Here is a 70,470-nt window from a genome sequence, read left to right on the forward strand (position 1 = left end):
AAAAAAAAACACTCCACAGGTTTGCTTTTTGCCTGTCTTTTATGAGGACCGTCATCATTATAGGTGACATCAAACAAACAATCTCTTCTTCCGGTTTTGTAAACATGATCACCTCTGGGAAAAAAATAAACTAATGATTCACTGACAACATTTTCTCTGGGGAAAAAACTAAACTTTATAAATAGAAGAGAACAGTCCTTTAGAAAGTAAAAAAAAACCTCTACACAGCTTGAAGAAAAAGGTGATGAGATGAGGTGCTCAAAGCGGAGCTGCAGTGATGAGGTGAGCTGAGGTAAGGTGAGGTAAGGAGGGCAGGGCCGAGGGACATATGCTCTGGGTTAGGGGTCCTCACAGAGACAGTGAGCCTCTCGCAGGTTTACAGAGGAACCATCTGGCCCAGAGGCCTTCCTGCCACAATTAGCTGGGCATAAGCCTCTTAGCTACGTGCAACAGTTCGCCGAGATAAACAAGAAAAAATTGCCTTGCACTGGCACCCTTTCACTATTATTCACACCCCCTTAAGAAAAACAAACATTAAAACATATGAATGAAAAATTACAACCAAACATGTTCACCCTGATGTCAAGATATACATATATATTTACATATACTTATAGGTTTTTTATATATATATATATATATATATATATATATATATATATATATATATATATGTGTGTGTGTGTGTGTGTGTGTGTGTGTGTGTGTGTATATAAAAAAAGTAACTGGATAGTGAAAAATACCCACAGATCAGGACCTGAAAGCTACTTTGCAAGCCTTCTCTAGCCATTCTCTTGGGGGTGATTCCATACCAAGTTAGTCTCATAGGTCCCTTTCCACTACTGTGAAGGAAGATGTCTGGGACAAGGGTGTCTTCTGAGAGAAACGGAGCCTTTTTCTGGCGGACACTGAATGTACAAAGTGCTGGTACTGGTAACATGGCATCAGTTGCCGAGGAAAGAGGCAACCGCACCTGTGGACGGCTCCTTGCTTATCCCTGGACGTGGTATGGAGGGAGTGCAGAAGGGGGAGCTTTTGCTATCGGCCTGAGAGCCTGACTGTTGCATCTGAACTCTCCTCCTCATCCTCCTTTAGAAGCTGTATAGAGGAGCCCAGCAGTCCCTGCAGCTCTGGCACACAACGCACCAGATCCACCGCCTCTTCATCTTCCTCCTCTTCCTCAGCTGGTCGGAGCTCGTCAGGGGCTACACACGTCTGACTAACCGTCATCTGCCTCCAGAGCTCCGTCCTTGCGATGCTTGCCACCTCAAACTGAGGGTACCTCGCCCGGAATATCCGAGCAGAGACCTTCAGCCGCTTCAACACATCCGTCAGCAAAAACCAGTTGCAAAAACTGTTAAAGTAAGTAGAGACAGTTAATGGACTTTTATTATTATCCTTTATTACAATGCTGGGTAAAAGTCAGAGAGCACCATTTTATTTATTTATTTCTAGTTAAACATTATTCTTTTGTCAGCGTCAAGAAACATTTATTTAACGAAAAAATAACACAAAATTACTCAACAACTAAATATATAAATTTTAGTATTTAGTAATGTCCACCCTCTGTTTTTAATACAGCTTCCATTCTTTTCGGAATGCTTGCTTTCAGATACATTTAAAATTCAGTCTTAGAAGTTGGTTGCATTTAAGGAATAAGGAATGTTTGGGTGGTAATGACCGAAAGAACGAGATCGCGAATACAAGCGGCTGAAATGAGTTTCCTCCGCAGGGTGGCTGGACTCTCCCTTAGAGATAGGGTGAGAAGTTCGGTCATCCGGGAGGGACTCGGAGTAGAGCCGCTGCTTCTTCACGTCGAGAGGAGCCAGTTGAGGTGGTTCGGGCATCTTGTTAGGATGCCTCCTGGACGCCTCCCTAGGGAGGTGTCACAGGCAAGTCCACTGGGGAGGAGACCCCGGGGAAGACCCAGGACACGCTGACGTGACTATATCGCCCAGCTGGCCTGGGAGCGCCTCGGAATCCCTCCCAGGGAGCTAGTGGAAGTGGCTGGGGAAAGGGAGGTCTGGGCTTCATTGCTCAGGATGCTGCCCCCGCGACCCGAACCCCGGAGAAGCGGAAGATGATGGATGGATGGATGGATGGATGGAATGTTTGGGTGGTTGATTGTGTGAATGACTGTCTTTCTAAAGTGGACCATATTGTCACATAACGGAACATAGCGACATCTTTGGGAACCTTTTGCTGGGAGGACACAGCTATAACTCATTTGTTTTGAAAAACAAAATTAAATAATTTTAATACCTTTTTCTCTATCTGAATATATAAAAATATAACATATAAAAATACCATTTCCACCACACAACAATGCACACACTCAAATATAGCATGCATTCATGACTATTTCACGCAACAGATTGTATGTGATATATGCTTCGAGACTGCATGGTGCATGATTTCTTCTCAATGTGGCTGACTATCAGCTCATCTGTCCTCTAGCCCTTCATCAGCAATCGGTTTTGACTCTTTCCAACAAAGTCTTTAGGCAGTTCACAAGCTCTGTGTAATTAGGTAAAATATACCCATTTAAAACAGTAAAATCATTGTTGAATAATGTAGCATGTAATTAAAACTGCAGTTCTTGTGATTTGAAAACTGTATTTTCAATATTAATTAATTATTGAATTGTTCAGCCCTATACTGGACTAGCGTGAAATAACCATTTTATTGTGTCATGAATTTCACATTGCTCTAACATGGCACAGTAGCCATCACTTCCACCACTTAACTGTACTGCTTCTGCAAGGCTAGTTTAAACCCATAAGGGGTCAGTAAAGGAGAACATTTCCGCTATAGTTTCATTTCTAACTGGTTGTAAAAAAACACTGCCGTAGTGTATTACCATATTGTTTCAAAAAGTCACAAAACAGTATGTGTGAGTGTGTGTGTGCGCAACAGCCACTCTCATATCTTACATGTTTAGATGAAATGCAGCAACATTAAACACAGCAGAAACTCTGGAGCTGAAGACAAGTTTCCATTTTAAAACCGTTCAACATTGCAGACATTTAATTTGCTCTGTTAATTTCTGAAAGCATGGCACTTTGCAGCAGGTTGTAAATTCTGTCTCTCCATGGCAACTCTATGATAGTAAAGTAAACAGAGAGTGAAAATGAAAAAAAGAACTGGATCATTAATTTAATTTAGCTGATACCTAATCTATTAAAATGCCAGTATCATACATCCCTAAATGTAATATCTCAAGACAAAGACATTCAGACAGTTCATGACTTTACCTCTGTGAATAAGGTACTTATTCATACCTTGAGGAAGGTCTCTGATTTTTGCACAGTACTGTATGCATCTTAGACAAGTTGTCGCTATTGAATACAATATAATTTTGAACAATATAATTCTCTGTTCCTAACAACAGAGAATTGTTATGAGGTGAAGTAAATTAGAGCTTGAGAGCATGTTAATATAATTTATCAAAAGATCTATGGAAATTGCAATGAAGTCTGCCACTTCATTATGGTTTGAGGTCTTTGTGTTGCATTAATTGTGTCTTCATGTTGCTTTGAAATGTAATGTTTTGCAATTTTGCATTCCTACCACTGTATTTTGGACTGTGGCTTATTGTCTTTGTGCTGCAGCTTATAGTCATGTACACTAGATCAGATAAACCTTACTGTTCGCAAAAGAAATTTGCTTTGTGCCATTACTTTACAAAGAACTATACACATATACATGTGTACAATACATGTGTAGGTTTGGATTGTTGTGGTCACTCACCCCTGTGTTAGTGATACTTGAACATGGTAACACGGTAAAAGGGGCTCAGAGGAGAACTCGAACAGAAGGCAGTCCACATCTGAATCCCTGTCCTTCCCTAGCTCTCTACATTCCTCCCCATCTTCCTCTTCGGGCTGAGACAGCAGAAAATCCCAGCAGGCCTCCTGATCGGTCTCTGAGAAAGGATGGGCAAATGCAGATTGAAGGACAGGACAACACATGCCTGAGTGGTGCCCTCTAGTGGACAGTCATTAAAGTATCTGCCTATACCACTGCGGACACTAATTACGGAAATTCACTCTGGAGATGAAAGACTGTCCTAAACTGTGTGTAGCTATTGTTTAAACTTCTTTAATATAATCTCAAAATAAGAATGCTGGTCACTTTTACAAGTCAACAAACAAACTGGTTTATAAAGTTCTTACCAAACACAGAGCTGCTATAGAAATCCCACTGTAGATTTGGATCCTGATCAGTGCGTCCCTCCAGGTCAGTGAAGTACTCTAAAAGAAAAAAGACATTATTGAATTCAATGAAAATAACTGACTTATATTTATTTTCAAGTCTTCTGCTCCATTAAGAAGTTGTATTTATATGTGTTTTCACAATTAATGCAACTACTAAAATAACATTACTTTTAGAGCTACTGACAGCTAGACTTTGCAGTTCTTCTAACCACTGCTGAAACTGCCTTTGAAAGTGGTCACAGTTGGCAATTTTTCAAATTTGTACAGATTCTACAAAAATGTAGCGGTCAAAATTGCTGAATAAACCCATGATACTCAACTTTAAAGCAGGAATGTTTTGATTTTTCACTTTTTCAAATTCTGAGGAAAATGTATACAGCAATTTCACTAATATCAGGCTTTAAAATAATGTAACTGATCATGATTTAGATACAATTGCATAATGCTTGCTTTTTATGTTTTACTCAAGTGTCTACTGTGATGTCCAAAATGGAAAATGAACTGGGATTTAAATGGCATGTGAATTTTACCTTTAAGGAATGCTTTCATGCTAGGGCTTTGGGCCAGTTTAACAGCTGTCTGTCCAGAGTAGGTGGCTAATGTCGGATCTGCCCCATGGTTCAACAGCATCCACACTGCCGCCAGGTTATCAGCTGCCACTGCATCATGAATAGGGCTGCGGGGATGCAACATTAACAGCTTAACGCAGAGTAAACATAATGTACACTGAATACTACGAAAGCAGAAATCCAAATCTTTTAAGTACTGTTGTCTTTCCAATGACACTGATTATAGTGGACTGGTAATTTAAGGTTACACTTCAAAGAATTCTGATTCCTTTATAAAAAAAAGGCACTTTTATTACATCTATAGCTGACTGCACTCTTAACTGCTCTCTGTCTTTGGTAAATGACAGCAGCTCACCGTGTCCCATCCTGGGCACTGCAGTTGACATCCGCCCCATGCTTCAGTAGCACCTGCACAATGTGCGTCCAGCCACGAGCGCATGCCTCATGCAGCGCCGTGTAGCCGGCATTGTCCCGACGGTTCACCTCCCGTACATCCTTCTCCAGGCAATACAACACCACTTCCTTTTGAAAAAAATCAGAGAATATTTAAAATCTTGTGTAAGAAGCACAAAACATTACACTGTATACAGTGATCAGACACCACAATTCCTTCCAGCAAAATATCTAATCCATCCCAACCCAAGCATAAAGCTTACAGACAGCTGATGTATTTTTTGCTCTTTAACCATATCATGGCCAAGGAATTGCAAAAAATATATACTAAACCTACCTGGTATCCCAGTCTAGCAGCTCTTTGCAACAGTGTCTCTCCAGCATTTTTGTTCACAATCAGTCGCCGGACCTCTGGGGGTACTGGACGGCTCGGGGTGGAATCAAGAGTCCCACCCCTCCCAGGCCCCTTCTTTTTAGGCACAGGAGATGAGGAGCCCTTCGGTCCAGCAAAAGGAGTAGACTTCTTGATGACAGGGCTGTCCTCATCTGCGGAAAGGGAAGAAGAGCGCTTCCCAAGTAGCCCTCTTTTGGTCTTAAGCTAGAATAAAAAGAATAAATGAGAAATTCATTGAGAAGGACATGACATTGAAAGGACAGCAGCTGCCTTGTGCACTGCACTGGGAGAAGCCCAGCTGCCATGTGCGAAAGAGAAACTAATGGCTTTGTACAAATTCCATCTGCCAGTAGGGGGCACCATAAGACCAGCTATTAAGATTAAAAATGTCACAAGAAGTCGCTGCCATTAATCATACTTCAAGTTCGTGTATGACAATAAAAGTGACCATTTATGAAATCTACCTTTTTTTGCTCCTCAGTATCACACAAGTGCTTGCTCTTGAACTTCCTCTTTCCTGGAGGTTTGTCATTTAATTCTGGGGAGGTGGGGCTCTCTTGGCGTCGCATGGTCCCTGAGCGGGTGAACAGGGACCTCCTGGGGCTGAGGTCGGGACTGGGTGTTCCACTTGTCAAAGTGGCACTGAGACGGGGGTAAGCACTTGTCTTCTCATCTGCAAAAATTTTGACAAAGACTTACTTTCGAGTCTAATTCGCTACTTCAATTTTATAACAGGATGAACATCATAATTAAGCATACCTTCAATCAAATAAAGCACAGGTTATACTTGCCTAGTTCAAAACACAATTAATGCAACTAAAGCTTTACTACATTGCCTAAATCTGTTGAAATGTTTTGGGTTTTTTTTTTGCATTTACCTGTATTCTCATCTTCTTCAGCACCTAGCCTCTCGTCTTTCTCCCCTTCTACCACCTTGTCCTTCTCTGTGATGTACTCCCCATTCTGGTATTTACGGTTCCTACAGCGCTTTCTTTTTTTCATTGATGCTGTGTCTCCTCCATCTGCTCCCTTGGCCTTATCTGCACTGCCCTCCTCACGCCGGGGATTGAGCCGAGGCCTTCCCCGCGGCCGACGGATTGGGGCTGCTGGAGTGTGACTTGGTGGTGGTGGGGAAGAGGGGGGATCTGGAGGAGGAGGTGTAGGCGGAGAAGCAAAACTCCAGTCTCTCAGCAAAGCCTCATCTGTGCGTCGACGAGCTCGTCTCAGTCGCGGAGAGACCTCCTCCTGAGACTCAGGCTCTTTGCTAGGTCGTCCAGGGCTGCTGAGAGAGCCAGGGTTTTCATAACCCTGGGTACTGCTGATTGGGCTGCTCTCGCAACCTGGGGCAAAAGAGCATGGACAGCCATACAATCAAGCTTCACCATGAAGGTACGTGTTGCAAGGTACTGAAATGAATTGCTAAGGCATATGGAAACAAGTTACATGATGTGTTAAGAAAAACATAAAAATGAACATTACCAGTTTTGTTTGTGGCAGCACGCTCCATTTTAACAGGACTGCTCTTCCCTTTGCGAATCTTGCTCCCTACTTCAGGGGCCCGTTCCTTCAGTGGACTTTTCTCCACAGCAGGTAGCACATCTTTCTTCTGTTAGAACACAAAAACATTCAAACTGTGTCACCTTGTCTTACCTGAATTTGCTTGTCTAAAACTACAATTAATATTAGTAAAACAGCTGTTAATATTTAGTTAAACAACCACATGGGAATAAATACACTTATCTTAAAGAACATCACGATATCAAGGAAGATTAAATAAAGATTTTATAACTAATACAACTCACTTTTTTAGAGGTAGGGCCTTGCATGATTGTGGCACTCTCCTTCTCCTGCTGTTTTTTTATTAGTGTTGCAGTCTTCTTCGGTGTCACAGGAGCCGTCTTATCCTTAGTGTGCTTTCTTGCTTTCTTTTGTTTGGTGACTGGTATTTTTCCTTTGGAAGGGCTATCCTCTTTGGCACCATTTGTTTTCTTCTCTGCTTCTGTTTCTGTTATAGCCGGAGTCTGAAGAACAGATAAAGCCATCCCATCCAGCTTAGAATTAGCAGAGGGCTCCACCTGTGCTATAAACTCTTTTTTTGTTATGTCCTCCTCAAGGTCTCGGGCCAGTTTATTCTCTTTTCTGCCAGTTTTAACAATACTGGAAGCACATTTTTTCTTGGGGGTGCTGAGCTTTGATCTCTGGCCTGCATCACCTGTCAAATTTTCAAACTGCTTTGTCTGTTTGTCATGTTTCTTTTCTTTGGACACAGTAACAGTTGTGGCCTCCTGTGTGTTAACTGGTAGTGTGACATCTTTAGGTGGGGAGGTTCTGTCTGGTCTGGAGTCCTGCTGTTCTGAGGTTCTGGATGGCATAAAGCTGGTGGCCACACTCTGCAGTAATGGAGGGTTCTGACACCTGTTGAGCAAGCTTGCCACTTCAGACTTCCTGGACCCCACAGCAGACAGATTACAGTAGTTTTCACCAGTGAGTGCAGTGGTCTCAAGAGCTTTCTGCTTGACTATTGACTCCAGGTTGGACAAAGGGGACTTGGTTTTCTCCCATTTTTCATCCTCTACTTTAGTAGGACTTATTTCAGAGCTATGAAACAGGGGGGTCTCACAATTTATGCTGCCTTTGACTTTAGATAGACCTTGTGTCTGACTTGGTGGTTTCAGCACTGATGTCTCCTGGGAAAGAACACTAGGCTGTGGCCATGATGAATTAATAACTGAAGGTGCATACCCTGCTTTTCCACCCAAAGACTTTCTAGGTGATTGTGAGTTTGCTGTAATGTGTAGCGGTGTGGATAAAAGCTCCTGTGGACCAAGTAAAGAAGTACTAGCAGAATGCTTGATGCCTTTATTTTGCTGGGCTTTAACTGTGCCTGGTGGTGCCTTCTTACCCCTAGAAGCCAACTGCTCTCCTTGATCAATAATGGAAATAGTCTCCTGTTTAGCAAATGTCTGAAGATCTTCCACAAAAGCAGCACTTTTGCCATCTTTGCTACGTAGGGTAGATGCTAGTATAGGGCTTGCCACGCCTACATATGTACCTGGCAGATTGTTTAATGAACCTTGTGATGAGACTTTGCCCCATGATGCACTTGGTTCTACACTGTGGTGATTGCTGAGTTTTGAGGAAGATCTTTGAGGTGCGCCATTTCGTTGGGTGTCTGGTAAAAGTGTGTAGTTTGTGGCAGTACCAAAAGTGGCAGTCTGAGGCCTTTTGGAGGCATGAATGTTCTTCTGATGAGGCTCGATGGAGCGGTGCTCAGTGGCAGAAGTTGGGCTATTCTGAGCATCTTTGATGCTTTTTTGACGTTTTGATTTTGAAGACAAATCAAGGGGTACATCCCTTGCCTCTGGGGAACAGGAAGCATTGTGCTCCTCAGTAGATGATGAAGGCTTCGGTTTCAAAAATGCCATGGACTTTTCAACCCCTCTGTACTGTGGGCATTTTTCTACAAGGCTAAGCAACCTGCTCTGAGTGCTAATGTTGGCTAGTGCTGAGCTACAGCAGATGGCAGCGGTGGGAGAGATGGTGTAACGAGTTGGTGGGGCTGAGCTTTGTGAGGGCTGTTGTACTGGGAGAGCAATAGCTGGGCTAGCAGAAGACGACACTACGGATTTGTGCTCTCCTACATTTTTGCAGCCCTTAGCATTAGACACAGAGTCACTTCTGCCTTTTGATGCCGGTGACAGAGGTTTCTTCTCAGGAGCAAGGCCTCTACCCACAGAAAAGTGATATGGGTACGTTTTGAGCCTTGGCGTCATGCTTGCGCCAGAACTCGGCGCTGGACAGTCCTTTTGAAACTGACTAGCTGTGGCTTCTCTCAGGGCGGCAATCTGGCCCAATCCTGGAGGCAAGGTGATCTTACAAAGAGGGGAAGAAAAGTTAGGGGAGGGCAGGAAAGCAACAGGTTGCCCTGTCTTAAAAAGTGTTGAGCACTGGAATCCTGGGGGAAGGCTGATCACAGGCTGGGTGTGGCCAGGGCTATGAGGAGTTTTCTTATTTGGGTTGATGCCACCATGAACAGAGTTCACAGAGTCCTCTGCACCAACTTTTATACCACAAGGCCAGTGGTGAGTGGGGTAGATGCCAGCACCATCAGCCTTGGCTTTGGGAACCTCTGTCCTATCGGGCAACGGCGTGCTCAAAGGATCAGTGCTGAACACAGGGGCATTGTTGCAAGGTTGGGAGGGAGGGACTTCAGGACAATGGTTTGAATTGCTGGCCTTGCTAGCCTTGCTGGCCTCTGAGCAGACACCAGGCGTTTTGCAGCCTGTGGATGTCCTCAGCTTGTTCTGCTGAGTGTGAGGAACGTCTCCTCTGAGTTCAGGAGGCAGTGTCTGCTGTGGATTCCCCACCATGCTCTCAGAGGCCTGGGCAGGGGCACTGCTCTCTCTGCTCACTGTGCCTCCATCCCCCACACTCATTGGCGAGGGATCCACCTGGACAAACAAAGAATTGAGGAATAAGATAGATATGAGACAAATAAGATAAGCTCATACAATTCTAAATAAAATTATTAAAGATGCTATGGTCATCTAATTATACATTCAAATTTTCACCTGCATAGGCGTTCGTTTCAACACAGCATTCCTCAGGGTGTGCCGACAGGTGTGTGTTTACAAGATTTTCTTCTGTATATGGCACAGAGCTTCAAATGAAAAGAAAATACCAGGTATAAGAAACAACTCTGATTAGATAACAAAACTTTCCAGAAACTCCAAAATCACAACAATTTAAAATCGTATCATTATTGAAATATTCATAGCAGTCCATGCAACATCTCTAATAAACACTGATCCTGTTTGTGTCCATGTGAGATTATAAAATTCATACTTTACCATACACTAAAACCTTCTAATCCATACCACTGAGAGTTACATTTTGTTTGATCTGACTTTGTTCAAATCTTGCCAAGAACATGAGGGTAACAAAGATGTTGTGACAAGCTCAGCTTGTTTTTCTATTAATGATTACAGTATTCCACCAATATTTGATTTGTTGAATGTGCTAATAATTCAACTCATCATATCAATAATTCAATACAAATTTACTATCAACATTTATCAAAATGTTTACCTGCATTATGATTATTTCCTGTTGCGTTTTCGCTACTGTTTTCAGAATTCCTTGTCATGAAATTAGGTTTTTCAAGTACCTTTCCACTAAGCAAAGCACCAAACTATTCCCTATTCTGCTCTATTATATGTAATGTAAAATATGTCTATTTATATGTTAATTCATAAAAAAATGTTTGTGGATTTACAATGCTGTGGGTTCCAGATGGCAAAGACCATGAATTTTATTTAATGGATCATGTAAGCAAACTCAAACACTGTGAAAAACATTTTGCTAAACTAATTAAGATCTATAATGGATGTTTTAACTAGGTGGTACTGCTTTATGTTTTAAACAAATACAACAGAAGCAAAAGGGTTCAGCAAAAAACAGAGCAGTGAAAAACAGGTGCAGGGTTCGTTTAAGTTATTCACACTAACTCAGGAATACAAAAAGTAAGAAAGGTTCTTTTCAAAAGATGTCACAATTTCCTTTAAGTTCAGATTTAAGCAGGAATAAAGATCTCTGTGGTGATGTAATGTATCATCCGGTTTATAAGGAAACCAACAAAATAATAATCCCAAAAGGTGCAATAAAAGGTGCTTTGAAAGGTGCACTGATTTACGAAAGTGATATTTGCCATTGTTCTCATCTAATCTCAGTAGTGCAGCATTTGTGATCAGAACCCAGTGGGAAGGCAAGTGGCTGCATTCCTGGGGTGGATGGACCCCAGTAAGGGTCAATAGGGTCGCTGAGGAACAGAGCGGGGGGACATCCTGAATCAAGTTTTCAAGAATGTCCACCACCTTTCTGCAGGCAGCAACAAACCCATACTGCAGAGTTGTCACAATAATACCATGTATTATGGTTTGAAATCTTAGAATTAAAAGAATTGTATTAGTAAAAAAAGTGAAACTGTAACTGAAAAAAATATGGCCATTGACCAGTAATGTGGCAACAGGGACTGACTACCCAGGGTCCATATTGCATTTTTAAACTAAGCAGTACAGTACAGCACAGTACAGCTACAAATCTGCACCAAAACCATCTGCACCTTGATCGAGTTCTCTTTAGCATTAGAAGTAAACACAAGTTTACTCAGTTCTAGGTAGCATTTTTTTAATGGCAGTCATCTGACTCTAGTACACAGCATGATGATTCTGTGACAGTTACGATTGACCAATCAGCAGTGTGCACCACTTCTAGCTCCACCCATACATTCTGACTAGGTATGCTTAGTACCCCAGCCAGAAGGGTAATCAAATGAAGGTAGTCAAGTACAGTGCAGCTCACTGGGCAGTGGAAATTACAAAAAGAATTCAACAATCGCAGATTTATGACTCTGCTCATACCGCACTACTCGGTAGAGAAACACCATAAGTTGAGGAGGCCTTTAAAGGGGCTTGGACTAAATTTTTTGCTTTGCTGTACAATTTCAAACTTAAGGGGGGACCAGAAGGTTGCATTTGCACAGGGCCCAAAAATTTGTGGAATGCCAAAAAGAGACATGGAGGAGTCAGACTCTATTGCTCTGGCACCAACACAAACAAGATTGCATGTGCATGACAGCGGGCCCCTCTTGGTGCTCTCCTTCAGAACAAACATGATCAACAGTGACTTAGCTTTGAACACCACTGCTCAGGCCATGCAGCAGGAATAGTGGGTGCTGCATAGTTGGCTACTGACTGCAGCCATCTTTGTACACTGCAGTTTGCTCCTTTATGCCACTCTCTATGCTCTCATCACATCTTACCTGTTGGCAAGTAGTAACCTAGTCAACATGACCTAAAAGCTTTGGAATTTACAGAACGTCTATATGTAAAAACATATAGCAAAAAAAACAGATGGTGCACTTTTCTCCACAAAGAATAGCACTTTTTGTCACACCCAACATGAACACTCACATTGCTCCTGCTCTACTAAGGTAAATGTGTCAATACTTCAAGGGGAATTGCACCTATTTTCTCCACAATTTCTCCATGATTAAATCATCGAGATGTAAAGTCATGCAGAATGATCTGATGTGAAATAGTGCACTGTAGAGAAAGTTACCTAGATTTATTTACAATGGTGGTGATAGGAGCAGGAGCTGCAATGTCCACAGCACAAATATTATAGTCATTTTATTTGCTATAAAAACCTTGATAATGCTGATACTAGTTTTAAAAAAGTCTAAAAAGCAGTAAGTCACTTTTTTTTCCTTTGGGTACTATTTTGCCTCAAAACACTCACATACCTCTCCACCACTAATTTGGAATCTAAAAAAATAAATGAAAAAAATAACCCTCTCCTTTCTAACCTAATCTTACCTGAAAACAATCACAAAATCATCTCAGACATCAGACTGTGTGTTTATAACAATTTAATGCAACAATTTTCTTCAAGGCTGATTTTAGAACCATTAAACTCTTATGGTATCTAGTTCATATCACTACCACAATGAACACTTCTGCCTCAGTAAGTTTCATATTTCGGTTTATTTCATATAAAACCACCGTGATTGACTTTGCTTATATTTTAAAGCTTTAATTATACAGATATTTTTTAAAAATCAGTGGAAATGTCCTTTACCCCCCCCCCCCCCCCCCCCCCGAAGTAATCATGAAGTACTCAAAGTACTAGTGCTATGTTATGAGATTAATTTCAAGATTTTCTTAGAATAATAGTGAGAGATGGTGTTTTCACAACATCTCAAAGAGCAGTCATACAACTAAGCAAAGAATCTCGGCTTCAACAACTAAGAAGCATGGTTACTCGCCCAAAGACAAATAAGTAGAGTAACAACAACGCAGGTTATAAAACTCGCCAAAGAATCGGTTTCCTATAGTGCTCTAGTGTTATGGCAGGTTTTGGGTAAGGACCGTTGATAAGATCAAATTGACTGGAAGAAGTTCATCTGGCTCTCTACGTACTACATATCAAAATAAGCACTGAAAGATGTCATCCTCAGTTAAATGTTCTTCTATGTCTAACTCCAGCTCTGAAGGACCAGCAGTGTGGTGATTTTCCTACACAAACACACCTAAATTCATCAGCTAATTGCCAGGCTCAGTTGGTGTGGTAAAAGCTGGAAAATCACCACACTGAACAGAATCCCCTCGTTCGGAGTGGCCGATCGAGACTGCAGAAACACCGGAATTAGGGTTTTTTTTCACGATGTCTCTGAAAGAATCAAACAAGCGCGTGCAGCAGTCGGACCGGACGGTCAGCGGAGCTCACAGCTCTCTCTCCAGGTCAGATGGAGCGGAGCCATGTCTGGACCAGCAGCGATGCTTATTTGTAAAGTTCAGGCTCCGCTGTCAGCACACACGAGCTCGTCTCGCCGACACACTTCACGTAAGAGACCCAAAGCGAAGCCTGAACCACAAGCTCGAGCGCTGCACCCAGTGGACAATCTACCAGGGTGGCTTTATTGTGCTGGTACGAACCTGCACGTCGCCAAAAAGCGAGGGCTGAACACGGCAAAGCCACACGGTCTCCGCCTCTGTAGTATGGAGCCGGTGGCTCTGGGTCCGCGGGCTGCGCAGCCCTGAGGCTCTCACAGGCACAAAGGAGACCGATCCGAGAGCCGAGTGGAGAGAGACGACGAGCACAGGTGATCACGCCTTCGCTGGGATAAAAAGCTCGTCGGCAAGAAAACAATATCCTACTGCTCCAACTCTGACCAACCCGGCTCGTCGACCGAGCTCAAGGCTGACGAACAATCGCAGGCTCGCACACGCACACAATACAGGAGAACGGAGGTGCCGGGGGGTGGGGGCTTCGGTCTGTTAAAAATAGGCTAAAAGCACCACAACAACAACAACTCCCCGAGATTCACAACCGACTGAAAGGGCGAGGTGCACAAACACACCAGCAGCACAATGTAGGTCTCCTGCGCGGGGATTATCCGAAAGAGAATTTGCTGCGCGGAGCGCCACAGCCAGCCACACTGTTGATGCACTCGTGCGGCCACAACGCGGCCACAAACTAACGACACGTTCCCCCCGTGTAGCCGGCTATCAAACAGAGCCCGAAAAAGCCACAGATCCCTGTAAACTGAACAAGCCGAGTCGTGTTTGGCAGTGACCACGACGAAGTAGCCCGAGCATGACGTCTTTTCCCAAGGAGAGCTGGCTGAAAGAAAGCGAGGGAGACAGCATTTAGAGGGTGATATCACCTACATGAGGAAACATCGTACTTTTGGCTGTCTCTGCACATTCCCTCATGGGCTGCTTGAAGAAAAGACATGAAATAACTGAAGGTTCGTGTACAACGAGCACGTTTAGGGATCGCTAACCACCGCGTGTTACTCGGACCGCTCGGCGGAGCAAGAGCCATGTTCGTACTTAGCAAGGTGTTCTAAATTGAAGCTGCACATTCAGCTCCCTGCGCAGCGAAGTCTCCTCGAAGCAACTATCCGTGTGCATTACCGCTGCCTGTTAGAGACTAGCCGTCTGACCGCGGACGGAAAAAAGGCTCCGAAATAGTGTTTTTGTCGGGCCGCTCTGGGACTGAACATGTTCAGAAACGTGACACAGCCCCCCGAACCGAGCCTCGGTCTACAGCCCTGAATAATTCCAAAAAGATCATTTAGGCGAGCGAGAGAGCGATGGCAGGAGGTACAAACATTCACCAACCCGTCTGACCGACATTTGGGGGATACTGGTGCATCGAGAGAAAGGCTTTACTCCCGTCGTATCCGGCGGTCGCAGTTCACTAATCCCGACGATTTCGGTTCCGAAAGTCCGGGGGGGTTCGTCAAGACAACCCCGTAGCGTAGCTCAGCCACTGCTCTGGTGGGAGAGAGGGGCAGATGGAGGCGCGCCGGCGCTGGGAGTTGTAGTGTTTCTAAACCCACGCCCTCGCCGTGTCAACCCCGAGCTGGGAGGAGCGGGGACTGCAGGTACCGGCATGCAACGCGGGAGTCCAGCCGCTTGAGGGGGGAAAAGGGGGGTCGCAACGGTGCGCTAAAACTGAAAAAAAGCCCTTACCCAAGTAACAAAGTGAAAACACGGCGCCTAAACCAAGCAGGTTATGCGTCCCCAGACTCCGCGCGTGTGATACAATGAGCCCCGGTGGTCGCAGAGGATTTCTCCTGAGACTACAGGTCGCGTTTATGAAGTCTATTCGAGGCGGGCAGGCACAACAAAAAGAGTTGGAGAAGGTGCTGGTCGGTTGAAGCGTAGCAGCGGAATGAACACGCGGGGCCGAGGGCTAGTTCAGCTCGGCCATGAGAGTCAGGGCTGGGGGGCGAGCTTCGCCTTCAGATATCGCCCACGGTGAACGACGGCACCCGTAACGCATCCCTCAGTGTTGTTTCATATTTATTAGACTCGCCTCCAGAGAAATTCTCTTTAAAGAACTTGACTTCAGGCAAGTCCACCCCTCTTCACAAACCCGCAGGTTTTGTAACGGTCGTTCTTAAGTTTCTGAAGAGCAGATTAAAAATAAACAAATAAAAATCATACCGACACTAGTTCACCCGTTCTATGTTTAGACAAATGCCCATGATTTAATTAGCAATATTCCATAATATCATAATACATATTATTCTTGCTGTGAGCCACATTTTATGTCGTTTAAATGTAAAATATTAAAGGCTTAAGTACTCTGGTCATGACGCGTTTACAGACTGTGGTAAATGCTACACAGGCTGCGAGAGTCCGGAGGAAATATAAATTCAGCCAGTAGACTCCCATCAGTCTAATTTCAGCTCATTTACAGTCCTGTGCTCCCCTATATGAACATTTATACCTGAAATGCACAACAGTTTAAATCTGTGTGTTTATCGGGAGATATTAGTTCAGAGAAGCTATCTGACCAATGCAGAGCGTTTATAAGGCTTTCAGGAGCTACACCTCAAGGTCACAGCAGCGGTAGACTGTGCCTTAGTATGAGTTCTAATCTTCATTATGGGAAGTTGACTTAAGCCTCTGAAAGACCATTCAAAGTATAATAACAAAACCAAATATTACATCGGTCTGTTGTCAACAGACTACATCTTTAATTAATCTCTTAGTTTTGTTTTCCGTAGATCACTAGTTATGAAAATCATCCTGCAGGATAATTCCCAGCCAAGGGTCACAATAGCAAAAGCAACACTCACTGAAAGTTATAGCATGACCTTATGAGTTCATTATGCCCATTTTCGCATCAGTACCAACATGTCAAAGTGGCCGTTTCCTCAAGGCGGCCTATACATGTTCACATGTTCATTCAGTGAGTAAAGAATCAAAAGGTGCTTTGTGTTTTGTTGGCATATTTCTGATTCACTGCTGCTCACGTGTGTATACACACAACTTATGACATCTGAATTTAAAGTCACCACCACTGTTAAATCAGTGACTGGAGGAAAGAAAGGCTTTTCCCAAGTTTGTGAGCAACTCTTCACCACCATTAAGTCACATCATTCCTGAGGTCACACCAAGTAAAATCACATCTAGAAAGAAAGATATGGTTTTCTCAAACTTAAAAAAAGGAACACTCCTTGAACTTAAGTCATCCATGACTGGGGGGATCACAAGGACACAACTGATTGTGCTCCCACTGAGAGGGAAACACAACAGTATACGCCTGATTCCTACTGTTACATGCTAGGTATTGGTATTCTGGCATTTTCAATGTCATATGGCAGTCAAACACTGAGGTGGTTGACAATTGTGCATGTACAGTGTTTTGAGAACATTAAGTGCCAACATATTACACAGTGAAGGATGTGTTTTCTGGCGTTTTGACAAACTGTTGAAATGTCATGCAATAGAGGAGACACCTGTCACCCTAGGAGGTACCTGGCTGCACATGGCTACAAACTGAGCTTCATGATCACTGAGCAGACCCAAAATGTACTTTTTATTATGGTAAACTGTATTTAACTTTATTTCATTATACAACATAATGGCAATTTCAACAGTGTGCATGAATGCATGAGGAAATTACGTCTAACAAGAGGACATTTGCTATTCTATCTGTATAAATTTCAATGCTACACAAATACAAGATGTATATTCTTCATTCTTTTCACACTTGCAAATGTATGATATTTGGAATATATATATATATATATATATATATATATATATATATATATATATATATATATATATATATATATATATATATATATATATATCAGTGTTAATGTTTACAGCTCTTGAAGTTGCAAGTCTTGTGGCTTGCGTTACCAGTCTTTGATCAGCTAACCAGCAGGCACTTACTTTTTAAAGTAATTTACATTATAACATGCAGTTAACAAGGTGGTTGTCAAGTTTAAACACTAACTCTCTATTACTATGCTGCCTTGTCCTTATTTGTTCTGTATCTTGTCCCTTTTTTCTTCACACAGCCTGCATCTCTTGGGCTTTGGCCAGTGTGACACTACAACCACAACTTTAACTGTCTTTCAACAACCCTATTCAGAGACACTTTACGCTGTGCTGGAGTTAGCAGCCTAGAATGAGGGCCAGACTCCACGACATAGCAAACATTTCTTTCCCCGGGTTTTCCACATCATGTTCTTGACCACTGACAATTCACATAGATGGACCACAGCATAAACTAGCCAACGTAGGCCCAGAGTAATTAGCCTAATAGAGTCTCCCTCAGCTGTGTGGCGACACTGATACATCCTCGGAGTCGACGACAAGCAGCAACCCGGAGTGAATAATATAGCGCTTCTCCGCAACTTCACAGCATGATACACGCACCTGAATAGAAACGGCGGTTTAAAAAAGTGCATTATTTACATTTAGCTCGGTTGACAAGCTATCTGTAATTAAAGACGAAGGAGGCAGTTTGCCGCCTTGGAGTATTGCAAAGTCAGTTCGGTCGCATTAAAACGGCCTGAGAGATGTGATGAGCAGTTCTTCCAGACGATGACCTATTTCTCTTTATTAATATCACATTCAAATTTGAGATCCCAGAAACAGCAACAGAGCTCTACCAACTCGTCTACGCGTGTAAACACACACAATTCGAGAAAGCCAGTCCGCCCTCGGCCATTTAGTCCACTAAGCCTACACAGTCTCATGTGCCATTACTAAGAGAGAAGGCATTCCAGCGAAACGACAACAGGAGACACAAACACGGCTAACAGCCTAGCATGCTGTGAATTGTGGTCTTTCTGATAAAGACAGGGGCGAGAGGGCGACAGGCTGCACGCTGCCCGGATCGCGCAGGACTGATAAAGGTAAGTTAGGTTACTGAATTTACTGAAGCCAGACGCCTTCACACAGGCTGCTCGGAGCTTTTTCCAGTTATAGACTAGAGACGGAGAGAGAGAGAGACGGAGCGGTCTCTGGCGCTGACAGTCCGAGCAGCCGCCGTCTAGCATGTTCCGAAACGGCAGGCTAATGTTATGGGCTCTCCCGCCTCAACTCCCCGCAAAAGCCTGAGGTAAAACAGCTCTGCGTCTCGCCTCGGCTCTGACATTCAAAAGTTAGACACAAAGACTGAGCCGTTAGTCCGGGCCTGATTCTGCGAGGCGGCGGACGGAGAAGACCGTGTCACCCCCCCCCCCTCTCTCCATTTAGTGGCACGAAAACGACAAAAACCAAGGCTCGGCTCTCGCCGTGGCGCCGGACGCCTGTGTGCGGCACGGGACAGTTTAACGGCAGGCCAGCGCGTGGCTGAGGCGGGCCGTGTCCGAGGTGACAGCCTGAGAGAGAGGATGCAAAACCTCGTCACACACTCGCGAAAGCACGCTGGAAGAATTAGAGAAGCACGGACTGCACTGACCGCGGGGCCGCCACTCTTCATCACTTTTGTAGGCCTAAACACATGTCACAGCCTGTCCCAGTCGCCTGAAGACTGCGGATGAGTTACCCTTATCATTAGCCTCTCACTCATCTGAGACGTAACGGCAGTCCTGAGTTCGGAAGGCTGCGCTAGAGCACCATTAGTCCAGGCTGACAAACAGCAGACACTCCGCTGGAGTAAATCCAGACTCTTATGTATGCACTCGATAAAGTTTACAGAGTTGGCTATCGCCGTCCATGGCGTTTTGCAGTGTCCCCTTTAATGCCCCCTCGATCGCCGCTCCAGCTCGCCTTTGTTAATCGCGTGGTGCCGCGCCGCCTTACCTTACCGCCCCGAGCCGACCCCGCGCGCCTTCCAACGGTCAGTGCTCACGAAGAAACCTCTGAACGTATTGGTGCCTGTGGCTTTCGTTTCGGTTCAACAGAGCAATCGAGCGTAGGATTGAAGCCAGTGAGGATTTCGGGCTTCTCCCCGCGATCTTCCCTCATCGCCAGTTTTCGACCGCAGCAGCTGGAGAAGAAAGTCGCGCTTCCAGGGTCCTAAAGCCTGCCCGTTTCTCACAGGTGAGCCGAGTCTGAAGGCTGATCCTGGTGAAATAGACGAACTTCATGTTCACAGCTCTTGTTCCCACGTGTAGAGTGTTGTGAATCTGCATTTTATTCTTCTTACTGATCTTTTAGTTCTTTGATTATTTTTTAAAGGTTTCACTTATTAGACAGTGGAGTCCGTGGACAGCCAGAAACACAGCCCTGGACACAGGGTTTCCAGTCCAGTGGACAGTCAGAGTTAACTATTCTGTGAAGATTTGATGGCACAGTGTGACATGTAAGGTTTCTGACATTTAAATTTTGTCAAAATTAAAAATAATCTCTATCTGTAATTAAATCAATATAATGCTGCCAGCATCCTTGGCACACTGGCCACATGGTAATTGTATATCAGCCCAGCTCAGGTGCTCACAGGTACACAGAGAACCCAAAGAAACAGTAGGCTAGTGAAGCAAAAGATGTAACTTGTTGCACCTTTAATCAGTATCTGTGAAAAGTAGACCGCTGTGAAAATACAGCCATCATGAGATCAAAGCCTGAAACACTTCATGCCACTCAACAATGTTTTCATTTCTGTTCCGAAACATTTGATGTAAAATGAAAGAAGCATATATAAACTAAATTAAAGATTGTCACCTTTTATTGAAAAGTATTATGGCAATAAGTACATTGTCAGAAAAGGTTACTTTTGAGGTACTTTTTTTGCTCACCAAGGTGCAAGAAACATAAACATACAATTAGAGGTACAATAGCAATAGTCTTAATGTCTTATATTGTGTAAATAAGTTTTTTTTCCAGGGGGAACATTCACATGTAGAAGTAAGGAAATGGTTAAAGATACATACATAGAAGCTGGATGGGACAAAAAAGAAAGAAAAAAAAGTTGTCTTACTATGTCAGCAAAACTGACCCCTGTGTAGAGTGAATTCAGCAAAAGTGAGACATCAGGTAAAGTGGGACATATACATATCCCGTGCTGTGTTGCTGTTTTAATGACAGGAGCCAATCAGTTGTACCTATTATGAACAATTAGCATAAAATTGGTGGTCATTCATCATGGGTGTAATGAAGCACTCACAATTCAGTTTTCAATACTGGTTTCACAATTTGATATTTTCACCATATATTGAACAATGTTAGAATGAAGAAAAAAGATGACTGTATGACTCCATGTTGTTGATTTGTGCTGGTTGTCACACGTGTTTGCATTTCTGGATATTATGATATTACAATGCACTGTTAGATTCTCTCATTTAGTCTTTGTTTTCACTGACATAGTATCAGTATTTTGGGTGTACTTCCACCAAACACATGCTTAGTGGTACAACAAACTGGAATACTTTTTATACAAAAAAATGATGTACAATCATATGCAAAAGTTTGAAAACCCTGGTTAAATTACATATTTGTAACTTTGTATTTAAAATTTTATATTTAAATAAGTTCACACATCCTGTACAAGAAGCACACTTAAATATGGCATCTTTCTTCAAATGTTAGTGCTCAGTTTGTATTTATTTTAATGGAGTATAGCATATAGGAAAAAATAAATAAAATACACAACCTAAAAGGTGCCATGGCCTTTGCACAGGCCACATTTATGTTTTTTTATTTTTATTTTTTTCATGTTTTAGCAAATAAACAGTACTTGTGCATTAAAATGTGTACAGCTATGTTAGCTTATTTTCACTAATAAATATAATAAAACAAAACATGTAATTTGACCAGGAGTGCCCAAACATTTGCATGCAACTGTATATTATGATCATTTGCAAGGCTGTGGTGTGTGGTGAAGATGACTCAGAGAATCACCAGCATACTCTTCCTCGCAACACAGGACGTTTACGATGCATTTACCTCAGTAAGGCAGCCAGCATGCAGAGAGACACCAGTCCCCCTGCACACACACGGTTCTCCCTTTTTCTCGAAAACAACATCTCAGACCACAACATTCAGAAACTGTTTTTATCCTCAAGCCAACAGATGGCTCATTATGCACTAAATCACTGTATAATACAAATGTTTTATTATTATACTGTGTGGACTCCAGTTTACTTATTGCACTTTGTTTACTTCACCTTTAACATGCATATCATTGCTGTCAGGACCTTGTAGTTGCCATTGTTTCAAAATTTCATGATGAATAGACCAATAGAAATGATCCAAAATTACCTGGATTAAAAAATCTCTCCATTAACTTCCATTAAAAGTTAAGAATGTTTTTCCTCGTCCTTTAAACTTACCTTTTTGGAGCTTAAGGTTTTGTTCTGAGAGTGATGATATGCTGTTTCAAACTGCAATAATGTGTACTTTAAATTCACCTGTAATTCTGATTGTTACTGTGCACTTCTAGAATACGCTGTTCCATCATATACTTACACTTACTATTTTATTTAAATAGGCAACTTCATTTTACTGACTATTTCAATGCTATGCAAATGCTTTACCATGTCAAATGCTTAATGTGGCTACAGTGTACTGTATGTATGTGTTTAAGTATGTATGTATCTACAGTTATTTGCAAAAGTTTGGGCACCCCTGGTTAAATGACATTTTGTTGAATTTCTAAGTGACAAAATGCTAACACATCCTCTACAGTGAACACTTTTTTGTACAATTTCTATTTGTTTGCTGACTTTAATACTTGATGTAAATCAGAAAATGAGACCTGTGAAAGATAAAGGCACATTTTATATTTGATGCTTTTTTCAGTATGTTAAAATTAACAAATAAATAGAAATTCTGCGCTAAAAAGTAATTTTTATGTTTGTTCCCCCAAAGAGGATGCATAAACTTATTTTCACATGTAATTTGACCAGGGATGTTTGACTGCATGCGACTGTATGTATACTGTCCTCTCTTGTGTTTAATTATGTTCAGTAGTCATTACTTATTGTGTTGTATTTTATACGTCTGTAGGAAACAACATGCAATAAGAATTTCATTGCACTTGACAATTAAAAGAGCCTTGACTTTTTTGATTATTTTGAGTTTCACAATCACAATTTCAAGAGTTAAAGTGCAACCTTTAGTTGTCAATGATGTCACAGTTATCACTGTATTTATGACAGGATATTTCATAAGAGGCTGAATTATGCATGCATGTACAGATAAGTGCAAAATTATTCATAGCCATGCCAAGTTTTGATTTGATAGTGAATTTTTATTGACCGATCGGTTTCTTTTGGCTGGAAATGACAAATAAGTAACAAAAGACAGTAAGGCACTGTGCTAATCATGTTTAGTGTCCAATATTTAGTCATGTTGGGTGTCCAATCTTATCTACCAAGGGCCGGTGTGGCTGCAGGTTTTCATTCCAGCAAAGCAGGAGGTCACCTGATCAGCCGTTTGAAGACTGAAACCAACTGATTAAACAAGTGGAATTATTCTGAGTGAAAACCTGCAGCCACACTGGTTTTTTATGGATAAGATTGGACACCCCTCTTCTAGAGCATTCTAATAAGCTATAAGTTGAGAATAGCTGATGCAGCAATTCTCTATTCAGTTACTAGTCAATTGCAAGCAATAGCTAAAATCAAAGAGAAAGTGAGGACTTCATTCAGTTGTGCATTGTGGCTGGTCACAAGACAAGGAAAAGCTATAAAGCCATATCCGCAGACCAAGAAGGACTCCACTTCTCCAAGACAGGCAGAGAAAAGCTTACTTAGCAAAAGCTCATTTGGACAAAGGAGAAAGCATTTGGTTATGAATTCAACCCCAAGAACACCATTCCCACACTTAAACATGGTGGTGGGACTGTAATGCTTTAGGGGTGTGCTTCAGCCAGTGGGTCAGGCAACCTTGTCAAAGTAAACAGCATCATGAGGAAAAGAGGACTGCATTAAGATTCTGAAGGAAACATCAGGCAGTCTGCAGAAAAACTTGTCTTGTTGGAAGGGCCAATGCTGCCCAAGGCCAATGATGAAATATACAGCCAAAGTGATCAAGGAATGGTTCACTGAAAACAATATTCTGGAGTCCAGACCTGAATCCCATCCAGAATCTGTGGAAGAAACTAAAAATAAGACTAATGGCAGGGAAGCCTTCAATTCATAAAGACTTAGACCCTGTCACAAAAGAGAAATGGTCCAAAATCTCAGTGAAGATGCACCATTGTCAAAAGTGTTCGGTTGTCTGCCTTCACACGCATATGAAACGCCATCCATTCTTAATCCTTAGGATTTAATATGCTGTCTGCTATAACTGCTTCAACTCTTCTGGGAAGGCTTTCCACAAGGCTTAGGAGTGTGTTTATGGGAATTTTTGGCCATTCTTCCAGAAGCGCATTTGTGAGGTCAGACACTGATGCTGGATGAGAAGGCCTGGCTCTCAGTCTCTATTCTAATTCATCCCAAAGGTGTTCTATCGGGTTGAGGTCAAGACTCGGGTTGACGTGCGTCAAGTTCTTCCACGTAGCGATTGTAGCGATTGACTCTGCAGAAAGTTGGCAACCTCTGCACACTATGTGCCTCAGCATCCGCTGATCCCACACTGTCATTTTATGTGGTCTACCACTTCGTGGCTGAGTTGTTGTCATTCCCAATCACTTCCAATGTGTTTATAGTCCCACTGACAGTTGACTGTGGAATATTTAGTAGCGAGGAAATTTCACAACTGGATTTGTTGCCCAGGTGGCATCCTATCACAATACCATGTTTATCCATGGAATTCACTGAGCTTCTGAGAGCGACTCATTTTTTCACAAATGTTTGTAGAAGCAGTCTGCATGCCTAGGTGCTTGGTTTTATACACCTGTGGCCAACTGATTGGAACACCTGAATTCAATGATTTGGATGGGTGAGTGAATACTTTTGGAAATACAGCTAAAAGGTTGTAAACAATTATAAGAACCGACTGATTGCTCTGATGGCAAATAAAGGCTTTGGCACTGATTACTGAGAAAGAGTATGACTAATTTTGGACATGGCATTTTTCATAGAAATGTGAAAACAAACATAGAAATAGTTACTTTATTTTTATCTCTAGCACCGCATCTTCCCATCCTTTGTCACTTGTTTATGTCATTTGCAGCCAGAAGAAATCTGATGGTCAAACAAAAATTCACTATAAATCAAAAATGTGGCATGAGTATGAATAATTTTGGTCTTAACTGCAGGTACAACATTTGGCTATTAATGATATTCTACCTTATTAATGCTTCTGTATGGTGTGGTTTAAAGAAGCCTGGATGCATTGAAATTGAGCACGTGGAGAACATAATTTCTATAGTTTTCTGTATTCATCTTAATAAAGTACTATATGTAATGGTGTTGCATAAAGATGTAATGCAAAAACATTTAATCACTTTTAGCAAAATGCCATCTAAACCAGAACAGTCCAGGGAAAGGTTGAAATTCACTCAGTGGAGGCAGGATAGAATGAAAGCAGTATGGAAGAATATACCGATCACATTGTGTCAGGAAGGAAGCTTCACGCAAAACTTTGCCCTTCAAATGAATATACACTGCTCAAAAAAATAAAGGGAACACTTAAACAACACAATATAAATCCAAGTAAATCAAACTTCTGTGAAATCAAACTGTCCACTTAGGAAGCAACACTGATTGACGATCAATTTCACAGCTGTTGTGCAAATGGAATAGACAACAGGTGGAAATTATTGCCAATTAGCAAGACACACTCAATAAAGGAGTGGTTCTGCAGGTGGGGACCACAGACCACTTCTCAGTACCTATGCTTTCTGGCTGATGTTTTGGTCACTTTTGAATGTTGGTGGTGCTTTCACACTCGTGGTAGTATTAGACAGACTCTACAACCTCAGGTAGTGCAGCTCATCCAGGATGGCACATCAGTGCGAGCTGTGGCAAGAAGGTTTGCTGTGTCTGTCAGCGAAGTGTCCAGAGGCTGGAGGCGCTACCAGGAAACAGGCCAGTACACCTAGAGACGTGGAGGAGTCCGTAGGAGGGCAACAACCCAGCAGCAGGACCACTTTCTCCGCCTTTGTGCAAGGAGGAACAGGAGGAGCACTGCCAGAGCCCTGCAAAATGAACTCCAGCAGGCCACAAATGTGCATGTGTCTGCACAAACGGTTAGAAACCGACTCCATGAGGATGGTATGAAGGCCAGACATCCACAGATGTGGGTTGTGCTCACAGCCCAACACCGTGCAGGACGCTTGGCATTTGCCAGAGAACACCAGGACTGGCAAGTTCACCACTGGTGCCCTGTGCTCTTCACAGATGAAAGCAGGTTCACACTGAGCACATGTGACAGACGTGACTGGAGACGTCGTGGAGAGCATCTGCTGCCTGCAACATCCTTCAGCATGACCGGTTTGGCAGTGGGTCAGTAATGGTGTGGGGTGGCATTTCTTTGGAGGGCCGCACAGCCCTCCATGTGCTCACCAGAGGTAGACTGACTGCCATTAGGTACCATTGGCTGGAGTGTGTCAGCAGTTCCTGCAAGATGAAGGCACTGAAGCTATGGACCGGCCTGCTGGGACATCATGTCTCGCTCCATCCACCAACGTCACATTGCACCACAGACTGTCCAGGAGTTGGCGGATGCTTTAGTCCAGGTCTGGGAGGAGATCCCTAAGGAGACCATCTGCCACCTCATCAGGAGCATGCCCAGGCATTGTAGGGAGCTCATACAGGCACGTGGAGGCCACACACAACACTCATTTTGACTTGTTTTAAGGACATTACATCAAAGTTGGATCAGCCTGTAGTGTGTGTTTCCACTTTAATTTTGTGTGTGATTCCAAATCCAGGCCTCCATTGGTTAATAAATTTGATTTCCATTGATTATTTTTGTGTGATTTTGTTGTCAGCACATTCAACTTTGTACAGAACAAAGTATTCAATGAGAATATTTCATTCATTCAGATCTAGGATGTTATTTGAGTGTTCCCTTTATTTTTTTGAGCAGTGTATATATTAAGCCTGTCAAGTTTATGATCACAATTAATTCACTCATGTCATTAAATATCTGTTTCTCTTTGTTGGCTTGTTCTATTGCCAGTACGCCTTATACAAATAAAATAAGTTTCTTAAAAGCAAGTAGTAATATAAAGGCTCCAAAAAGGTTTTAAGCCCGGTTGCCACAGGCATCAGTATGATTGTCCCAGTAATTACAACACTGTGGCCGCTTACGCTTCCACCCCCTCAGCACTGTCGGAAATGTAGCGCCAGTGATGCTCCATTGTGTATCTAAAATTCTTGACGGGGGCTTTAAAGTCAGCATGAATTGGAAATCATACATTTTCCTTTCAACATAATTCCAGTATCTGGGAGGGTCTCTGAGCTAGCTTAGCGTGGGGGCTGCTGAGAGGGGGAGGTGAAACATGATATTATTAGAACATAAGAATTTTGTCTTTTGAATGAAATGATATGATGTACTGTACTTATTATGATCACAGACATGAACTAACAAGGTAAAAAGTGAAAATATCATGCTTATATCTGTTCTCTTAAGTGTCTCTTGTTCAGCTTACCAGTACTTTGATGCTGACAAATATATCATTCCTATTAAGATAACAAAATAAAGACACAACTATATACACTAAATAAATGAGTGGAGAAACATAAGTACAGATTCTTCTAGACAGGTGTGCTGCATAACTGCAGTTAACCAGTTAACATCCTACCATGCGATGTGGAATGTATTAAAAATGCTGAGCAGATTTAATTTTGGATCTCAATTTTGGATAAAGATGGCAAAAAGAAAAAACCTCGAAAAAAAATGCCACCCAGAATGATCCACCACCCAAATAATACCTGCTTAGTGGTGGTTCTATGAGGGTCTGACCATTGATGAACAGATTAAAAGAGGTCTAATAAATTATGCAGAGAAACAGATGGACTACAATGTATAACTGTAGAACTACAAAGTGCATGTGGAGTTGAAAAATGTGGAAGTGTAAATACAAGTTAGATGTACTTTAAGGAGAATTCCACCATTTTTCCAACATTTCTGCATTACTCACTTGTTGAGATGTCAATGTGGTTTGATGTAAAATGGTTAATTTACCAACTCTGATTTTTTATAGTGCTAGTGATAGGAACCAGGGGTTGCAAAATCTACAGCACAAATATAGCCATTTTATTTAGCATCTAAAAAGCCAATGAATCTGCCAGTGTATTCTGTGTTTTATTTCTAATGTTAATGATTGTAAATTAGTTAAATCTAAAAAATTTTATTTTTGGGACTATTTTGCCTTACATGTACCTTTCTACACATAAAGATGGCTTTTCAAGGGTTCTTCAGTAAAGCAGGTTTACTCTATATAGAACAAGTTCATGCTTATATGGTTCTTTGCGTCTTGAAATGTTTCTTCAGATTGATGGAGAATGTGTTGCATATGGTTCTATGTAGAACCTTTTTGATAATGTTTCTATATAGCAGCAAAAAGGCTTCTTCTAGTGTTACAGGCCTGACATCATAACAATAGAAGAACCCTTTTCAAAAATGTTCTATATAGAACCATATACAACACATTGTCTATTAGTCTGAAGAACCATTTTACCATGCAAAGAACTTTTAATTATGAACTATTCTATATAGAACTCATGGTCCTAAATAGAAACACTGCATTTAGTAAAGAACCATCTTTTTATATTTACAGTGCATCCGTAAAGTATTCACACGCTTCACTTTTTCCACATTTTGTTATGAAGCAGCCTTATTCGAAAATGGTTAAATTCATTTTTCCCTCAAAATTCTACACATAATACCCCATAATGACAAAGTGAAAAACGTTTGTTTGAATGTTTTGCTAATTTTAAAAAATCACAAGTACATGAGTATTCACAGCCTTATTACTTTACTGAAGCACCTTTGGCATCAATTACAACCTCAAGACTTTTTGAGTATGATGCTACAAGCTTGGCACACCTATTTTCTCCCATTCTTCTTTGCAGAACAATCAAGCTCCATCAGGTTGGATGTGGAGCATCGGTGCAAAGCCATTTTCAGATCTCTGCAGTGATGTTCAATCAGGTTCAAGTCTGGGCTCTGGCTGGGCCACTCAAGAACATTCACAGAGTTGTCCCGAAGCCACTCCTTTGTCATCCTGGCTGGGTGCTTAGGGTTGTTGTCCTGTTGGAAGATGAAGCTTCGCCCCAGTCTGAGGTCCAGAGCGCTCTGGAGCAGGTTTTCTTCAAGGATTTCTCTGTACATTGCTGCATTCATCTTTCTCTTGACCCTGACTAGTCTCCCAGTTCCTGCTGCTGAAAAACAACCCCACAGCATGATGCTGCCACCACCACTCTTCACTGTAGGGATGGTATTGGCCAGGCGATGTGCCTGGTTTCCTCCAGACATGACACTTGGCATTCAGGCCAAAGAGTTCAATCTTTGTTTCATCAGACCAGAGAATTTTTTTTCTCATGGTCTGAGAGTCCTTCAGGTGCATTTTGGCAAACTCCAAGTGGACTGTCTTGTACCTTTTACTGAGGAGTGGCTTCCATCTGGCCACTACAGGCCTGATTGGTGGAGTGTTGCAGAAATGGTTGTCCTTCTGAAGGATTCTCTTCTCTCCACAGAGCAATGCTGAAGCTCTGTCAGAGTGACCCTTGGGTTCTTGGTCACCTCCCTGACTAAGGCCCTTCTGCCCTCAGATTGGCTGGGCGGCCAGCTCTAGGAAGAGTCCTAGTGGTTCTAAACTTCTTCCATTTACGGATGATGGAGGCCACTGTCCTCATTGTGACTTTCAATGCTGCAGAAATTTTTCTGTACCCTTCCCCAGATCTGTGCCTCGATACAATCCTGTCTCGGAGGTCTACAGTCAATTCCTTGCATTTTATGGCTTGGTTTGTGGTCTGACATGTAATGTCAACTATGGGACCATATAGACAGGTGTGTGCCTTTCCAAATCATGTCCAATCAACTGGATTTACCACAGGTGGATTCCAATCAAGTTGACAAAACAACTGAAGGATGATCAGTGGAAACAGGATGCACCTGAGCTCAATTTTGAGTGTCATGGCAAAGGCTGTGAATACTTATGTACATGTGGTTTTTTAGTTTTTTTATTTTTAATAAATTTGCAAAACACTCAAACAAACTTTTTTCAGTTTGTCATTGTGGGGTATTGTGTGTAGAATTTTGAGGGAAAAAGTGAATTTAATCAATTTTGGAATACAGCTGTAACATAACAAAATGTGGAAAAAGTGAAGCGCTTGTGGAAAAAGTGAATACTTTTCAGATGCACTGTAAATGACAAATAATGACCAAAAAAAATTACCGTTTTAAAAATCTTATTAAAAATGATATGATGTGCATTTGTATATGTGCATGTACATACATATATGTGCATTTTATATCTTAAATACAGTTAGTGTTATAAAAGCTTTTAATGGCCCTTTTAAGTTATTGAAACATATTCAATTTCTAATTAAACAGGCATCTTAAACACTCATAAAAATCGCTGTCCTTGAACTTGAGTTTATACTTATGTTTTTTCAAGTAAATAAACATTATTATAATAATTACACATTTTCATGGTTCTCCTGAGGTCATACCACTGCTAATATTTATACTGAATGTTTTCTCATTGACAGTTTACACAATCAAAAGAATTAAGAATACAGAGAAATCTCTGTATGCAAGGCCAAAAAGTAGTATTTGTTGACCATCATCTTTGGGCCCTCAGGTGGCACTGCATTAAAAACAGACATGATTCCGTATTGGAAATCACTGCATGGTCTCAGGAACACTTCTGAAGAACACTGTGAAACCTGTTTATCGCTGCATCCACAAATGTAGGAAATGCTGCCACCTTCTCTGGACCTGAGCTCATTTAAAATGGACTGAAAGAAAGTCGAAAAGTGTCCTGTGTACAAATCAACATTTTAAATTCTTTTTGGAAATCATGGACACCGTGTCCTCCAGGCTAAGGACCCCTCAGCTTGTTATCAGCACATGGTTCAAAAGCCTGCGTTCATGATGGTATTGGGGGGTATTAGTGCACATGGCAGGGGTGACTTGCACATCTGTGAAGTCAGCATTAATGCTGAAAGATATATACACATTCTGGCAACATATGCTGCTTTTCAGAAACTGTCTTTTTTAGGGAAGACATAAGAACCATATATATGAAAAATTCCAATCTGGATTCAGGCCACATCACAGCCCTGAGACAGCTGTAGTTAAGATAACTAATGATCTTCTTGCCTCTGATCAAGGTTACATATCCCTGTTAGTGTTACTTGACCTCAGCACAGCTTTCGATACAATAGACCACAATATTCTCCTAGAAAGGTTAGAAAACATGGTCTGAATCACAGGGACAGCCCTATCATGGTTCAAACCTTACCTAACAGAACGTTATCAGTTCGTCAGTGTAAACAATTTATCTTCCAATTATTTAAAAGTAAGATTTGGAATTCCGCATGGCTCTATTTTAGGACCATTACTATTTACACTATACATGTTACCGTTAGGCACAGTTATAAGTAACCATGGCATTAATTTTCATTGTTATGCAGACGATACTCAACTGTACATATCAGCCAAGCCTGGTGACAAATACAGATTAAAGAAAATAGAGGACTGTGTAAAAGACGTGAAAGGCTGGATGTTACAGAATTTCCTCCTATTAAACAGTAACAAAACAGAGGTTCTCTTTCTGGGTCCAAAAGTGGCAAGAAATAAACTACCAGATTTAATTTTAAATCTTACTGACTTTCAAATTACACCTGGCTCAGCAGCAAAAAATCTTGGCGCCATAATTGATTCAGATTTATCTTTCGATCAAGACATAGGCAGCATCACTAGAACAGCTTTTTTACACCTTGCAACATTGCCAAGATAAGAAATGCCTTATCCCTGCATGACACAGAAACACTAGTACATGCCTTTATTACTTCTAGGCTATTGTAATGCACTACAGTCAGGATGTACGAGCAGGAATCTAAGCAAACTTCAACTAGACCAAAACGCTGCAGCCAGGGTCCTCACTAAAACTAGAAAATTTTATCATATCAGTCCAGTGCTATCATCACTTCATTGGCTCCCTGTTAAATTCCATATTAATTATAAAACTCTTTTATTGACATATAAAGCCCTACATGGGCTTGCTCCTAAGTACCTGCAAGACCTTATTTCCTATTATGAGCCATCATGACTGATCAGATCCCAGAGTGCTGGCTTATTAGTAGTTCCTAGAGTTCATAAGGCTGCAGCTGGGGGAAGAGCTTTTTCGTATAAAGCCCCCAAACTCTGGAATGATCTTCCAGAAAATGTTCAGGACTCAGACACAGTCTCAATCTTTAAAACTAGGCTGAAAACTCACTTGTTCAGTTTAGCTTTTGGTAGGTAATGTTCCCCTCAGTTAAAGGCAGCAGATCCAGGGGTCCATGGACACAGGGAATTACAGTAAACTGAGACGCTGGTGCTGTCATCCCACTGCTCACACGCGGTCACACAGGTTTGTGGATGGTGGAGCGGAGGGATGCCAAACTGTTTCAGAGTGTTCTCGTGTCTGTGTGTCCTTCTGGTTCTCTCCTTTTAGTTAAGCTGTTATAGTCAGATCTGCCCGTCATTAGCCACACTCTGGAAACGTTCACATTCCCTGTTTTACGTACAAACAGACAGAATAAAACTAATTCCATCTACCTGCCGTGTTTCCGAGTATACAACTGCCCACATATCCAGCAGGACCTTGAAGGGCGACTGACTGTCGAGCCCTCCTGCTACCCACTTCAAACCAGCTGTCCACACCCCAGCTACCGCCACCTGCCTTGGACTAGCTGCCCATCCTACATTGATGTTTTCATAGTCTCCTAGGTATTACTACTATTAATACTACTGCTATTAATATTAGTAGTATAATCACTGGATGGGTCCCCCCTTGTGAGCTTTGGTTCCTCCCAAGGTTTCTTCCTCAGCTCTGAGGGAGTTTTTCCTTGCCACCATCGCCCATGGCTTGCTCACCTGGGGGTTTTTACATTCTTGTTAAAATTTGTCTTTTCTGGAATTCTGTGAAGCTGCTTTGTGACAACATCAGTTGTAAAAAGTGCTATACAAATAAATTTGATTTGATTTGATTTGATTAGAGAAGGCCTTGCTTATTTCAGCAAGACAATGCCAAACCACATTCTGCATGTATTACCACAGTATTGCTTCATATTAAAAGGGTCCGAGTGCTGAATTGACCTGTATGCAGTCCGGACCGGTCACCCACTGGAAACATTTTGCACATTATGGAATAAAAAAACAACAAAGGAGACCCTAATCTGTTGAGCAACTGAAATCCTATATCAAACAAGAATGGAAAAACATATCACTTTCAAATCTATAGCAGTTGGTCTCTTGATTTCCCAAACATTTACAGCATTGTTAAAAGAAGAGGTGATGAAACACAGAGGTAAACATGCCCCTGGCCCAACTTTTTTGAAACATGTTCATTCAATAAAATAATAACTTCTTGTTCAACATTTGATATGTTGTCTTTGTACTATTTTCAATGAAATATAGGGTTTAACTTATTTGTACATCATTGCATTTTGTTTTTCTCTAGTACAGACTATTTCACATCAAACAACTCTTAATAAATTTGCTTACATCTTAGCCATTTAATTATACAGGACTGCTGAATTTTCCAATTTCCTTGTTCATAAAGAGGCCACTGAGTGACGGGTGAAAACTTAAAGGAAAAACCTCAATAAATGACTAGAGTGACATAACGAATGCAGATGCTTCCATGCTATTACATGATACAATTAAGCAATTAACATCTTACCATTTTCTGCAGAAAGTATACAAATGCTGAGCATGCCTTAAACTAGGGTTATTATTAAGGCACGAATGGCAGGATGTCACAGAGACTGGCTAGTGTTTAAATATGAGTAGTAACTGAAGTCACCTCTGCGTGAAAGACATCAGTAAATAGGAATGGAAATTGTAAATGAAAGCACACATGCAATGACTGTGATGCTCCTGCAGTGCGATACAACAGCTGTTCCTCAGGTGACTGAAAATGTCAATGCAGGATGATAGAGAACGCAGTTCCACTGCTCCACTGCCTAATGCCAGGGGTTTTATGCTCCTCTAGTTGACGCTTGGCATTAGGCACTGTGACCTTAAGGCTCATGTGCGGCTGGTCCAGTGCTACTGACAGGGTTTCAAGCTGAAGAATATTACGAACAGCGCCCGCTTGCCTGTGTCAGCAATAGGTGAACCTTAGCGTAGCTGAATTCGCCAGTTAAAATGTAGACTAACTTATGTAGGGCATGTAGTGTAGGCTACCTCTAAACTAAACGAATACGCGGACGACTCTCTGGAGCTAGGCCGGATTCAGCCGCCTATGAGGAGAGGCTCACCTCGTTACAGGACCAGCGGTGAAAGACAGCGAGCTCACACAGTCCTTCGGTATCAACGTGCGATCGGTTAAATCGTCTCAGGCAATCACGACGGCAGGACAGCAGGAAGCATGTGATGAGTGTTCCTGTATCGCTCACACTGCGGTCATGAACTAAGCACTAGCCTCACTGGATTCTTGGCTTGTCACGTGGATATCTAGCCGTAATGTGCTTCGTCCTGTTGAAGCGAATAAATCAGCTCAGCTTCGGTGCGTTCAGAGACAGCCCTACGAAAACAGATCCGCGAACAGATAAAAACAGCCAGAAAAGCTCATCGAGTTCCGCATACAAACGACTTTCATGGAGGCTCGTGGCGAATCGGTGCGTGTGGTTCCATAGTGTAGTGGTTATCACGTCTGCTTTACACGCAGAAGGTCCTGGGTTCGAGCCCCAGTGGAACCAAGTGTTTTTGAGGATTAAGACTTGTTCCAAAACAAAACCCTTGCAATTACCGAGGACCCAAATACAATTCCTGAGGAGTCTGGGAGTTTTTGGTGATAACAAACACAACGAAGGGCAGAGAAGCAACCCTACATCCTAATCCACATCCGTACTGTACTGTACTGACCGATGCGCTCCTTCATCTTAGCATTTCCCTACATTTACCCCAAAGTAAGCTCACACCAAAGCTACGAATCTAGCATCATACAATGACTACTGGCCACTGATGATCTGTAAATATTCTGAGAAACCAACTACAGTTTTCGCTTTCCTGAGCACTTTCAGACAGCAGTACTTTTACTTTCTACTCAAGTACATTTGTAAGGAAAGGGCTGTTACAGTTTAGTCATCAATTTATTTTAGACCATGAATGCACTGAAAAGAGAAAAAGAATGTCTCAAACTCTAGTTCCTGTTATGATAGATGCTGGCTGTCCTTTGCTTTACTCAGTTACTCAGTAGGCTACTTAGTAGAATTGGGCTTGGTTTACTTCTATTTTAAGGTTCTACTCAATTTAGTTTCTGGAAAGATACTTTACTTCTGCACGAGTCATTATTTCACAGAAGTACCAGTACATCATATTTACATATCCACATTGTCCTACGTCTCTGCACAAGATGTGACTTGAATAATTAATTCATATGTGACCACTCACTTTTTGCAGTGAGCAGCATTTTGCTGCCCAAAGCAGGTCTGACAAACCTACTTCGAGGGCCCATTTTGCCTATTGTCGTGGTGTCGGAGTACATTTCAAACCTTGAACTGTAGGTCAGAAGATCGGAAAGTAATTCTGTCTAGCTTCTCAGGATTAGGGACCCGCGTTACATGCGACTCTATTGTGTAGTGCTTGTCACGTCCGTTTTACACGCAGAAGGTTCTGGGTTCGTGCCCCAGTGAAACCAGGTGCTTTTGAGGAATAAGAAGCAGCCCATTCCAGGTGGTGGTGCTGAACTACCACCGTGGCGACTTTAGATGCCACACACCTGGCTATAATGACCGAATGCCCCTGAAGCCACTTCCCATTAAAAATCAGAACCATTCATGTTTAATGGCTCTAACGACATTTTTTCAGCTCGTAGTTTATAAATATTCGCCCCTATTAAGGCTTTAAACTTACAACGATGTAAGACGGCAATCCTCGCACCTCCCATGTTAGTGTGTGGTTCATAGTGCAGTGGTAATCATGTCTGCTTTACACGCAGAAGGTCCTGGGTCATAGCCTCAGTGGAACCAGTTGCTTTTGAGGAATAACAAGCAGGGTGTCGAATACAGGGCGCGGAGATCTACAACCCTGGAGAGCTTAGATCCCGCACAATGTTGTAGTTCTTGGTGAAAAAATAATAGCGCAAAAGCGGCTCTGACCCGAGCACAAAGAGCTTGAACAGAAGAAAGTGGAAAGATTAAAAACACTCAACGTTCACCACGTCCAGTTACTGACACACTGATAGGGTTTTAACTGTTAACAAAGGCTCAGTAACACAGACTAATGAGGATCAGTCTCTGTTTATATTTAACAAACATTTGCGACTGAAATCCAGTTTCTCTGTTTTAATGCCCCGTTTTAAACATGCAGGCCTAACCCCGTTACACGTATTGTGTCACTTCCCACACCAGCGATTACAGCAAACACTAAAACCCAGTCAGCGGGCTCTGGACCCGGGCAGACGAGGGAGATTTTCAGGGGGCTTTAAATCTCTGATCTGTACCTGTTCACGATGTGCACTAAAGAGCAGCGACGGCGTCATGTAGTCAGTTATAAAGAGGGAGAAACGGATTGGCGAGCGACTCGCTGTCTGTGCTGATGAAGCTGGAAAAATAATGTCTTAGCGACCTCTACTGTTCACTTGGTGTCAATCTGCAACAACGTGTTAATCAATAATAATAATAATAATAATTTGTAAGCCAGTGTGCAGTATTATATGAATATATAAAATATACCTGGAGACCCATTCAAATGGATTTTTACTTTCCTGAATATTTTCATAAGATAATAATATACTCAAGTATATTTGTAAGGTAGTGATGAGACATTTACACAGTTACAATTTAGTCATTAACCTTTGGTTACTAATTCCCTCTTAGGTTTCATTTTGCCATATTTTATTGGTGACAGCATCTGTACTGACGTGTGATCATTTCCATGTGTTTTTGAGGTTCTGCTCTACTTTTACGTCCATAATGTGTCTTGTATGATTCATTTGTGACAGCTCATTTTTAGCATTCAACAGGTTTTAGTGCTCAAAACAGATCCAAGAAACTGTTTTGAGAGCAATCCTTTTTCTAAGAGGGCCCAAGAGACAGTTTGTCCGTTGTGCTGAAAAAAAAAAAATCAAGTAAACCATAAAAAGTGTCTGCTTGTTCCAGGTGGTGTCCAACAGTCAGTAATGATGTTTAGTGTTTTGCTGATGGGTTGATATCACAGCATAAAGGATTCTAATGGTTTAGCATGTATTCTGGGCCTGATTCTACATGCATTTGATGATTTCCAGTGGGATCTAAAGGTGTTCAACTGGAAACTATTGTTATCTAATGATAAGCATTAACCCACTTACCATTACAAAGCAAAGCCATCTGGTTTTTAAAAATAATGGCTCTATTTTTGAGCTTGGTGTTCTTTGTGGTTTACATATATCTGTCTCTATTATGTTTTTACACCCTAAACTGTATAAGACTAGGAGTTCTTCTGATTCAGGTCTTGCATCACTGAGCTCTTCATGTGGTTCCATAATGTAGCGGTTCAGTTATCATTTCACAGAAGTAACAACACATCATCTTTCCATATTCACTTTGTCCTGCTTCTAAGCCCACAAGGTGACTTGGATGATTCATTTGTCACCACTCATTCTTTGCAGTGAGCATTTACTGCTCAAAACATGTCTAACAAACCTCAGGTCGAGGGCAAGTTTTGCCTGTTGTCGTGGTGGCCCACGGTGTAACATTTCAAACCTTGAACTATAGGCCAGAGGATTGTAAACCGGTAAGAGCCATATTATCTAGATTTATGTCTAGGTTCTAGGGATTGACAGCCTGTTGTCTGTGTGGTTCCATAGTGTAGTGGTTATCACGTCTGCTTTACACGCAGAAGGTCCTGGGTTCGAGCCCCAGTGGAACCAAGTTTCTTTTAAGAAATGAGAAGCAGAGGGGCCCAATCTAGATGGTGGAGATCTACAACCCTAGAGAGGATAGATCCCGCACACATGGCTGTGCTGTCCGAATGCCCCCGAATTCCTTCATTATCAACATTAAGTGTGTTGGGTTATGTTTGGAGGTAAACTCTGGATAGTCACCACGTCCAGTTACTGTACGCGTTGTTTTTAACGGTTAACAAAGGCTCAGTAACACAGACTAATGAGGCTCAGTCTACGTGGTTATTCAACAACCCCAGGACCTTCTGCGTGTCAACCCGTTTTAAACATGCAGGCCTAACCCCGTTACACGTCTTGTGTCACTTCCCACACCAGCGATTACAGCAGACACTAAAGCCCAGTCAGCGGGCTCTGGACCCGGGCAGACGAGGGAGATTTTCAGGGGGCTTTAAATCTCTGATCTGTACCTGTTCACGATGTGCACTAAAGAGCAGCGACGGCGTCATGTAGTCAGTTATAAAGAGGGAAAAACGGATTGGCGAGCGACTCGCTGTCTGTGCTGATGAAGCTGGAAAAATAATGTCTTAGCGACCTCTACTGTTCACTTGGTGTCAACCTGCAACAACGTGTTAATCAACAACAACAACAACAACAATAATAATAATCAGCCAATGTACAGTATTTGCGAATATAAAATATACTTTGGGACCCATTCAAGAATAAAATATATTCTAGAGGTGGTTAATGAAATTTATTCACTTTCATTTTGATGGATTTTTACTTTGCTGAATATTTTCATAACACTTTTTAGAGGAAGGACTCTTAATTCCTCTATTTTATATTATTCTGTTGCAACTAAATTATTGACATTTAAATTGTTTTTATTTTATTTATTTTTTCATATTTTTACTCAAGCTTAGGCTAACCCACGAAACTCTGGTGATTTCTTGTCATATTAATTAGGAACGGCCAAAATTAATCTAAACCTCTTTTGTGAATAGAGACCAATGTGTATATTTCTTTTTCTGCTGTTTTGGGATTTTGGAGATCTACTTGTGATGATAAGACTTTAGAATCCACTAATGATGATAATGATTTCAATATCAATACACTAATGATGATAGTGATTCAAATATTATAAGAATGTGACTACACATAATTTTCCAGTATCCACTTGTCTCTTTTCCCACTTTTAAGCGCTTGGTGTAACTTGCATGGCTAATTTGTGACATTTATTTTATAATCAGCAACACTTTCTGCTCAAAACAGGCCAGACAAACTATTTTTTTGAAAAGGGCCCATGAGGCCTTTTGTCTATTATGGCAGTTTACCTGAGGTGAACCCCATTATGTTTTATAACCTTCAACTACAAGATCACAGTAAGGTGTTATGTGTGGGTCCACAGTGTAGTGGTTATCATGTTTGCTTCACATGTAGAAGGTCCTGAGTTCTTGTTCTAAACTAAAACTCTTGCTATCAGCAAGGACACAATACCATTGGTCATTTCAGTGTTCTGGTTTAAAAAATGGAGCAACAACGAGTAAAGCAGTCTGAACTGAACAGAAGAGAGTCTTCAGGCAGTGGAAGATTAAACACACTCGAAACCTTCACGATGCCCATTTAGTGTAACCATTAGTAAGGCACTCTTCAGTTTCCAGTGATGGATTCTGTGGGGGGTTGCTCATCTTTTGACAATGATTTTTGCATCATGTTGGAGCTGTCCAGGGTTCTGAAGTGGCCAATTTTTCTGTACATATGGATTTGTTTAAAGAGGCTGTCAACGTATTGTGTTAATCTGTTTATGATATGGCTACAGTGCCCTGCATCCATATATTACTGACTTTCAAAGAAAGAACACTGTTGGTCATTTTGATTCAGAGCTTTTTTGATACCTTCAAGAATCTGAGTTGGACAGAACAACACGCATTCTCTCATACCAATCAGAATGAGGGTAGATGTGTCTTCAGCTACTCATCATCATAGCCCTGGTCCATGCAAACCAAAATCTCTTTAATCGTGCCTGACCGAGTGCTGTTTAGTTGGCTAGTTAGATTGCATAATAAAACATCCCTTAAAATCCATATAAATCCCTTTAACACACAGCTTTAATAAAAATATATCTGCTGTGGCAACATTAGGAAAGATCAATTTCACAATTTACTCATTTTGGGCTTTGGGAAGCAGCTCTTTCACATAACTGTTCTCTTTTCCTCTCTTTTTACCTCTCTTTTTGAGTATCAGCTGATACTGATCTGTGTCTCTGATTTTCCATTTTTTTAAGTGTTTAATTACTAAGCTTTTTAATGAGCTATTTTAGCTTTTTAGCTACTGTCATACAAAAATGTATTACATGAAATGGTTATGAATACGCTGAACAGTCCCAATGGACATTGATATATTATAATATTGAGATAAAGTTTTGGTCTAAAATGTATTTTTTTTATAAGCCATTTATAGTAGAGAGGTATATCCAGGGTGTTGGAAGGTAAATCAATTTACAAAATATGCTCTTTTTTCAGATGTACCACTATACCAGAAAAGGGGAAAACAGGTGTGGCAATGGGTAATTTGATTAGTTTATGAATATGCATTAGTTTATGAATATATTAAGAGTTCCTTTCACTGGAGCTAAGGGGCCGAACCAAACTCCTGAAAAACAACTCCACACCATAATCCCCCTCTACCAAACTTTACACTTGGTACAATGCATTCAGACAAGTACCGTTCTCCTGGCAACCACCAAACCCAGACTGGTCCATCAGATTGCCAGACAGAGAAGCATGGTTCATCACTTCAGAGAACATGTCTCCACTGCTCTAGAGTCCAGTGGTGGCACTTTACTTCACTGCACAACACTTTGCATTGCACTTGGTGATGTAAGGCTTGGATGCAGCTGCTTGGCCATGGAGACCCATTCTATGAAGCTCTGCACAGTTCTTGAGCTAATCTGAAGACCACATGAAGTTTGGAGGTCTGTAGCAATTTACTCAAATCATCAAATCAAATCAAATTTATTTGTTTAGCGCTTTTTACAATGGATGTTGTCACAAAGCAGCTTTACAGAATTTCGGAAAAGACAAAGTTTCAACAGGCGGCACGGTGGCGTGGTGGGTAGCACTGTTGCCTCACAGCAAGGAAGGCCTGGGTTCGATTCCCCGGCTGGGCGACCAGCGTCCTATCTGTGTGGAGTTTGCATGTTCTCTCCATGTCTGCGTCGGTTTCCTCCCACAGTCCAAAGATATGCAGTCAGGCCAATTGGACGTGCTAAATTGCCCCTAGGTGTGTGAGTGACTGTCTGTGTCTGTCTGCCCTGCGATGGACTGGCGACCTGTCCAGGGTGTGTCCTGTCTTCCGCCTGAAGACTGCTGGGATAGGCTCCAGCAACCCCACGTGACCCTGATGGAGAAGCGGCTTAGAAAATGGATGGACAAAGTTTCAACAGGACTGTAAGAATGTACAGAAACCCCCTGGTGGGCAAGCCAGGGGCAACAGTGGCAAGGAAAAACTCCCTTAGAACTGAGGTAGAAACCTTGGGAGGAACCAGGCTCACCAGGGGGGGACCCATCCTCCTCTGGTCAAACTACCTACAAGTGATTATATTACTAATATTAATAGCAGTAATATTGGTGTTAGGAATAACTAGGAGTCTATGAGAACATCAGTGTAGGGTGGGCATCTTGTCCAAGGCAGGTGGTGGCAGCTGGGGCATGAGCAGCTGGTCTGAAGTGGGTAGCAGGAGGGCTCAACAGTCGGTCGTCCTTCAGTGTCCAGCCGGACATATGGGTGATTGTATACTCGGAAAGAAAGCAGGTAGATGGAATTAGTTTCATTCTATCCGTTTGTACATAAACAGGGAATGTAAACATTTACAGAGTGTGGCTAATGACTCCGGCAGATCTGACTATAACAGCTTAACTAAAAGAAGAGAACCAGAAGGACACACAGACATGGTAGCACTCTGAAACAGTTTGGCATCCCTCCGCTCCACTGTCCACAAACCTGAGTGACCACGTGCGAGCAGCGGGACGACAGCACCAGCATCTCAGTTTACTATAATTCCCTGTGTCCATGCATCCCTGGATCTGCTGCCTTTATCTAAGGGGGAACATTAGCTACCAAAAGCTAAACTGAATAAGTGAGTTTTCAGCCTTTTACTCTGCACTATGCACTATGCACTTCAGCATCTGCTGCCCCCGCTCTGTCATTTTATGTGGCCAACCACATCATGGCTGAGTTCCTGTCATTTCCAATAACATCTACTTTGTTATAATACCACTGACAGTTGACTGTAAAATATTTAGTAGTGAGGAAATTTCAAGACTGGACTGGACTGCACAGGTGGCATCCTATCACGGTACCACGCTGGAATTCAGTGAGTTCCTGAGAGCAACCCATTCTTTCACAACTGTATGTAGAAGCAGTCTGCATGCCTAGGCGCTTGGTTTTATACACCTGTGGTCATGGAACTGATTGGAACACCTGGAATGAATGATTTGAAAGGGTGAGTGAATACTTTTGGAAATACAGTGTATCTTTAGGGTCACTGAGATAGTTTTAATATTTTCACATTTCAAATATTTTAAATATCCATTTAATAGTTTTAAAAACAGTAGTCATGTTTTTAGCATTTAAAATTTTAATAAAGAGTTTTAATGCTATAAATCATCTTATAAATTATTGATTACAGTTATTTGCAAAAGTTTGGCACCCCGCCCAAAATATTTGTTTATTACTTCTGAAAATTTTTGGCTAACATTGGCTTTTGGACAAAATAAAATACAAAAATGGTTAAAAACATTAAACCATCAACATGTAACAACTTTTTACTAAACCTGTTGCATGTTCTGCTAATTCTTAAATTACAGAATGAGATTTTCTAATATTTCAGTAAAAACAATGACATCTGTGAAGAGTGAGGAAGAAAGGAGGAGCAGCTGTTCCTCTGGTCAACAGAGTTTAAGTAAAAAGTAAATAGTCCAATTAGGGCCGTTAACGGGCTGATGAGAAGGACCGGGTGAGAAACACTGGACTGTATGAGGGTCCTCTCTGTGTGGAGTATGCATGTTCTCCCCGTGTCTGCGTGGGTTTCCTCCGGGTTCTCCGGTTTCCTCCCACAGTCCAAAGACATGCAGTTAGGCCGATTGGACATGCTACATTGCCCCAAGGTGTGTGTGTGTGTGTGTGTGTGTGTGTGTGTGTGTGTTTATGCGTATGTCTGTCTGTCCTGCCCAGGTTGTACCCTGCCTTCCGCCTCGACCCCGAGGGAGAAGCGGCTTAGACAATGGTTGGATCGTGTGTGTGTGTGTGCGTGTGTGTGCGTGCGTGTGTCTCGCTGAGTCCCCGGGAGGGGACGGCGTTATCCCACGTTTCGAAACTCGGTCGAAGACTTTTAAATTGAAACAGATGGACTAAGCGGCCATTTTGAATTCGCTATACGTTTCACTGCTCGCTTCACTCCTCGTTTTGCTACATGCTAGCAAGTCGAGTGTAAATGAAAAAACTTTCTGTTTGATAAATATGGCGAATATAGCAGCTGCTGTGGCCGCGGCCGCTGGAAAAGATCCCGCGGTCGATCGCTCTCTGCGTTCGGTCTTCGGTAAAGATCACACTCTCATAATAGCAGTAGCCGCTGCTTCAACGTCTTATTTGTTACACTGAGAGTCACAGCTAGCTAAGCTAATCATGCCGCGTTACAAGTGCGAAACTACTGTTAAAATCTGGCTTTATGTTTTTATTGTGTTTTTATTTAGCAGCATGCAGCCGTCTTATAATTGACTTCACGTTTGTTGTGTTTCTTTCGAGGACACCCAGCTGGCCTAGCTGAAGTCCCAGTGGTTACTACATTAGCTCAGCTATAATTGACCTACCCGCTGTTGTTGCTTAGAAACATGTAACGTTAGCTAACAGAGTCCATTTGCTGTTATATTCATAATAGTAGGGTTGATTCTGTTACTGTTACCACAAAGCAGTGGTGATTTTCATATCCACGCGAAACAACAGCTAGCTAGGTTAGCTAACTAACGCTCTCACAGTCCAGGGCTGGTGATGATGGCCGCAGTTTCAGAAGCTGATGATGAATTAGCCTTGGCTATTTGCGTAATACTGCTTTGGTTCCAGTTACTTGTAGCTGTGTGTTATCGAGCTGTGTAATGAAGCACTGTGTGAAATCTTGACTCATCTGCCCGTGTGTAATAGTGGGAAACATCCCATATGAAGCAACAGAAGAGCAGCTGAAAGACATCTTCTCAGAAGTTGGGCTTGTCGTCAGTTTCAGGTATTAAGGTCACATACAGTGTGCTTTGTGCACGTAAAAGGAAAGGTTGCATAACTAAAACAAAACAAAATGCCTTTGCAGATTGGTGTATGATAGAGAAACTGGAAAACCAAAGGGCTATGGCTTCTGTGAGTACCAGGACCAAGAGACTGCTCTCAGTGCCATGCGTAACCTGAATGGCAGAGAGTTCAGTGGCAGAGCCCTGCGTGTGGACAATGCTGCCAGTGAGAAGAACAAGGAGGAACTCAAGAGTGAGTATTCCTGTTGGAGGAAATTCGTGTTCTGGACTGACCTGTATTTTGAGTTAGACGGAAATGGCATGTTTTTGTATATTGTGTCACTTTTTCTACTGAGGTTTGGGCACCGGAGCACCAATCATTGAGTCACCATATGGAGACAGCTGCCCAACAGAGGAAGCACCAGAGTCTATCAGCAGAGCTGTGGCCAGCTTGCCGCCTGAACAGATGTTTGAGCTCATGAAGCAAATGAAAGTGAGTAAAGGAGAAAGTGAATATCTGGCAAAAGAAAACCATGAAAAATCAAGTCAGGGAGTTTCTTTTTTACTCTAAGAGCCAGCCGTTATTTGCACTTTAGCCATTGTTTGATTCTACTTTTATCATTTTTTAACTCCTCAGTTTTTAATGTGGCATCATGTTGAAATGCTCTGTGCCCCAAAATTACAATTTGTAACCAACTTCAACAGACAAAAGCATTTTTTATCTTTGGTGCACACATACCACTTCTAACTTCGCTCCCGCTTGATTTTGATAGAACAAACCCAGGTGCCTAGTTTTACTTCTTGATATTGGCCTGGACTGCCTGGGGTCAGTCATGGGCTAGAGGATAGGGAACCAGCCCTGATCGCCGGTTCAATCCCCAGAGCCGACAGTACATGACTGAGGTGTCCTCGAGTAAGGCACCTAACCCCCAACTGCTCTCCATACACTGTGGATGGGGCTGCCCACCACTCTGGGCAAGTGTGCTCACTGCCCTCTAGTGTGTGTGTGTGTGTGTGTGTGTGTGTGTGTATGTGGTGTTTCACTTCACAGATGGATTAAATGGGGAGGTGAAATTTCCCCATTGTAGGACTAATAAGGGTTTCTTAATCTAATCTAAAAAAAAAAAAAAACAGCAAATGAGAGACCACCAGAAAAACTAAGGGGCATATCAGTGATAAGTTTTTATTGTTACACTGTTGTCAGCATTAGTGTAGAATAATTTAGGCTTTTATACTACGTTGAAGTATATATGTAGTTTGTGTATGCTGAGGTGTGTTGCACAAACACTGGTTTTGATTGAATTTATTTCTTTCTTGTTCTTTGCTCTACAGCTTTGTGTTCAAAACAGTCCTCAGGAGGCCAGGAACATGCTCTTACAGAATCCCCAGCTAGCCTACGCCTTACTACAAGCCCAGGTCGTCATGAGGATTGTAGACCCTGAGATAGCCCTGGTGAGAATTTTAGGGGCGTGAATGATCCTGCTGTAGGGACATCTTTGTAAACAGGCTCTCACACAGTAGACAGGAAAGGTTTATTACTGAAAGGAATAAAGTGGAAATATTAAAATAATGGTCCACCAAAAAATCTAATTTACGGTTTCCCCCCTTACATTAACTGTAATCAGTCATCTGTTTATCTCAGATTTACTTGTCAAGTTTTCCTCCATAGGTGCAAAGTTAATATAATAGAAGTCTGTCATATTTTCACATAAACTTTTCAGTTACATTATTTCACAAAACTAAAGAAACGAACATGTATTGGCTGATTGACTACCTTTGTCATAAGAGGAAAAACTGTAAATTTGATGTTTTAGGTGAGTTTTTAGTTTAAATGCTGCTCAAATATATTTTTAAATATACACACGTGTTTTAACAGTAAAGTTGTGTGATTGATGACGATTGTCCTTGTGCCCTTGTTAAGAAAAATGATACACTGCTTTCAGAAAATGCTTCATCGGCAAGCTGCCGTGCAGCCCATAAACCCAAACAGCCAGGCTGGGCCAGTACCAGTGTCTAACCAGCCTCTTCCCCAACCTAGTGCTCCTGTTTCCCAACCACAGCCTATGGTGAGCATTTCTCTCTGTCTTATTATTGATTTTCCTCAGTCAGCAAGGTTTATTTAACTTTATACACCCATGACAAATTTCAGGAAATGACAATGTATTTTATGTATGTATTTATTTATTTTTGTACACTTTAACACTATGAAAACACACAATTTACAGCCCAGACTATATATAGAAGATGAAGTGCTTTTAGAAAAAGAATTGTTTTTGTGATGTCATGAAAAAAATGCAATTGCATACATCTGCCTGTTTAGCAATTTAGCCCCACCTATTTACATTGAAGTGATTGACTCTTTATATGGGGCAACCAGTCTGAACATAAATCGTTTACAAGTACCTGTTTTAAAAGTGTAGTAACAAAGACAGGCTTTTTAATTCTACAGGAAATGTTCATGTAAAAATGAATTGTGACTGAGTTGGTATAACATCATGTAAATGTTGTAAATGGACCTCGAGGAACAAATAAAATGCAGAATATTTGGCAGTTTAAGAAATGCTGCAACATGTCCTTTTTGGCCATACTTTTGTTTATTTCTGCACAAAGCTTTATGGCAATATGTTCCAGTTATTAGCCTTCCTTTTTTAATCTCATGGCTCACAGCCAGGAATGCATGTGAACGGTGCACCCCAGATGATGCAGCCTGCTCAGATTGGAGGGGGCGTACCAGGATCGATGCCAGGACAGGGGCCTATGCCAGGACCGGGGCCCCTAGTGCCTGGAGGTAATCTTGGTGATGTCTCTGCTTTGTTTGTGTGCCTGTGTGCATGAAATGTGCATGACCAGAGCTGTTTTCCTCCTGCAGGTGGGATGCAGCCTCAGATAGGGATGCCGCAAGGAGGCCCTGTTCCTATGGATAGGGGACCAGGTACTGATTATAGACAGACAGGCTAAGAAAAGCACCTCGGGTTTTTGTGCAGTGCCTTTGATGTTCCAATACATTGTGCTAGAACGTTTATATTAATTCTTGGAATCTGTGGGCATGGTTTAGTTTCTTTCCCCACTGTGAAACTGAGACAAGATGACATTTTAAGTCTTGATATTGATCTTACCTTTTTTCTTAATTCTAAATAGTTTCCTCAGTATTGTCTGAACTACAAATATAGTACATTTCCGTTCAAAGACTGGCACAAATGTCAGATAATTATACTCTTACTAGCAACTTTTTCAATCACCCCCTTTTAGCTTTGGCCTATGATAAGGTCTTGTGGTGTAGAATTGCTCCTCAGTAGTGTCTGCAAGGGATTCTGTATACTTTCTCAGTCCTCTTTCCTGTTCCCTTTACTTAATGCTGACCCAGGAAACCTTCAGGACTCTCCTGTAGGATCATCTGGGCAGGCAGCTATCGAGCGGCCGCAAGGTATCACTAGTTCACCTTGATGTGCTCGGAGATAAGCTATGTGGGCTATGTTTTACTCATAGCTGCACTCCTAATCTCTTGGAGAAGCTCTTTTGCATGAAACCATTTCATTGTGTGGCATTTTTAAATATTAGTAGTACTTCTACATGCAAATTTGAGTTTCTCTCTCTAGTGTTTTTATAGTTGGTTATTGTCTAAAACAAGACCTGTTTTTCTCTCTCTCTAGCTGCATCAGTTTGTAAAAATGAAACAATATCCTATTCACTTAAGCGTTTTTCTTATTTTTGTCAGCAAAAAGCATTAGACTATGATTGGTGGTACAAGTGAGTAGTAATAACAAAGGAAAGGCTCTGACATTTCAAAATGAATTCATGTTGTGTTCAGATTACCACGATACCCTTGCCAGACAAGCTGTAGTGTTAAGGAATGAGCTTCACAAGTGCTTAATTATGTACAGAGTGGTTTTGTTTCACAAGAAGAGTTGCTCAATCATATTGACACTTGAGCACTTTTATCTCTGTGTTATTACACTTTTTTTTTTCTCCATTTGGCTCCAGTCTGCTACATCACTTCTGAGATGTCCTTTTCAAGGTGAAATATTACTTTTTTTTTAAAAATAGTTTTTCAATGGTCTTTTCATAGTGCCCATGGTAGACCCACGGGCTCCTATGCGAGGGGCTCCACCAGGGCCACAAGGGATTCCCCCTAGAGGCCTCCTGGGTGATGGCCCTAATGACCCACGAGGTGGATCTCTGGTCAATGTCACTGGAGATGTCGTAGAACCAGGGTAAGTACAGCATACCTTTTTGATTGTTTTCTCAAGTCTGTGCTTTATATTAGACAGCATTTGTCTTAAATACCCTATATGGACAAAAGTATTGGCATACCTACAAATTACACTTTCCACTGTGCAGCTATAACAGTTTCCACCCTTCTGGGAAGCATTGTATAAGATTTTAGACATTTTTGCCCATTCATCCAGAGGTCAGGCACTTATGTTGGACAAGGGGACCCGGTTCTTAATCTCTAGTTCATCCCAACGGAGGTCAGGCTGTGGGTCAGTCAAGTTCTTCCGCACCAAACTTACCCAGCCATGCCTATATGGATCTTGCTCAGTTATACCGGAATAGAAAAAACTTCCCCAAAGTGTTCCCACAAAGTTGGAAGCATACAAGTGTCCAAAATATCTTGGTATATTGAAGCTTTATTTGCCTTCACTGGAACTAAAGGATCTACTTCAGGCCCTGAAAAACAACCCCATAGTAGCATTAACCCTCTTCCACCAAACTTTACAGTTGGTACAATGTAGTTCTCTTGGCTTTTGCCAAACTCAGTCTTCTCCATCAGACTGCGGGATAGAGAAGCGTGATTATTCATGCTCTGCTCCAGAATTCAGTGTCAGTGTGCTTTACCCCACTCCATCTGACACTTGGCATTGTGCTTGGAGACGTAAGCCTTGAATTTAGGTGTTTGGACATGGAAACCCATGCCATGAAGCTACCAATGCAGTTTTTGTGCTGCTGTTAATACCAGAGATTTAAAACTCTGCAGTCGTCGAGTCAGCAGACAGTTGGCGACTTTTATGCACAACGTGCCTCGGCACATGGCAATCCTTCTCTGTAACTGTATATGGTCTACCACTTCATGGCTGAGCTGCTGTGGTTTCTAAAATCTTTCGTGGTCATGGATCATCTAGGAGGGAAGAAATTGTGAACTGACTTTTTGCATCCTGTTACCAAATTCAGTGAGCTTCATAGAATAACCTGTTCTTTTACAATTGTTTGTAAAGGTAGACTTCATGTCTGTGTGCTCTACTTTTTTTTTATTTTTTGTTTTTTTATTTTATTAATACCTGTGGCAATATGACTAAAGGAAACTCCTAATTCTGTGATTAAGAGGAGTGTTTCAGAACTGTTGTCCATATAGTATATACAAAAGTGTGTTGGGATCTTGTGACTGATCAGTCTTTCTGTCTTTATTTTATTATTATTTGTTCATAATTGTTTGTCTTTTGTTTTTTTCTTTTCAGTCGTGGTTATATTGGAGGCCCCCCACCACACCAGGGTCCCCCCATGCACATGGCCCCTCCAGACATGCGTGGGCCCCATGATATGAGAGGAGCTCCCATGATGGTAGAGCCAAGAGGTCCTATAATGGAGCAGCGTGGCCCGCCCATGGACTCTCGAGGTGACTACAGTACGAGTCAAATATTTAGATACACTTGATTGAATAGCTGTTTTGTTGGGAGGGTTTAACATGGTCAGAATCTCTTGCAATGGGATGCAACAAATGTCCTGTCTCACTGACAGTCGAAATAGACTTGCTAGGCCATTTTACATTTTACAATGGCATTGTTGTCATTGTCCAAAATGGATTGTGGTCACCATTTCCTGTAATATCAACATGCAGCATGTGTCTTAATACATTGCTTCTGCCTTATTTCATCTGAAAAGTTTTATTTCATCTCAAATGTCGGATTGCTGCTGCTGGTGTTACTGATGTTTTTGAAACCTGTGTAATGGACAATATGCTGTCTCCTGATATTCTCACAACTTTCACGTTTTTTGAGACTTTAAGATTATGTGCATAACTGATCCCGCAACAAGATAAGACATAACTCCTTACTAAGGAAAATGTTTTGAATGAAACAATTAATTCATTTTATGACTATCAGATAAAAATACATTTCTTTTGAGAAGCCGTTTTAGACTGATTGTGTCTCTTCATATACTGCATGCAAACAATTTGATATTTGTTGAAATCTAGAGATATTACAGGAAATCTGCAGAATTTTGAGAGCTGATTGAAAGAGAGAACTTCTAAGATTAAAGGTTTCACACAGTGATAAATACCTTCTCCAATTAATTCTCTTATAGGAGTGTATTAATGTGAAATGAAATGTTACTTGTAGTGTCATTTATATCCAGTCAGTGTACACTATATTGCCAAAAGTATTCACTTGTCTGCCTTCACATGCATATGGACTTGAGTGACATCCCATTCTTCATCCATAGGGTTCAATATGATGTTGGCCCACCCCTTGCAGCAATAACAGCTTCAGCTCTTCTGGGAAGGCTTTCCACAAGGTTTAGGAGTGTGTTTATTTGAAATTTTGACCATTCTTCCAGAAGCGCATTTTTGAGGTCAGACACCGATATTGGACGAGAAGGCCTGGCTCGCATTATCTGCCCTAATTCATCCCTATCGGGTTGAAGTCAGGAAAGGCCAGTCAAGTTTTTCCACACCAAACTCACTCATCCATGTCTTTATGGACCTTGCTTTGTGCACTGGTGCGCAGTCATGTTGGAACAGGAAGGGGTCATCCCCAAACTGTTCCCAAAAAGTTGGGAGCATGAAATTGTCTAAAATCTTTTGGTCTGCTGAAGCATTGACTTCCTTTCACTGGAGCTAAGGGGTCGAGCCCAATTCCTGAAAAACAACCCCACAGCATAATCCCCCTCCACCAAATTTTACACTTGGCACAATGCAGTCAGACAAGTACCATTCTCCTAGCAACCACCAAACCCAAACTTGTCTGTCAGAATGCCAGATGGAGAATCGTGATTCATCACTCCAGAGAACATGTCTCCATTCCTCTAAAGTCCAGTGGCAGTGCTTAACTCCACTGCATTCAGCGCTTTGCATTGCTCTTGGTGATGTAAGGCTTTGATGCAGCTGCTTGGCCATGGAAACCCATTCCATGAAGCTCTCTACGCTGTTCTTGAGGTAAACTGAAGGCCACATGAAGTCTGGAGGTCTGTGGCGATTGACTCTGCAGAAAGTTGGCGACGTCTACACACTATGCGCCTCAGCATCTGCTGACCCCGTTCTGTGATTTACATATTTAGTGATGAGGAAATTTCATGACTGGACATGTTGCACAGGTGGCATCCTATCACGGTACCATGCTGGAATTCACTGAGCTCCTGAGAGCGACCTGTTCTTTCACAAATGGTTTGTAGAAACAGTCTGCATGCCTAGGTGCTTGGTTTTGTACACCTGTGGCCATGAAAGTGATTGGAACACCTGAATTCAATGATATGGATGGGTCAGTGAATACTTCTGGCAATATAGTATACATGTTCAGTCTAGTAATTGTTTTTCAAAATGGCTTTTGGTAAGTTGGCACAGAATAACCCATAATTTTAATAATAATACTTTTTTTTAAAACACAGCACCTATACCTCAAGGTCGCGATCCTCGAGCTGTAGACACCCGGGGCCCTGTGGCAGGCCAGAGGGTTCCTGTAGCAAGTGGAATGCCGGGACCTCCTCACGCAATGGGATCAAGTGCGCCTCCACCTGCTCGACCTGTATGTCCTAAACTGTTCCATTTATTCTATATATTTAATGCGTTTCGATTTCTTTGTGAAAACTCAGTGCCTAGTAAAATTAAACAAAAATTATATATCTTCACCAGGGCCCTTCATCTGATGTGTCATCACAAGATCACGAAAAGGTAGATATAACAAATCATCCTCTAGACGTGTACCACATATTTCATGTTAAAAAAAAAAAGGTGATTGGTTACAGATGTGTAAAACTAGACAAAGTGACTTGAAAAAGTGTAGACAGGGTGTCTGGGTCAAGAATGTGTTCTCTTTTGCAGCTTTCTTTAGATAATGCATTGAGTTACACACATTTTTTGTTTGGTTTTTTTTTTTCCAACAAAAAGGTGATTGTCTCTATCTGCTACTTTGAAAGCTGTATTTTTTTTATTACTCGTTTATCTGATTGGCAGTACTCAGTGTGTCTTTGTTTTGTCCAGGCTGCACTGATTATGCAAGTGCTGCAGCTAACTCCAGAGCAGATTGCCATGCTGCCACCTGAGCAGAGACAGAGTATCCTCATCCTGAAAGAGCAGATCCAGAAGACTGCTGGTGCACCATGAAGATTCCATGCATGCTGTGAGTGTCTTTCTTTTCTTTGAAATTTGACTGTTCTTAGTATTTGCATTTGTGTTTAGGAGCGCCATTCCGAACAGAGTTACTAATTTATCAAGTACACCTACCTTGTACCTGTAGTTATTTGTCATTTTATCAGGAACACCTGCCATTCTAAGACCATTACTGAAAATGCTTCAGCATAATCATTTGAGTGAAAGGTAGAATATTTGAAGTCTGTTCATGAATTTCAGTTTCATAGTATTTGGTACCGCCCCTATTGCTTTAATGATACTGTACACTCAGGCTTGCATGGGAATTTGTGCAAAGGCCTCAGATGTGTAGATCAGATCTACCTGAGAGTCGTGTGAACACAAGGTTCAACTGAAGGTATAAAACAAAAATACTTTTTTATGCAAAGTATATTATTAATATATAATATATTGTCACAATTCCATTAAGTATAGTTTTCTTTATTTTACTGGTCATAACTTTAGAACAAAATTTGAAAATTTTCTGTTTTAAATTTCTGTTGTAAAATGTCCACCGACAGTCCATGACTGAGGTGTCCTTGAGCAAGACACCTAAACCCCAATTGCTCCCTGGGTGCCATGGATAGGGCTGCCCACTGCTCCAGGCAAATGTGCTCACTGCCCCCTAGTGTGTGTGTGTGTGTGTCTTCACTAGTGGTGTTTGTATGTGTGTGTGTGTGGTATGTGGTGTTTCACTTCACGGATGGGTTAAATGGGGAGGTGGAATTTCCCTGGTTGTGGGATTGAAAAAGTATCCCTTAACTTATTCCAGTGCTGGGGTCCTCCACAGTTTGTTGATTTCTTTATTAATGTATTTTTGCCTAAACAACCCATTAGTAATATTCTAGGTTTAGAAGAGGTCTTAGAGCAAGGAAATCACCAAACAGTGCTGGATTCCAGCTATCTAGGACTAGAGTTCCCTACTTTTACGTTTTTCATTAGTAGTTAGTTCTTGACCACAGACCTACACGTTTGGTAGGTGGACTCTCAACTCACAGGTTGTAAGCAGTTAAAAATTCCAGCAATGCTGCTGTGCCTGAGGAACTCGTACCAGCAGAACACACATGCAATTGTCATGTTTCTGTCACTCCCTCCTGCCCAGGGAGTGATCCATCAGATGAGCCAGTCAGTAATTGTATACCCACAAGTAGAAAGATGAAATAGTAATTGTGGCATGTGCAAAAGTTTGGGCACCCTAGTAAATCAGTATTAGTAACTTCCCCTTTGGCAAATGTCACAGTAGAAATATTTTAGATTTAGTCACAGTTGTGACTACAACTTAAATTGTGAATATTGCCTTTAAATTAAGGTCCAGGCATGTCTTATTGGCCAAGAAGACCTGCATATCCATTGTTCTGGCTTGAAGCTTGAACACTGTGTAGTGTGCCTGATAGTCAGTTGTGGTTGACATGTACACAGCACGTGGGTAATTTGTTGCTTCTGATTGGTCCGACTCGTCTACACACTGAAAAATTTGCCGATAACATTGTTCTTGCAAGCTGCACAATTAACATTTTGTTGCCAACAGGTTATCTCTCTCTTCTTATTTTAGGAACCCACTTTTTTCTTTCAACCACTCTTCCTTGCAGAGAGCTTCTAGTTCTATGATGTTCTTGGGCTGTCTTGTATGCACGTTTTAAAATCTTCCCACACATTTTCAGTGATGAAGTCAAGGAGACTGAGGGCCAAAATTCCTTGAAGTAGTGGATGGTAGAATTTGAGGTCATATCCTTTTGTAGAAGCCAGCTTCTTTTCAGCTGCCATCTCTTGACTGATTTGTCCAGAATTGGCTAATATATAGTGGAATCCATTCTTGTACCTACCTGTACAATATTCTTTGTGCAAGTAGTGCTACACAGTAGGATGATGCAAAGTTCTTTGCTGTCATAGTGGGGATTTTGCTTTGCCTTTTTGGCCAGAATATGAGCAGTTTTATCTGAGTGCTCTTAGTGAAGTGAAAGCTGAAAAATGTTTGCTTCTTATCATTTTAAAAATCAACAGATTATGTAATTTAGCCAGGGGTGCTCAAACTTTGTCATACAACTGTATGTATAGTGTAGGCATACCTATGTATTTCCACATGTTGTGATAGTTCTGAATTAAAGTGTAAAGTAGTTGTACATTTGACTTTTGACCTTTTTTTTTTCTTCTTTTTTTTTTAAATAGGATTTATTGGAAACACAAAGCCCGTGCCTGTTTTTGTTTCATGTGGATCAGCGAGGAAACCCCACATTCAGTTTTGAAACTGGTTATCATCTCTTGTTGAGAAGAACTATGGCAACAGTGTTGATTTGACTTTGAAGGCAAACTGACTTGTATGTGATCTCACTGGAAAATGGCAAAAAAAAAAAAAAAACCTACATGACCAGACTTTGTTCATTTCATTTTTGTCAATTCTTTATTGTCTCTCTGAATATTTCTTTTCAATAAAAAGAAAAAAATATCTATTGTCAGAACCCTTTTTCAAACACAGGATTACACAATCAAACCATACGAGAAAATAACATTTATTGAGGAAGTGGTTTATCTAGAGCAATTGGCCTGGCTGTAATGAAAAGCCTCTTGGTTTCCAGGAATCTTTTTCTTCCCTATGTATATCCTGGTAAACCTTTTCTGAGAAGCATAGGTGAAGAAACACCGTGCCAACACACAGAAACTTCTGATTCAACAGGTCTTCTACAAAGCAACCTGCTTAAACATGGCGAATTGGTGAGAATTGATTAATCGTCATAGCTTTGACAATCAGATAAGAATCTCAGAAGATAGGAAGCCACACCCAGATTAAAGAAAATCACACACCAACTGGCATTAAAGCCTGATTTATAGTCAGTGTGAAGTGTACCTATGGGCTTCTGTCTGCCTTTCAAAAACTGCAAATCTGCAATCATCCCAGAAATTGGATAATTCAATACATAGTATTGCATATATAGTGTCAATAGTATGTGGCTACAGAGTAGCAACAACTTCTTGAAATATTTTACACTAATGGTTATCACTACAAACAGCTGGCCCCTGCAGAAACCTACAGACTTGCCATAGCTAAACCTCATGCCACACAGAGTGCAGCAACAATAAATCAGGCTCTTTACTGGAAGAGGTAGTGTTAATTACTTCAGACCTCCACATTCACGTAGGCAGCAATACAAGAATGTATTCCGTCATATTGTCAAGTTGACATTGCATAAGCTCATAACGGAAAGTGCAAAGACTGGAGAAGTTTGTCCCTCAAGTTAAAATGGTTGCTTGTGACCAATCTGCCTAAAAGTTCTCTTTGTTAAAGTAAAATTTGGTCTTCCGAGGATCCACGTCTGAATATTTCACACATTTCTTTTCCAAAACTTTCGCTAAGGCAGCCGGGCCACACAGGAACGTGCCAACCACTGACCTGTAGATATGGATTATAAATGACATATTTCTGTATATGGCCAAAAACAGGTGACATGAACATGTTTGGAACAAGTTTTGAACAAGTTTTGAACTTACGATGGGTTCTCTTGGCGAACTTGCTCAAATTCTTTATCCCAGTTGGGTCTCCCATAGTGGGTCTTCTGTTTTAGTCCAGTGATAACATCAGTATCTTTATCAAAATGCACCATCACATGAGCTGCCTGTAAACACAAGATAACACACACAAACATACAACTGTTACCACAGCCATTTCACAGTTGTTTTAGTTTAAAGTTCAGAACAAAACATCTCCAAAACTTTACGGGAGAGGGGGGAAAAATTGCTAGTATTAAATGTAAGCGGATTAAAATGATATTCTTTTCCAAGTAATGGAAATTGAACAATTTCTGTTTCATCATGAAATGTTGATACAATGTAAAGCAAAACAAAGATTTTCAAATCATTTAAAGCACACAATAATGGAAATACAAGTTAGGAACAGTATTTAGTTGTCCAAGTAGTTTGTATCACAGAATTTACAGCAAACCTACATGAGTATGGTCCCAACCAGTGAGGAAGAGTTTATATGTTAGGAAGTCTTTCAAGCCTCTCTCGTCCATTTCTTTCTCAAGCACCTGAAGCAGGTCTGCAAACCACTCAAAGGCATGTGTCTCTCTGCACAACCAGTAGAAGTAAATCTGTGTAGAAATTCAAATGTAAAATGAAACTGAAAAATGTCTCGCTGATAGTGATCTGTTGTCTCAAGCAGCCGGATATTCTGGCCTGAAAAACAATAAAAACACTGTGGTCTAGAGAACTTGCTTGTTTGGCAAGATTTTGCATTCTCACCTTTCTTGTGCGCAGTTTGGGGTTGGAATCTTTAAACTTATACCAGATGGACTTCAGGATGGAGGCAAATGGGGTCACTCCAATCCCAGCGCCCACTAGCATGCTGACCTCATAATCGAAAACGTCTTCACTGGCAGTCCCAAATGGACCATCCACACCAATTCTGAATGGAAATCAGAAATCAATTAGTCTTTCCCTGTTGAGATATGGTACTATTGTATGGACTGTGATAAATTCGTATTTGTGACTACATTCATAATAACCAGTTAAAAATAGTGTAAAATATGCAAAAGGGAAAAAAGACAAAAAGTGTCTTACTTTGGTCCTTGACTCCCTTCTGGTAGGTTTTCCACCATCTTGATCAGTTTCTCAGTCCAGTCACCAGCTTGGCGAATGTGAATGGTGAAAAACTCTTCCTCAGGGGCTGATGTCATTGTAAATGGGTGCCACTCGAGTTGAGAGATTTCTGGACAGTTCAAAAAGACATACTGGCCAACATCCATTTTGAAACCAGACTTCACCAACTGTAGCTCCAGGACTCTGGATGGATGCATCACAATCTAGGAGGTAAATGAGATTCATTGTTAACATAAAATACTTGACAAAAACTTTACTTCCCCTCCTCTGTGTCAGCAAAGACTTACCTTTTTGTACCGCACAGCCTGCAAGTAGCGGATAAAGCGTAGCAATCTCTCACATATGTAGATTACCATAGGACCAATCACCCACATCCAGGTCTATGAAAAGATATTCAACACATAGGATTATGCAACAGACCTAAACAATGATCAGAAATTGGTACATTTAGTATGCACATTCTTATAATTCCTTAACTCTTACCTGAGGAAACCCTCCAGCAAACTGAGGAATTGGACATTCTGAAATCTTGCCCCATTTGTCTGGATGATCTTTGCAAAGGGTCGTATTATGAGGAGGGTCAGTGGACACCTGGCCTCGCACAATGCGCCTGCATCAAAAGCAAATGGCATCTTCAGCAATGTTCTTTGCAGAAATACATAATATCATTGCTGTGGAAACAAAACCTTGTATCTCGAAAAAGGAAGCTTTAGAAAAGGAGAAAATAATCTTACATTTTAAAGAAAGTAAATGGGAAACATTATTTCCTAGTCAAGTGGACTAGGAACTTTTGGACCTTTTCTGTTGGTCCGTACATCAAAAAAATTTAAAACATCATAAAGAGCAACTGCCCTTCTCAAATTCTGTTTTTTTTTTCTAAATCACAAAAATGAAGATATGAGGATTTGTCCTGACAGCAATATATTTCTTCGAGCAATGTCAATGTTTGCTCTTAATACCTTACCCTGCACCATGAAAGACGAGGCCTGCAAAGAAGATGATGAAGAGGTGATGAGTGTACCAGAAGACCTCGAAGTAACTTCGCCGAATGACTTCCATTGAGGACGTAATCATGAGGATGAGAGCCAGGGTGATTACAACACCCGTAAGGCCAGCAATGGTGGTAAATGCAAATATGGTTGGAGTCTGTGATACAAGTGTATTAGTGCCATTAGTGGGGTGCCTACACATGTTTATATAGCACGTAACAACTCTGTAAACTAATTCAATTTGTTTGAAACGAGAAACATGCAGAATATACTTAAAACAACAACTTTTAAAGTGGTAGAACTCACCGTAGAGTCAGACTGGACAGGATTCAGGAAAGTAGTGTGATGGTCATCGTCATCGTCATCTTCAAGCATGGAGAGATTACCAGGCAGAGGACCATATCGTCCATGTCGACTGTTGATATACCATTCCACGTTAAGCAAATGAGCAACAGTGTGAACCGCTAGACAGTGGAGGGGGAAAAAAAAGACAACCAAATTTGGTGGCTGGTTATAAGTCGTGTTCTGATGGGCTGCCCTGTATCGTACCTCATTCAATATGCAGTCCAGGCTGAGACATTCCTTCTAACGTGCTAATCTGTTATAGGCTGAATATGAAGCCCACTATGAGTAAATAATTAGCTATACACTGAAAAAGAATTCATTGTCCTCTTCCTGTACTGCAGCCCAAATATATTCTGACATTGTTCACAGAGTCGTTTTTGGGAACTGATAACTGGAGTAAACCGCCATGGATGAAGAAACTGCTTTATTTTAGTGTCAATTCTACAAATTTCAGGGTTATCAGGTAAATGCTTAGGTCTATGAATTTTTCAACAGCCAGAGGCATTTCCTGTCTGTTATCTATATAGGACACTTTTATATAGCTTACCGGTCATTAAGGCAATCATGTAGGCAACCAGCTTGTGGAATGTAAGGTTTTTGTCCAACTGTTTCCGCATAGTTCGTCCACAGCACTGAAATGTGAACAAAAGCAAAAAAAGAAAAGGGGATCACACTGCAATCTCTGTTATCTCTCAAACAGAACAATGTGCTCATGCACCTGTACACACACAGTCACAAATGTCACACCCACACACTCATTCCATCAACTCACCACAAATGAGCCACGGAGCAGAGACAGAAGGTTGCGGCATACTGGCAGGAGGATGAGCATGCAGTTAAAGTTGAGAACTGCGGCAGGAGCTCTGGCCCAGGCGAGTGCAGACTGGAAGCCAAAAACTTTTTGTTTTAATGTACATCTAATTAGTTCAAGTGATTTCATTCAGTATTTCTGTGTCTGTAACTTTTGTAACTAACTGTCTTTTCTACCATAACAACATGTACTAAACATGTAATAAACGTATAAGTACTAAAACTAAACATATAATAAACGAATAAATGTTTTGGTGCTTCCCATCATCTAGCACCTCTGACTAAAGTCAGTAACGAATTGCCAAGACATTTTATGGCATTTAAAAAAAAAATTGTTTAAAAACAGCAAATAAATAGAAATTGTGCATTTACATTTGAAAAAAGCTGAAAATCATTTGTAGGGTTGAAGAACTTAGCATATTTAAATGCATTTTATATCTTAATTTTACACCTTAAAATGCACACATTAAATAGTTCCTTTTAAACAGGATACAGCCCATTGTTTTATCAGCAGGACTGTGGTGACTCTTACCCCGAGTAGCTGACGAGTGTAGAAGAACTGAGGGCCAGAGTCGTAGAACAAATAGAAACGAACAAACAAGAAGATATTGATGCCCATCCAGACCACCTAAAAACAACATTAACATTTTATACAACCACGTACTTTTATACATCAGACAAAAAGTAAGCGCAGTTAGTTTTGTTCTGATGCTGAAACATGTCAAGCTTCTACATTTAGCAAAATGTAAGTATTTATGACACAAACTAGTGTTGCATAAACTTGAGCTTATACGCTATTTCGTGCACTGACTTTCACAACACTGACATAACTGTACTGATCACAAACTGAGATGTAAAAAGAAACTTTTTTGAATAAGAGGTTTCAGAGCACAGTTTGGAGTGAAGAAAAAAAAATAGAGTTACTGAGCAGTAAATAACTACTGACTACTGACTACTACACATACTGAGACCCTTAATCACGGTTAGGATCCCTAAAAGAAAGTCTTCTGTGTTTAACTTATACACTCACCGCTCCACTTTATTAGGTACACCTGTTCAATTGCTTGTTAACACAAATAGCTAATCAGCCAATCACATGGCCGCAACTCAGTGCATTTAGGCATGTAGAGGTGGTCAAGACAACTTGCTGAAGTGCAGGCCGAGCATCAGAATGGGGGAGAAAGGTGAATTAAGTGGCTTTGAACATGGCGTGGTTGTTGGTGCCAGACGGGCTGGTCTGAGTATTTCTGAAACTGCTGATCTCCTGGGATTTTCACGCCTAAGCATCTCTAGGGTTCACAGAGAATGGTCCGAAAAAGAGAAAATATCCAGTGAGCGGCAGTTGTGTGGACGAAAATGCCTTGTTGATGTGAGAGGTCAGAGGAGAATTGGCTGATTCGAGATGATAGAAAGGCAGCAGTAACTCAAATAACCAACCAAAATCTCTAAGGAATGTTTCAACATACCTTGTTGAAAGTCAACCATAAAGAATTAAGGCAGTTCTGAAGGCAAAAGGAGGTCCACCCTTTTACTAGCAATGTGTACCTAATAAAGTGGCCAGTGAGTGTATATAGGTTGTCTGAAAACAATATCTGAAGAATAAAACAGCTTATAAACAGAGATCAACTAACCCGCTAGCAATTTTAGGGGGGACTGGCTCATAGTTTTAAAGGTCTTTTTTTTGTTTGTTTGTTTTCTTTTTGTTTTTCTCACAAAAATAAGTACACTTGCATTTTCAACCAGACAGTACAAACAACTTGGATTACGTGATGGCAAATGATCGCAAGGAATGAAGCAGTTAAAACGAACAAATGTAAGAGCTTTCAAAAACAACAAAAAATAATAATCGAAAGGCAAATGTACGTTAATCAAGAACAGAAATAAAAACTGCCTTTTTGGAATGTATTTGATAAATATATCGAAGTATATTCCTCCATGGGTCCCTAAAGTAACCCATTTGTAGGCTAAATATTCAATCACGAATAAATAGCGGCTCGTTTGTTCGTTCTTACCAGAATAAAGGATTCCAGTCCGTGGTTTATGATCCAGTTCCCCATCTTGGCTCAGAACTCCGCTCTGGCGGAATCTCCGGCGCGCGAGCTTTATGCTGAGCGCCTCACTTCAGACCCCGCCCCCTTCTTTACACAGGCTCAAGGAAACCGGCCGGTCAAAAATAACCAACTACAGGAAACTCTCACAAGGAAAAAATCCTATTGTACCTATTGTATAAACGTGACGTCTTTCAGGTAATCTAGCTGAAGGAAGCTGTGAAAGGAACACCTTTAATTTGACCCAAGATACAGCCATCCACACTGGCTCACAGCCTGATCAGAGCTCTGGTCTACAACAGTGGCGATGACTATTAATAATAACTCAGTCAGACTTTCGATGTATTTTATTAATATTATATTTAAGATGCAATCAGTAGATTGGAGGCACATCATTCAGACACAAGAAAACAACCAACAAAACAAAAAAAAAATAATCTAGCAAATTAAGACATTCTTCCTTTTTTGTCTATTAAAAATCAAAGTCATTAATTTCAGTGTTTTTTCAGATTATGTGTTCTGCAGGAACAGCCATTTAAAACTACAGTGTCATGCTCAACAGAGCTTCATTGTTTGACTTCCTCTACATCTTAAAGGAAATTAAATTCAAAGGAAGAGTCACAACTTCTCAGATATGCAAGTTTCAAAAGTGCACTTGAGGGAAACGAACCACTGGATCATCTGCGCTTTGGCTTACCTTTTACGCTTGCCTGACAAGACAGTAAAGCAGGGCATCCCCTAAATTACCAGGTTTCTTCATTCAGAGACAGACACATGGCATTTTGCCAACACACCTGGTCAACACATTGTAGGACTACCCTGTTCTGAATGCTGCTTTTGTGAACCAACCCTGGCTAACTGAACAAAGGACATTCCTAGTTGACTAGCATCCTATCAATCCATGACCTTCTTTGATTTCCACACCAAAGCAGTGAATTCTAAAAATAGAGCACTGTCACTTTTTATGGTGCAATTACAAATCCTTATGCTAAAAATACTGAATTTACACAAGACTGTTCATATAATGCAGCATATTTAGTGTAGTTGATCACCTGGTCATCATTAAACATAAGACAGTCCTGAGCATTGATTGGTGCAAATATGCTAGACTTGGCCCTAAATGTGACCAAAGGAATAACGTGGTCAAGCAGCCTCCGTAGTATCATCCAGAATATCTGTTTCTCGTTCCCCCAGCTGGGTGTTGAGGTCTGGGTGTTGCAAGTCCTCTGGAACTAGCACGCCATCGTCCTGAGGCTGCAACTGGCCTTTCTTCTGACAGCATACGCAACGCAGGCAGTCCTCCACATTGTGTTTGAAAAGCTTACGGGCTGGGTGGCAGAACTGATAGAAAAGGAGCATGAAGAGCACTGCTAGGCCATAGCAAACGATCAGCTGCACCACCAACAGCGGTACACACACATACACATAGAAGTCCGACTGAAATGAAAACCACAAGATGATAAGCACTACGTTTTCAAAGAAGCGAAATGTGTAATAGACAGCCAGGTGGCTCCAGCGAGGCTGCTTCTCGATGAGATCATGATCGGCCAGGTTCAGCTGCACAGCTGACCAGCAGAAGATGTTGATGCACGCATAGAGGAGTGTCACCATGCATAGCACCACCGTGGTGCCCAGCTTGCTGAAGTTCTTTTCAATATTCTCAGGCATGGAGGCCTTCCTGGCCCAGAACTCCACCCAGGGCTGGAAGAAGAAGATGAACAGGTTGGCTAGCCCCACTGGGATCACCCAGAAGGTGAGGGCAGTGCTGAAGAGCACCAGGGAGGCGACACGGGTGGTAATTTCCAAGCCACGCCACAGCACCATGCAGAAGTAGGCGGCAGGCTTCAGCCGCACCTTGTAGTCATCGTAGCGGATCTGAATGGCCAGCACACTGCAGACCAGTGCCCCATAAATGATTGATATCAAGGAGATGACCATCAAGACAACTGGAAAAACAAATGTGAGATGTTTGTGTTAGGAAATAAACATACAGCATTTAACTATGAAGGCACAATGATACCAGAATCATATTGGTATTGGCAGATGATTGCATATACAAAAATTATCGGCATCAGCATCAATCAATACTTCATTATGTTGCAGCAAGTGTTCTGGTGAAAGCATTTAACAAATCTGAGATGGTTCTGGGCTCTGAGAAGAAATCAGGAAACAAACTTATGTTCTTCAAACAACATTCCTGATGCTTTTTAATATATTTGTTTATTTGCACTTATTATATGACGTGCGTAACAACTCTGCACAGGATTTTATGTATATGAAAAACATAAAATATTGTTACTTATCCACAATCCCAATATTGCTGCATCGCTACATTCACCATAGTTACCACAGACACACCTGGTAACTACACATACATGCATACATGAACACATGGCTCTACCTTTCTGCCATTCTCAACACAGCGGTGACACAAAAATAGTATACTGGATGCTGTGCTAACACAACTGAATCAGTAGCAGTGTTGTTGTGTTTTTTATTTATTTATTTATTTTTTTTAACACACCTCAGCGTTACTGTTGGTGTGGTGTGTATCCTGTACAAACAGGGTAAGTGTGTCCAAAGTGGCTAGCAATGTATATGATGTAAAACCCAAGCAACACCTCTGGGCATGACACAACCACACCATATTCTACCATGCTGATGTCACTGCTGTGGTGAGAATGGTTCACCACCCATATAATATGTGGTCTATGGTGGTCTTATGGTTTCCAATGATTGACAGAGTAGAGAGTAACTGATGTGCAGCAACAGATGGATAGCAGTCAGTAATTGTACACCTAGAAAGAGTACCTACATGGTAAGCCAACCTGATAAATTGGCAAATGAGTAATGGTACAAGGTAAGTGTACCTAGCAGAAAATTCAGTATTTGGTACAGCCTTCTGTACATTAATTAAATGCATTGCTCAGCTTCTCACCTCTGGTGGAAAGGAGGTACTTCTCCTGAATGGCAGCATATAGCTGTAGCGTTAGCTGTGGGGTGGAGCCAAGGAAAGCCTGGATGATAGCTGTACGCTTGAAGGCATTGCGGTGGACAGCCAGCTTGCGCTCAGAGTGTCCAATCTCCCATTCCATAGGGGAGCCGACAGCTTTGCCATTTTTCAGCTTTCGCTTCCTTGTGATTGTCACATATGGCTCTTCCTTTCTGCCAGCCTTACAGTAAATTACCAAAGCTTCTACACACCTGTAGGGTAAAAAGACACAGGGCCAGTCAAGGGTGCAACTCATAGCTGAAAGGCCAGTAAGAGATCAGAGACCACTGGTGCATGGCAGCCAATAGTTTTCAAATAAAATGAAAAAGAATTTTTTTTTTTTCTCCAAGTGACCTTCAAATGAACAGCTTGTAAACAGACTATGAAAGGTTCAATTAGAAACAAAGAGGCTTTAATTGTTATTTTTTTTATTTAATTGCAAATATAAAGCTAAAAAGACATTTATGTGGAACATGCAGAGCAAACTAAATTTGACACTGCAATAATACTATTGTAGTCATTACTATTTACTTCCACAAGAGGGCCCTGGTGTGCAAGAAATATTCAAGCTTGACTTACCACTCCTATTTACTGAAATACAAGCAGGGCGTACTCTTGTTCCATGAAACAGTGCTTTTGCAAAGTCATTTACAGGGAGGTGTCACTCAGGCAGCACATAAATACTAGACACACAGAGGAGAGCTCACACAGAGCCTAGGTGAGCCAAACAGTTGAACTACAGTGGTTCAGTGTTCGGAATGCACTAGGCCTAATGAAAGGACAAAACATTCCAGTGTTGGTTTCACTCTGCAGCTGCACTGTGGTGACATCACACAGCTGCACTGTAGGCGCTGGCCAACTCGCCAACTCACAGGCAGAGTAAGCATTTCAACACTCAGTTGATGTCTCAGCTGCAGCTGCTTCGTCTACACATAAAAGTCCATGACTGAAGGAAGTGGAGGGCGGGGCAGCCGTTCAGCTCTTTCTTCAGAATCGTCTTATCTGCAGGATCATTTCGGCTCACGGCCGACCCTTATCAAAAGGGTAGAATCCTGGTCACATGCGTGAAATGCAGACTGTGCTTCAAGCAACTCTGACAAACTAATCTGCTGACAATGCAGCTGGAGAGTCCAGTTCAAGCTCAGTAAAAGGCTTAGACAAATGTACTACCTCAGCTGTGAACGAAAACAATGCTTAGAACAAAAATTTTGAAACCTGAGTGGTAAACCAAAAAGACTTTACAGCAGGTCTCACACATTGACTTAAAAAGCACAGAGGCCTGTTTTGCACAAAACACAATTAAAGACACAGAGAGCACCATGTGTACTAAGAACACTGGGCCTCATTTGTCAATTTTTCCTTCTTAAATTCGTTCTTGAGAATGGTCATAAAAAGTCTGTCAGATTCATGACGTGTTCTTAAACCGCAGAACTGTCTACACCTTTGCACTCAAGTGTGCGTAAGATTTCATGCTTACCAAAGAACAAATCCCAGATAAGAAAACATTGGGGAATGCCAGAAACTTCATAAAACTGCAAAAGTAGGTCTTTTAAGAAGAAATTTCTTCCTAAGAATAGTTGGTAAATGGGGCCCACTCCTTTTTCCTTCAAAATACTGGAATATAATCACTAGGGCTGTCACAATTACGGCATAAATACCAGATCACAATTATTCAAATATTTGTAATTATTTTCCACAATTCTCAGGCATTTCACATTCATATTGTATCACAAAATGTTACACGGGTGCCTTTTCATAAGCTCCCTTGAATTAAGAACATGTAAAAGAAAGCAGGGAACGCATTCTCAGGGACAAGATATTGCAGACATTCCTGAAAGCAAACCATAAATCCTTATGGGATTTCACAGCAGCTCTAAATGCAAGGTTCTAGTTTTCTCTGGCCAGTGGCTACAGCAAGTTCTGATATTTTCATGCTTCCTTTTGCTAGATCAGTCCTCACTGGTTTATATAAAAAAAAGAAGAAAAGTGGTATAATCCCAGTCACAATAACATCATGGAAAACGTCTTCAGATGCTGGGAAAAATATACAACATACAACCTATTTCAGTTTACAAACGACATCTAGGGAATCTGAGTAAAATATGACTACAGAGAAAAAGTCATGCATAATCTGATAAACGCGAGTCTCTCTCTGTTCTGCACAGCTATACACCTTACCCAGAGGTTCCAGGGTAAACCAGAGACAGGACGTTGTTATGAATAACAGAGTCATGCCAGATGACCGTAACAATAAGCTCCAATCTCTGCAAGACAAAAAGGTGTAATATTCAGACCACTGCAAGAGGCTATTGTCAGGTGTGAAGCTGAAACACAGCAATGTGATCATCAGCATTGTAATCATAAGCTGTAGGGTAGATGAGTCACACCCATCAGAGCAGACAGCAGGTGATCTCAAATTAGATCACATTCTTGATAAATCACATTTGTGCACTTTGTGGGAGAATAACACAAATGTGCAGGGGCTGGACAAAATAATGGAGCTACATATGAAATTGAGGGTAAGTTTTTCGAGTAAAACATATTGTGTGCACAACCCTTAATCTGAGGAAAAATGGAAGATGATGAGCAACGGGTGCCCAAATTGTAGCCTGTGGCTGAACCTTTCAATGTGTCAGGTTGGATAGCATCTAAAAGCAATAAATTACAAAAACGAACAAGCTGCTTTTGGGATGGGTAATAACAGAGCACATGTATTAAAACAAACAAATAAACAAGCTGAACAATGACCCAATTTCACTACAAATGTCAAGTGACTTTTTCAAACTACTCCCTGACTCTGTTTAAAACCAAAAGGTGATGGAATCTTGTGCTTAGGACCAGAATTAATTTCTGGTGTGAGACTGACAAGCAGGTTTCATTTTTATTTTCCTCTCCTTCTTCTTTATGGGTTCAATGTCTGAGGAAGCCAAACGAGTTGTTAAATTAACATTGGCTGCTCTCAGTTAGTTTGTTCTGCTCATTCTGAAGAATTTAGATTACTCAATGTGAAATAAAATAAATAAACAGCCCATTTAGAAACACAAAACACCCTTGCATATAATTGGCAGTCCAACAGCTAATTAATGACACAGTCATACCACTGGTGGTATTTTAAGCTTATCCACCCCATATTGCTCAATATTCTTCTAGTGCATGCTGTAACCAGACTTTATTTAGCTACAATACCAATTTGTCTGCATAATGTAATCCAAAAATATTAAGCCAAATTGTAACAACCCATGTGGTTAACACAGGAAGATCAGCATTGACACAGCATTTCCTGTAGACAGTAACATCCATCGTTGAACTCTGGTTCCCTGCTTGACTATTCAGCAGCAGCACTATACACAGAAGTTGCCTGACCTGCAGGTCTCAACACAACAGGCTTTAATGCAGCATTCCTCTCACAAGGCTTAGACCCTCCAAAACTCACAACAGGCACAAAGGAAACCACTTCTGAAGACCTTAGCTAAAATTTGAAAACATTACATGCAACTGTAGTCATGGTATTATACTCACTAATAAATTGTCCTCGCTAATTAATTGAGACAATTAAAACACAGCTGCCTTGTGTCATAAGAGGCTTTTGTTCCTGTGTTTATGTCCCCTGGATTTCAAACACAACCAGTAAACGTTCCCAGGGAATGTTGACATTTGAATATCTACCTAGACTACGCCTTGTAACCAAGCTCTCAGCCTGAAAATGAGTCATGTCTATTTAACAAGGTACAGTGTGGAACTCTGAAAGACTGAAACCACAAAAAACTGATTTTACCAAAAAAGGAAGAAAGAAAGAAAGAAAGAAAGAAAGAAAGAAAGAAAGAAAGAAAGAAAGAAAGAAAGAAAGAAAAAGAAACCTTCAACAGTGAAAATTCAGAATTTACTTTAGCTTAGCTTGCTTTGGGTATGACTAAACAGTCACATATAGTACATGTCGTAATAAAGTGAACCAAAAAAAAACAAAAAAACATGATGCATCAACATCAAGTGACCTGATATTAGTGTGTTACTGGTCTACTTGACTGTCCTCTTACTCCCTGTGACGGACAGCGAGAGGAAATGCAGTACTTCACTTCACATAGGGCATTCCTTACAGGGTGACATAGGAAATGAATATGCATTTGTGAGACAATGGAACAGCCCTGTCTACTAAAAATTATAAGGAAACAGAATCAACTACAAAGAAGACTGTAACTCAAGCATTTGATGGCCTTGTGTAGACATGTTCTGGCAAAGGCTTCTGCAATTAGGCACTTTTTTTTTTTTTTTGACACAGTGACAGAGTTGCTGCCCTGCTTGGGTACATTTCACGGAAGAAAGATCTCACAGTTAGCAAGACTTAAAGGGGGATTTCAAAGATTTATTTTAAATATTTGCATAATACACTGCTTAGTATGTAAATAAAGTACATCAGAGTGGATTGAAATGGTAAATTGTAGAGAAACTTACCGACCCTGATTTCTTTACAGTGGTGTTGAGGAACCAGGGCTTGTAATGTCTACATCACAAATATAGCCATTTTATTCACTATCCAAAGCCACCAGTGAACTGAGTTTTTGTATTCAATGCTGGTGATGGTAAAATAGTAGTAAATCTGATAACATACATTTTCTTTGAGGACTATTTTGCCTCAGAACACCCTGCATGTACCTCTCCACCATGAACAGATTTTAAAAATATTAAAATCACGCATCCGGCAGCCTATTCATAAAGGTTCCATGTAAGAACTTCCTGTGAGGGAGCTTTTAGAGGCTGGTTCCTACCACCAGCACTGTGAATAATTCTGTCTCAGTAAGGTTCTCTAGAATTAAACATTTCACATCAAACAACTCTGAATGATTCTGTTCACATCTTAACCATTTAATTACGCAGGAGTTTAGAAATATCTGAAATTCCTCCTCAATGACAGGCCAACAGGAAGGTACACAAAACGTTTCTACTGGACTTGCGAGAAACTAGAGATGCACGATAATATCTGAATCATATCCAAACTGTCAGGCTTAGTATTTGGCTTAAAAAAAACATAACTGACATATGTTTAGATTTGACCTATGTTTAGTGATATACTGTACTCCTGAAATGAAGAAATGTTTAGGTGATACTGGGTGACTGTGCTAAAATGTTACATTTCTCCATAATATTGATCCAGGCAGACAAGTCTCACTTTCCATATTTAATAAATGTTTTTGTAGCAGTATCTGCACTGGTAGAAATTTAAAGGACAACAATTTAATATTGGGATAAGCCACAACTCACATATTGGTGCATCGCTACAAGGAACTTTCATATTAGACATTAAATGGTATAAGGAACATTCCCACTGGACGTTTATAGTACAAGGAATGCTCCTACTGGATACAGAATGGCATGAGCAACATTCCTATGACCAAACTTCACTTCTGGCCAAAGACATCCAACTCAGACAAATGATCCAGTTATCGAACTAGAAAGTACGTCTCAAAAGAAAAGTCTTACCTTTGGTAAGGACAGACCTTTTCGGACTGAAGGTTGAGTAAGCACACTCTGCTAGAAAAATCAGCACAGACCTGTGTTTGGGATGCTAGTCGACCAGCATGACCAACCTGGGTGAACCAGCACTTCACCAGCACTAAACTGGCATAAACCAGCTTAAACCACCATGGACTACATACTAGTCTAAACTGTTAAAATGTGCCAATATTGTGCTGATGTGGCAGACCAACCTGATAAGTGGTCCCAACAGAAGCAGATGCATAAACAACACCAGCGGCCTGTCTCTCCCCAGATCCCGGTGGACGAAGGTAAGGGTCAACTGGGTGAGCACGGAGGGCACCAGGACGAAGGCGATGGTCATGCCCATCCATATCTTGTCGCCGTTGTTGTGGTAGATGCTGCAGAGCACGGCGGCGCAGATGAACTCTGCGCAGTAGAGAACGGTGGCCCAAAGTACGCTGAGAGGCGGCGTGACTCTGCTGTGGTTGATGACCAGCACCGCGTCGCCGTTCTCGCCGGACGCCACGGCGCCCTGCGGCAGCTCCGTAATGCAGCTGTCCACCACAGCCTCGTCCATCATATCAGCCCCACGGCTCCACAGCGTCGACCTGATGGTCATCCGGGTTAGTCTTCATGGCAGGCGGTCGTCTGGCCCTGCTTTAAACACCACAATTAAAAACGACAAACAAGCAACACTGGCGCTCGCTCGAAAGCTTGCTAGCTCCAGCCGAAGCGATCGCTGTTGACACTGTCTGAGTCCTCTGGTGTGGCTCACGTGGCTTTGATATCTGTAATATTTTAGCGATTTTACACACAATTTCTTTCACAGCTTTCAT

At 41.4% G+C, this 70,470-nt stretch overlaps 4 protein-coding genes, 1 long non-coding RNA gene and 2 other non-coding genes across 13 annotated transcripts in view; 4 read left to right on the forward strand and 3 right to left on the reverse strand.

The window, feature by feature from the left end:
• Positions 1 to 680: 680 nt before the first annotated feature.
• Positions 681 to 19,885, reverse strand: bcorl1 (BCL6 corepressor-like 1). 3 transcript variants are annotated; one of them, XM_017698423.2, is made up of 12 exons: positions 19,700 to 19,885; positions 10,145 to 10,233; positions 7,376 to 10,024; positions 7,053 to 7,179; positions 6,452 to 6,913; positions 6,038 to 6,246; positions 5,517 to 5,777; positions 5,142 to 5,308; positions 4,748 to 4,893; positions 4,176 to 4,253; positions 3,751 to 3,925; positions 681 to 1,354 (listed from the first exon to the last, which is right to left on the reverse strand). In XM_017698423.2, exons 2-12 carry the CDS (start codon positions 10,148 to 10,150, stop codon positions 1,039 to 1,041), a joined length of 4,596 nt encoding a protein of 1,531 aa, XP_017553912.1. In that variant the 5' UTR covers positions 10,151 to 10,233; positions 19,700 to 19,885; the 3' UTR covers positions 681 to 1,038. The 3 variants fall into 3 exon arrangements, with proteins under 3 accessions (XP_017553912.1, XP_017553911.1, XP_017553914.1); XM_017698422.2 differs by lacking the exon at positions 19,700 to 19,885 and adding an exon at positions 15,260 to 15,425; XM_017698425.2 differs by lacking the exons at positions 681 to 1,354; positions 19,700 to 19,885 and adding exons at positions 2,288 to 3,100; positions 15,260 to 15,426.
• On the forward strand, positions 18,265 to 29,107 carry LOC119263868. The gene is made up of 2 exons (XR_005130595.1): positions 18,265 to 18,807; positions 28,807 to 29,107. It is a non-coding gene; the product is annotated as an uncharacterized LOC119263868 (long non-coding RNA).
• Positions 29,108 to 34,577: 5,470 nt separating this feature from the next.
• On the forward strand, positions 34,578 to 34,650 carry trnav-uac. The gene has a single exon. It is a non-coding gene; the product is annotated as a tRNA-Val (tRNA).
• A 3,079-nt stretch (positions 34,651 to 37,729) lies between these two features.
• On the forward strand, positions 37,730 to 37,802 carry trnav-uac. The gene has a single exon. It is a non-coding gene; the product is annotated as a tRNA-Val (tRNA).
• Positions 37,803 to 43,209: 5,407 nt separating this feature from the next.
• cstf2 (cleavage stimulation factor, 3' pre-RNA, subunit 2) lies at positions 43,210 to 54,748 on the forward strand. 4 transcript variants are annotated; one of them, XM_037540751.1, is made up of 15 exons: positions 43,210 to 43,371; positions 43,971 to 44,049; positions 44,131 to 44,300; positions 44,404 to 44,540; positions 45,380 to 45,499; positions 45,991 to 46,113; positions 46,715 to 46,835; positions 46,917 to 46,979; positions 47,403 to 47,471; positions 48,114 to 48,258; positions 49,501 to 49,667; positions 51,647 to 51,783; positions 51,891 to 51,929; positions 52,239 to 52,377; positions 54,552 to 54,748. In XM_037540751.1, exons 1-14 carry the CDS (start codon positions 43,293 to 43,295, stop codon positions 52,359 to 52,361), a joined length of 1,572 nt encoding a protein of 523 aa, XP_037396648.1. In that variant the 5' UTR covers positions 43,210 to 43,292; the 3' UTR covers positions 52,362 to 52,377; positions 54,552 to 54,748. The 4 variants fall into 4 exon arrangements, with proteins under 4 accessions (XP_037396648.1, XP_037396649.1, XP_037396650.1 ...); XM_037540752.1 differs by having other exon boundaries at positions 47,406 to 47,471; XM_037540753.1 differs by having other exon boundaries at positions 43,211 to 43,371; positions 47,412 to 47,471.
• A 128-nt stretch (positions 54,749 to 54,876) lies between these two features.
• nox1 (NADPH oxidase 1) lies at positions 54,877 to 61,192 on the reverse strand. The gene is made up of 13 exons (XM_017698426.1): positions 61,135 to 61,192; positions 59,655 to 59,750; positions 59,085 to 59,195; positions 58,860 to 58,944; positions 58,274 to 58,431; positions 57,943 to 58,124; positions 57,462 to 57,588; positions 57,266 to 57,358; positions 56,940 to 57,181; positions 56,622 to 56,784; positions 56,324 to 56,470; positions 55,869 to 55,993; positions 54,877 to 55,770 (listed from the first exon to the last, which is right to left on the reverse strand). Exons 1-13 carry the CDS (start codon positions 61,177 to 61,179, stop codon positions 55,644 to 55,646), a joined length of 1,701 nt encoding a protein of 566 aa, XP_017553915.1. The 5' UTR covers positions 61,180 to 61,192; the 3' UTR covers positions 54,877 to 55,643.
• A 310-nt stretch (positions 61,193 to 61,502) lies between these two features.
• The window catches only part of xkrx (XK related X-linked), a 9,371-nt gene continuing 403 nt past the window's right edge, over positions 61,503 to 70,470 (reverse strand). Inside the window, exons 2-4 of one of the 2 annotated variants that reach the window (XM_017698430.2) lie at positions 69,865 to 70,288; positions 64,109 to 64,374; positions 61,503 to 63,116 (exon numbers count right to left, since the gene is read on the reverse strand). In XM_017698430.2, coding sequence (XP_017553919.1) covers positions 62,314 to 63,116; positions 64,109 to 64,374; positions 69,865 to 70,253 — 1,458 coding nt within the window. In that variant the 5' untranslated portion in view covers positions 70,254 to 70,288 and the 3' untranslated portion in view covers positions 61,503 to 62,313. Of the gene's footprint in view, positions 63,117 to 64,108; positions 64,375 to 69,864; positions 70,292 to 70,470 lie in introns of both variants that reach the window. The other variant, XM_017698431.2, reaches the window with a different exon arrangement.

The sequence above is a fragment of the Pygocentrus nattereri genome, chromosome 8 (assembly GCF_015220715.1).
Source record: "Pygocentrus nattereri isolate fPygNat1 chromosome 8, fPygNat1.pri, whole genome shotgun sequence".
NCBI classification, from domain to species: domain Eukaryota; kingdom Metazoa; phylum Chordata; class Actinopteri; order Characiformes; family Serrasalmidae; genus Pygocentrus; species Pygocentrus nattereri.

What these genes read in the sequence shown, in the direction of transcription:
- bcorl1 (XM_017698423.2), bottom strand. An exon ending in TGCTGCCACAAACAAAACTG is followed by an intron (nt 6,914 to 7,052) that starts GTAATGTTCATT and finishes CTTTTGCCCCAG; the next exon opens with GTTGCGAGAGCAGCCCAATC. An exon ending in ATACTGAGGAGCAAAAAAAG is followed by an intron (nt 5,778 to 6,037) that starts GTAGATTTCATA and finishes TTTTTATTCTAG; the next exon opens with CTTAAGACCAAAAGAGGGCT.
- cstf2 (XM_037540751.1), top strand. Translation starts at nt 43,293, where the DNA reads ATGGCGAATATAGCAGCTGCTGTGGCCGCGGCCGCTGGAAAAGATCCC. An exon ending in GGGGCCCCTAGTGCCTGGAG is followed by an intron (nt 46,836 to 46,916) that starts GTAATCTTGGTG and finishes TTCCTCCTGCAG; the next exon opens with GTGGGATGCAGCCTCAGATA. An exon ending in GGAGATGTCGTAGAACCAGG is followed by an intron (nt 48,259 to 49,500) that starts GTAAGTACAGCA and finishes TTTTCTTTTCAG; the next exon opens with TCGTGGTTATATTGGAGGCC.
- nox1 (XM_017698426.1), bottom strand. Translation starts at nt 61,179, where the DNA reads ATGGGGAACTGGATCATAAACCACGGACTGGAATCCTTTATTCTG. An exon ending in GAAGGGAGTCAAGGACCAAA is followed by an intron (nt 56,785 to 56,939) that starts GTAAGACACTTT and finishes ATTTCCATTCAG; the next exon opens with AATTGGTGTGGATGGTCCAT. An exon ending in CCAAACTGCGCACAAGAAAG is followed by an intron (nt 56,471 to 56,621) that starts GTGAGAATGCAA and finishes ATTTCTACACAG; the next exon opens with ATTTACTTCTACTGGTTGTG.